This window comes from Capra hircus, chromosome 2 (assembly GCF_001704415.2).
Source record: "Capra hircus breed San Clemente chromosome 2, ASM170441v1, whole genome shotgun sequence".
NCBI lineage: Eukaryota > Metazoa > Chordata > Mammalia > Artiodactyla > Bovidae > Capra > Capra hircus.
This window is the reverse complement of record NC_030809.1, coordinates 3,898,451-3,962,744: the sequence shown is the minus strand read 5'-3', so window position 1 is coordinate 3,962,744 and position 64,294 is coordinate 3,898,451. Positions and strand designations below refer to the sequence as shown.

At 47.8% G+C, this 64,294-nt stretch overlaps 1 protein-coding gene across 1 annotated transcript; it reads right to left on the bottom strand.

The window, feature by feature from the left end:
• On the bottom strand, positions 16,783-40,044 carry CDA (cytidine deaminase). The gene is made up of 4 exons (XM_018055031.1): positions 39,684-40,044; positions 28,207-28,318; positions 23,210-23,267; positions 16,783-17,385 (listed from the first exon to the last, which is right to left on the bottom strand). The coding sequence occupies exons 1-4, from the start codon at positions 39,835-39,837 to the stop codon at positions 17,269-17,271; spliced, it is 441 nt and encodes a 146-aa protein (XP_017910520.1). The 5' UTR covers positions 39,838-40,044; the 3' UTR covers positions 16,783-17,268.

The following is a 64,294-nucleotide window of genomic DNA, read 5'->3' as shown; positions in this document are numbered from 1 at the left end:
AGGAGTCAGTTCTTCACATCAGGTGGCCAAAGTATTGGAGTTTCAGCTTCAGCATCAGTCCTTCCAACGAATATTCAGGACTGATTCCTTTAGGATGGACTGGTTGGATCTTCTTGTTGTCCAAGGAACTCTCAAGAGTCCTCCAACACCACAGTTCAAAAGCATCAGTGTCAGAACTGAGGTTAAAATTCACATTGGCCTGGTGGTTGAGTCCCTCAGTGCCCTTAAGCTCCTCTCGCAGTGCCTGCTGGTTACTTAGGGCCCCAGAAGTCACACCTGAAAGACAGTGAACTGAGTCTCAGACAAGTGGAGCAGCTTGCCCAAAGTTGCGCAGCTTGTCAGTGGCAGAGCCCTGATACCCATTCCTGCTGTTAGGAATGGTTGTTAAAGGAATTCCTGCTGATTTCTTTTTTCTTGCCTTTTTTTTTAACACGGGAATTTTCAAAAACATAATAATGAAATAATATAATGAACCCCATGTACCCATCATGCAGCTTCAACAATTATCAACAGTTGTTATTTTATTCACCTATGCATATCTTCATACTCCCCATTCCCCTAACTTTAAAGCAAAAATATTATTCTCAGCTCTGAAATTATCAAGCTTCCTTTGTAGCTCAGTTGGTAAAGAAACTGCCTGCAACGTAGGAGATCTGGGTTCAGTTCCTAGGTCGGGAAGATCCCCTGGAGAAGGAAATGACAACCCGCTCCAGTATTCTTGCCTGGAGAATCCCATGGACAGAGGAGCCTGGCGGGCTACAGTCCATGGGATCACAAAGAGTCAGACACAACTGTGCAACTAAACCACCACCACTAAAAATATTACCATTAACTCCATATTATCATTTATTATTCAGTCAATATAAAATTTCCCTGTTGTTCTCTCTTATTTTACAGTTAGTCAAATTGGGATCCAGACAAGGTTTCCATCTCTCTTGCTCTCTCTGTCACTCAGTTCAGTTCAGGTCATTTGCTCAGTCGTGTCCGACTCTTTTCAACCCCATGAATTGCAGCTCGCCAGGCCTCCCTGTCCATCACCAACTCCCGGCGTTTACTCAGACTCAGTCCATCAAGTCAGTGATGCCATCCAGCCATCTCATCCTCTGTCGCCCCCTTCTCCTCCTGCCCCCAATCCCTCCAAGCATCAGAGTCTTTTCCAATGAGTTAACTCTTCACATGAAGTGGCCAAAGTACTGCAGTTTCATCTTCAGCATCATTCCTTCCAAAGAAATCCCAGAGCCGATCTCCTTCAGAATGGACTGGTTGGATCTCCTTGCAGTCCAAGGGACTCTCAAGAGTCTTCTCCAACACCACAGTTCAGAAGCATCAATTCTTCAGGACTCAACTTTCTTCACAGTCCAACTCTCACATCCATACATGACCACAGGAAAAACCATAACCTTGACTAGACGGACCTTTGTTGGCAAAGTAACGTCTCTGCTTTTCAATATGCTATCTAGGTTGGTCATAACTTTTCTTCCAAGGAGTAAGCGTCTTTTAATTTCATGGCTGCAATCACCATCTGCAGTGATTTTAGAGCCCAAAAAGGAAAGACTGACACTGTGTCCACTGTTTCCCCATCTATTTGCCATGAAGTGATGGGACCAGATGCCATGATCTTCATTTTCTGAATGTTGAGCTTTAAACCAACTTTTTCACTCTCCACTTTCACTTCCATCAAAAGGCTTTTTAGTTCCTCTTCACTTTCTGCCATACGGGTGGTGTCATCTGCATATCTGAGGTTATTGATATTTCTTGCAGCAGTCTTGATTCCAGCTTGTGCTTCTTCCAGCTCAGTGTTTCTCATGATGTACTCTGCATAGAAGTTTTTCAGTCACTCAGTTGTGTCCAATTCTTGGAGACCCTGTGGACTGTAGCCTGCCAGGCTCCTCTGTCCTTGGGATTTCCCAGGCAAGAATATTGGAAGTGTGAAAGTCGCTCAGCCATGCCCAACTCTGTGATCCCATGGACTATAACCTGCCAGGCTCCTTTGTCCATGGAATTCTCCAGGCAAGAATAGTGGAATGGATTGTGGTTCCCTTCTCTAGGGGATCTTCCCAACCCAGGGATCGAACCCAGATTCGAATCTGCATTACAGGCAGATTCTTTACCATCTGAGTCACTTGGAAAACCCTGTGCCTTCCCTAAGCTAAGAAGGTATATTTTGTTGTGCTTCCATTAAAAAAAAGGTTGTGGTGACAATGAAGTGAATTTGCTCAGTTGTGTCCAACTCTTGGGACCCCATGGACTGTATCTATGGGATTTTCCAGGTAGGAGTACTGGAGTGGGGTGCCATTTCCTTCTCCAGTGGCTCTTCCCGACCGAGGGATCGAATCCCCCGTCTCCTGCATTGCAGGCAGACGGTTTACCCTCTGAGCCACCAGAGAAGCCGACCTCTATTTGTTGCAAGTAAGAACCAATTCTGACTCCAAGATGAATTTATTTCTTTGAGTTTAACGTTTGCTTTTCATTGCTTTTGTTATTGTAATTGTATATAATGACCTGCCTCAGGGAACCCTGCCCATATGCCTGAAGAGATTAACACTTCCCTGAGGTTGTCCAGTCCAGGAAATATTTGCAAGATAGTTATCTTTATTTCCTCAGTTCAGTTCAGCCTCTCAGTTGTGTCTGACTCTTTATGACCCCATGGACTGCAGCACAGCAGGCCTCCCTGTTCAACACCAACTCCCAGAGTTTACCCAAACTCGTGTCCACTGAGTTGTGATGCCATCCAACCATCTCATCCTCTGTCGTTCCCTTCTCCTCCCACATTCAATCTTTCCCAGCATCAGGGTCTTTTCTAAGGAGTCAGTTCTTTGCATCAGGTGGCCAAAGTATTGGAGTTTCAGCTTCAGCATCAGTCCTTCCAATGAATATTCAGGACTGATTTCCTTTAGGGTGGACTGGCTTATTTCCACAACTCCTCCCCATCTCTGTCCTGTGAAAGAACCTGGCATCTAAACCCTGACAAGACAGTTATTTGGAGACATTAGCCTGCCTTCCTGGTCATTTGGCCTTCTGAATAAAGTTGTATTCCTTGCCTCAACTCCTAGTCTCTCATTCCATCAGTCTTAGACAAGCAGGCTGAGCTTGGATTCAGTAACATTCTCCTTCCCCCTAAGGCTAATTGTGGGTCACAGGCCCTGGAAGAGATATAAAATGTTTTTGTAGGTGTAGCCAAGTATGTATGGCATCACCAACTCAATGGACAGGAGTCTGAGCAAACTCCAGGAGACAGTGAAGGTCAGGGAAGTCAGGAGTGCTGCAGTCCCTGGGGTTGCAAAGAGTCAGACACGACTTAGCGACTAAACAATGAAGAGCCATGTATATCTGTGTATGACAAGTGAGCTTCAGGGCAAGGAGACATTTGTCTGGTGTGAGAACAACCTCAGCATTGCTTGGGTAGAAAGGCACAACCTAATCCATTTATTTGGGGGCTCATTTGTGACCTTCAGCACAACCCTGCTTCTGTGCTGTAGAGTAGTAAGTAAAAATAGAAGTAAATAAGAATAAAAATAAGGCAACTGCAAAAAGATCTATCTTTGAATTGGTGAGTTTAAACACACACACACACATATATAAAATGAGAAGCTGGTAATTTTACTCCTAAGCATAGACCCATAGAAATGCAAACATAATTTCCCCAAGAATGTTTATAGCAGTGCTATTCTACATAGTGTAGCCACGCATTCCAGGACTCACTCAGAAGGACAATGCAGTTGTGGAGTGCAGTTTATTACACCGGCGGGCCCAAGGCAGAGTCTCCTCTTAGCCAAGGACCCCGACCAGTCTTTGTGAAAACCTTATATTCCCTAAGTGTATAAGGTTCCCTGAAACTAGTCTGAACAAAGGAAAAAGAAAGATACAATCAAAGTTAACCCATGATTCATATGCCTTGAACCTAGGTAGTTAACAGTGGACAATTATCAATAGGCTTGTGGTCATTCCCCAGTAAGCATAATAGAATGTATGATTCTATTCGGTTACACAGATAATTAGGGTATTCTTTTAGGCGATGGAGAACCCCAGGGCTCTTCCTTCCAGGGGCCTGGTTTTCCAGTTAGTATGTCATTTCCATAGATACTGGGCAGATAACTCAAAGTCCACAGTCCGCCCCAAGATGGAGTCCTGCTTTCAAGAGGGAGCCTGTTCTGTTTCCTCCTTCATATAAAACTGGAAACAACTCAAATGACCATCTACAGTAGACTGGATAAATTTTGGTATATTCAGCCAGAAGAGTGTCTACAACTATAGGCAACAACATATTATAGGTTTAATAAATACACTGATCAGTTAAAAAAAAGCAAACATAAAAAGCAATAAATAGGTACTTCTCTGACAGTCCAGTGGTTAAGAATCTGTGTTTCCAATGCAAGGGGCTTGGGTTTGATCCCTGGTTGGGGAACTAAGATTCCACATGCCATGGGGGGGCAGTCAAAGAAAAACAAGTGATAAATTCTATGTGATTCAATTTATATAAAGTTCAAAGGCAGACAAAGTTAATCTACAGTGTTAGGGGCCAGGCTTTTGAGGTGCTGAGGACATGCTCTTTCCTGATTTAGGTATGTTCATGTGATGAAAATTCACCTAGATGTACACTTCGATTTGTGCAATTTTCTCTGTGTGGTGTTTTAGTAAACACTTTACATAAAGCTTCTTGATATAATGAAAGCTTTTTTGAAAAATTCTGTTTATCTTGCCCCTCTCCCTTTTCCTTTTCCCACTGGTAACCACTAATTTGTTCTCTATTTGTTATATACACTAGTTTGTTTCCACCTGGAATGCGGGAGACCTGGGTTCCATCCCTGGGTTAGGAAGATCCCCTGGAGAAGGGAAAGGCTACCCACTCCAGTATTCTGGCCTTGAGAATTCCGTGGACTGTACCCATGGGGTTGCAAAGAGTTGGACACGATTGAGTTGTTGTAGCCACGCATTCCGGGAAACAAACTCACTCAGGACAATGCAGATAGTGGAGTGCAGTTTATTACACCGGTGGGCCAAAGGCAGAGTCTCCTCTTAGCCAAGGACCCCGACCAGCATTTGTGAGAATCTTTTATAGCCCATGTGTACGTGTCTGAACCCACCACTCCAAATTCCTTGAGACTTACATAAACCAAGGATAATACAATCCCAATAACCCCATCATTCACGTACTATGTGCTCATGTGCTCAAACAGTCAAACGATTAGCCAATAATCAATAAACCCGAGGTTACACTCCGATAGATACAGAAAAATTTATGGCCTGTCTGGAGGAAGGGGTGATTAGTGTATGTTTTCTCTTAGGCGATGAGTAACCTAGATACGATCTTCAAGGTTCCCCTGTCTGGAGGGGGTCTTATCCTTCTGTTTCCATAGGCACTAAACACAGAGTTCAGAGTCCATTGGAAAGGTGGCCGAGCATGATCAGCATGAACAGGCCTAAGATGGAGTCCAGGCCCTATGAATTCCTTCTTCAGAGTGACTTTCACTTTCACTAGTTTGTTTTATTTTTTAGATTCCATATATAAGTGACATCATACAGTATTTGTCTTTCTTTGTCTGAATTATTTCACTTTAGCTTAATACCCTCCTAGTCCATCCATTGCTGTTGCAGATCGCAGAATTTTTTCTTTTTTATGGCAGAGTAGTATTCCATTATATACATATATATATATATATATATATATATATCTCACATATTCTTTATCCGTTCATCTGTTGATGGACACTTAGGGGTAGGGGATTAAGAGGTACAACCATTATGTATAAAATAAATGAGCCAAAGAGTATACTGTAAAACACAGGGGATATAGGCAATATTCTATAATAACTATAAGCATAGTATAATCTTTAAAAATTGTGAATCACTATGTTGTACACCTCAACTTATAATATTATACATCAAATATACTGCAATAAAATTTTTAAAATAGATGCAAAAAAAGAAAAGTTAGAAACAAAGTAAAAAAAATAAGCATTTTGAACACATACAAAAAAATTCAATCTAACTCATGAAAAACGAACTTAGCATGAATAGTCTGATAAAACTCACAGAGTTTACTTGTCTTTGCACTGAGTGGTTTCAAACAAACAAACACATTTTAATAGTGAGCTTTGTCGTATCAGAGACCTTGAGTTGAACTCTGTGGTAGCACATATCTCAGCCAGGACCCCAAGAGAGAGCATGCAAAAGGCTTCACGCCCCCTCCTTCCTTCTTATGTATGAAATTAAGTAAATAGCAGCCGTTGTTGGAGGGATCTTCAGTCCTCTGAAGAGCTCTAGCCCCAGGCTTGTTTGGCGGTGGGATGGATCCCTGGCTAGAGACAGGTGGCCAACTGTTTAAGCAGTTAGGGTGTTCTGATGTCTCCTATGGGGAGAAACAGCAGGGCCCGTGTCGTGTGCAGTCACGTTTATTTGGGAGAGACATAAGTAGATAAACAGATACATTTCTTTCCAATTTATTTATGGAGGTGTATGGAAGTCAGATATTATCTTTAAGTTGTTGGTTGACCTCAGAGAGTTTTAAATTACAATTTTAAAGTGCTCCATTGAAAGAGTAACAAATAAAAGTCATTTGGTAAATCTTAAAAACAAAATAAAATAAAATAAAGTGCTCCATTGAAACTGTCCTTTGGAGAAAGGTAAGGAAGAGAAGGTTGGAGAAACTTCACCCATGGAAACTTGGTCAGTTGCGGCAAAGACCTCCTTTAAAGTTTAAGTCTGCCTGTCTGATGTGTGTTCTTGTCATTACAGCTCTTCTCTTTAATGTTTACTGAAAAGGAGCGAGAGGTTCTCTGAGATGTTTAATATTTTAACTCTAAGGATTTTCTTTACTCCACTAAGAAGGTAACCTTTACCACGAGGCTTGTGATGACTACGCAGCCTGTAACGCGTATTCACCAGAGAGACACTGTGTTGGTGTTTTTGAGTTAAAGAGGGTGGTTGTTATCAGCCTCTGGATTTGTTCCCCTAAGCTGCAAATAAACTTGCCAGACTTGTGATGCTTAAGTTACCCACCTGCAGAAATGAAAACTCCAGGCTGATGTTAATTAACCCTCCATTGTAGACTGTGAAGTTTCTTGCCCAACAGAGAGCACTAGATGGGTTCACGTCTCCTTCTGTAGAAAATTTAAGTTGCTTGAAGCACATCATGAAGTTTAGCTCTTCAGCAGGCCTAGTTATGGAAAGGGCAGACGGGGATTTCTACAGAGAAGCTGCCATCAGGGTTCACGGGGTTCTGTGTTCTCCCTTCTCAGGGCAGACATACAGCCTTATTGCTCAGGGCACAGGGGCTGTCTTTTGTAGGGATCATGGCCCTGGTTCCCTGTTTCAGGGGACTCATCCTGAGGTTCTCGCATAACATATTCTGTCTCTTTAGTGGTATCCCACACAGGTGACTTCGAGGAATTGGCATGTGGTTTTCTGTGAAGATATCTGTTTATACTGCAGGTTTAATACTCTGAGTGTCTCATTCATTCAGAGCATATTTATTAAACATCAAAGGCTGGCTTTGATATGCTCCGCCATGAGAATTAGAGGGGAATGGAGGGGGTTGCTGGAGAGGCCACAGGACTTTTTTCTGGTATATACTCTGCTCTGTGGGCACTGCGTGTGTTTACTGTACCCTTTTCCCTCCATGCAGCAAGACTGCCTAGTTTTGACAAAGTGCATAATATTTCTAAGAAGCATCATTTGACCTTTCCCCAAAGGACATGGCGGGGGCGGGGGGATGTGTAGTGGGGAGAAGGAAGGCTGACGCTAATGTGAAAATGGAAAAAGACAAGACTTGCAAAAAGAGAACTGTTGAGGGCTGTTTGACCTTCCCTTGTGGACGGTGTCCTTTGGCACCATTTCAACACTCTTTGTCTCCTCCGGCAGGAGACAGACACGTTTTCCCAGGGCAGCCACATCCTTTATCCACAGACCATCTCAGAAATGCTATCTGTACATTGCCAGCGGAGGTGGAAGCAGTTTTTGCTAAAACTGTTGACAGAGCAAAGCTGCCGCCAGATCAAAATCCAGCTACTTGGAACTCCTGGGCTGTAGTTTCTGGAGGTCAGAATCAGACAACTGTGGGCAGAGAATGAGATTTCACCGGAAGGAAGTGTCTTTGTTTTTCCTGGGCAAGATGGAGGTGAGTGTGATGTGATGGATTGCGGAGGTGTGGTGCTGTTGAGACATTCAGACAGTCCGTGGCTTATTCAGTCCAATAAATTTGCTGCCCTGCAGTGGTTATTCAAAATACAAATATGGCTATGTCACCTGCTGCTTAAGATCCTTTACGGGCTCTTTGACTTTGTCCATTGGTCTCAGGATAAAGCCTAAGCGCCTTAGTCTGGCAGAGAATGTTCTTCACTCTTTGGCTCTAGCCTCTTTCTTGCAGTCCCTCTTCCCTGCCCTTAGTGGTCCAGCAATATCAGGAATGTTAAATAACTCACCCCCACCCCCAACAGAATTAACTACTGTAGTTGCTCTCTAATACACTACATTATTGCTAAATGAACCTCCGTCCTGCAAGCTTCTTTCTTTTTGTTCATTTTTTTTTTTTAATTAAAAAGTCTTTTAAGGACTTCCATGGTGGTGCAGTGCAGAAGAATCCACCTGCCATTGCAGGGGACATGGGTTTGAACCCTGGTTTGGGATGATTCCACATGCCACTGAGAAACTAATGCCGTGTGCCATGACTTCTGAGTCCGTGCCCTAGGGCCCACAAGTTGCAACTACTGAAGCCCAAGTGTCCAGAGCCTGTGCTCTGGAATAAGAAAAGCCACCACTGTGAGAAGCCCGAGCACCACAACCAGAAAGTGGCCCCCGTTTGCCTCAACTAGAGAAAGCCTGAGCACAGCAACAAAGACCCAGCACAGCCAAAATTAAAGTCAATAAATACATAGAATTAAAGTTTTAAAATTAAAAGTAATATGCACATATGGTTTGAAAAAGACTACCAGTATATAGAGATGTGCTTATTGTGAAAAGCAAACAATCTGCTGTTCCCTAAGCCCAGAGGCATGCTATTTTCCCCGTATGGCTATTTCTTCTGTCTTCCTTCAGATCTCGAACATCTCCTGACTTGACAGACTGAGCTATTTAAGGCCCAAAGCTGATCATGTCACACACATACACACACAGGCACACCCCCCCACACACACCCATCTGAAACTGAGAGCTGCCTTTTGGAACACGGTCAACATCTTAACAGGGTGAACCGGGCCCTCCTGCTGCCCTTGTCTGCTTTTCTGGTTTCTTTTCTTTTCTTTGTCCACGTGCATTTTCAACTGTTACACCTTTTAAAAAAAACCGATTTATTTGTTTTTGGCTCTGCTGGGTCTTCGTTCCCGTGGGTGCTCTCCGGGCACGGTACTTGGGCTTCTCCCGGTGCGGGCTCCTCTGGTTGTGGAGCGTGGGCTCCCGGGTGCAGTCTCCTGGGGTGCGGTTCCTGGGCTCCAGAGCACAGGCTCAATAGTTGTGACACACAGACTTAGTTGCTCTGCCATGTATGGGATCTTACCTGACTCTATCAAACCTGTCTCCAGCATTGGCAGGCGGATCCTTTACCTCTGAGCCACCAGTTCAGTTCAGTTCAGTCACTCAGTCATGTCCGACTCTTTGCGACCCCATGAACCGCAGCACACCAGGCCTCCCTGTCCATCACCAACTCCCACAGTCCAACCAAACCCCTGTCCGTTGAGTTGGTGATGCCATCCAACCATCTTATCCTATGTTGTCCCCTTCTCCTCCTGCCCTCAATCTTTCCCAACATCAGGGTCTTTTCCGATGAGTCAGCTCATCAGGTGGCCAAAGGATTGGAGTTTCAGCTTCAACATCAGTCCCTCCAATGAGCACCCAGGACTGATCTCCTTTAGAATGGTTGGATCTCCTTACAGTCCAAGGGACTCTTAACAGTCTTCTCCAACACCACAGTTCAAAAGCAACAATTCTTCGGGGCTCAGCTTTCTTTATAGTCCAACTCTCACATCCATACATGACCACTGGAAAAACCATAGGCTTGACTAGACAGACCTTTGTTGACAAAGTAATGTCTCTGCTTTTCGATATTCTGTCTAGGTTGGTCATAACTTTCCTTCCAAGGAGCAAGTGTCGTTTAAATTCATGGCTGCAGTCACCATCTGCAGTGATTTTGGAGCCCAAAAAAATAAAGTCAGCCACTGATTCCACTGTTTCCCCATCTATTTGCCACGAAGTGATGGGACCAGATGCCATGATCTTCGTTTTCTGAATGTTGAGCTTTAAGCCAACTTTTTCACTCTCCACTTTCACTTTCATCAAGAGGCTCTTTAGTTCTCCTTCACTTTCTGCCATAAGGGTGGTGTCATCTGCATATCTAAGGTTATTGATATTTCTCCTGGCAATCTTGATTCCAGCTTGTGCTTCTTCCAGCCCAGCGTTTCTCATGATGTACTCTGCATATAAGTTAAATAAGCAGGGTGACAATATACAGCCTTGATGTACTCCTTTTCCTATTTGAAACCAGTCTGTTGTTCCATGCCCAGTTCTAACTGTTGCTTCCTGACCTGCACATAGGTTTCTCAAGAAGCAGGTCAGGTGGTCTGGTATTCCCATCTCTTTCAGAATTTTCCACAGTTTATTATGATCCATACAGTCAAAGGCTTTGGCATAGTCAATAAAGCAGAAATAGATGTTTTTCTGGAACTCTCTTGCTTTTTCCATGATCCAGCGGATGTTGGCAATTTGATCTCTGGTTCCTCTGCCTTTTCTAAAACCAGCTTGAACATCTGGAGGTTCACGGTTCATGTATTGCTGAAGCCTGGCTTGGAGGATTTTGAACATTACTTTTTTAGCATGTGAGATGAGTGCAATTGTGAAGTCGTTTGAGCATTCTTTGGCATTGCCTTTCTTTGGGATTGGAATGAAAACTGACATTTTCCAGTCCTGTGGCCACTGCCGAGTTTTCCAAATTTGCTGGCATATTGAGTGCAGCACTTTCACAGCATCATCTTTTAGGATTTGAAATAGCTCAACTGGAATTCCATCACCTCCACTAGCTTTTTTCATAGTGATGCTTCCTAAGGCCCACTTGACTTCACATTCCAGGATGTCTGGCTCTAGGTGAGTGATCACACCATCATGATTATCTGGGTTGTGAAGATCTTTTTTGTACAGTTCTTCTGTGTATTCTTGCCACCTCTTAATATCTTCTGCTTCTGTTAGGTCCCTACCATTTCTGTCCTTTATTGAGCTCATCTTTGCATAAAATGTTCCCTTGGTATCTCTAATTTTTTTGAAGAGATCTCTAGTCTTTCCCATTGTATTGTTGTTTTCCTCTATTTCTTTGCATTGATCACCGAGGAAGGCTTTCTTATCTCTCTTTGCTATTCTTTGGAACTCTGCATTCAAATGGGTATATCTTTCCTTTTCTCCTTTGCTTTTCACTTCCCTTCTTTTCACAGTTATTTGTAAGGCCTCCTCAGAAAGCCATTTTACTTGTTTGCATTTATTTTTCTTGGGGATGGTCTTGATCCCTGTCTCCTGTACAATGTCACGAACCTCCATCCATAGTTCATCAGGCACTCTATCAGATCTAGGCCCTTAAATCTATTTTTCACTTCCACTGTATAGTCAAAAGGGATTTGATTCAGGTCATACCTGAATGGTCTAGTGGTTTTCTCCACTTTCTTCAATTTCAATCTGAATTTGGCAATAAGGAGTTTTATGATCTGAGCTACAGTCACTTCCTGGTCTTGTTCTTGCTGACTGTGTAGAGCTTCTCCATCTTTGGCTGCAAAGAATATAATCAATCTGATTTCGGTGTCGACCATCTGGTGATGTCCATGTGTAGAGTCTAAGCCCCAATTTTTACATCTTTAGAGTGACACCCACACCACACCAGTATCCATGCCTTTGTGGAATCCCTTCCCCTTGACTATGGGCTGGACATCAGGGGCTTCCCTGGTGGCTCAGAGGTTAAAGCGTCTGCCTCCAATGTGGGAGACCTGGGTTTGATCCCTGGGTCGGGAAGATCCCCTGGAGAAGGAAATGGTAACCCACTCCAGTATTCTTGCCTGGAGAATCCCATGGACAGAAGCCTGGTAGGCTACAGTCCACGGGGTCGCAAAGAGTTGGACACGACTGAGCAACTTCACTTCACTTCAGGGACATCTTCTAAGGCATAGAATTTGGCAAAGTGATGGGATATTACTTTTACAATCAGGCTACCAAAAAACTCTGGCTTCTCTCTGGCTCCCCCTCATGCTTCTTCTGAGGGAAGCCAGTTGCTGTGCTGTGAATTGCCCAGTAGAGCAGCTCATGTTACAAGGAACTAAATAGTAACAGCAATAGCCTGTAGGAGTCCTGCCAACAGCCGCACATGTGAGCTTTGAAGTTGATCCTTCCCCAGTCGAGCCTTCAGATGAGCCTGCAGCCCCAGTGACGCCTTAACTGCAGTCTTGTAGGAGACTTTGAGATGACCCAGCTCATCCCAGACTCCTGACCTGCAGGAACTGTGTGATAATAAATTTCTGTTGTCCCAAGCTGCTAAATTTTGGCACAATTTGTTACACAGCCACAGGTAGTTAGCACAATCATTATGTTTGTTTTTTTCCTGTTTAGTCATAGAGCTTTTAATTTGTCCTCCCTTAACTTCCCCTTCCCATACCCCTCAACAACTATTAACAGACTAGGCATTCCTTCCAAGTGTTTTCTGTGTTCATATAATCCAATAAAAAATATTATATATGCGTGAGACTTACTGGACTTCCCAGGTAGTGCTAGTGCTAAAGAACCCACCTGCCAATGCAGGTTAGATGTAGGAGATGTGGGTTTGATCCCTGGGTCAGGGAGATCCTCTGGAGGAGGGCACAGCAACCTACCTTCTTGCCTGGAGAATCCCATGGACAGTGGAGCCTGGCGGGCTGCAGTTCATAGGGTCACACAGAGTCAGACTCGACTGAAGTGCTTAGCATGCACTCATGCATGTGAGACTTATTAGGTCATTCCATTATTTATTCTTGAACAGCATTTTCTGGCTTTCATTTCAGACACAGGCACCCAAAGTACCCCTGGCACCTGGGAATCCCGTTTGTTCCCTCCTCCCTGCCAAAAGGAAATCCTAAAGAACCTTGTAGTTTACATAAGCAGTTAGCAGCAGCTGGCAAGAGCGGCAGAGATATACATGCTTCTATTTATGTCCACAGGAATCTGGGACTTAGCTTTAGGGTCCTAAAAAACACAGACAGCCTTAAACAATAGAACATGTGCTGCTCTGAAATCACAGCCCTCAGGACAGCAAGACTGCAAAATGAAAGTGCTTTTATTTAAAACAAACATCCCAGCCTCTCTGCAGCCAAATGATTGTCGTTCTTCCAAGGGGACACTGTTCGAACAATTTCTGGAATCCTTTGCAAAGTGCTTTCCCCAGTGTGTTCCCATGAAGTGGTAAAGAACCTGCCTGCCGATGCAGGGCGTGTGAGAGATGAGGCTTCGATCCCTGGGTCAGGAAACTCTGCTGGAGGAGGGCGTGGCAACCCACTCCAGTATCCTTGCCTGAAGAGTCCCGCGGACAGGGGAGCCTGATGGGCTACAGTCCACGGGGTTGCAAAGAGTTGGACACGACTGAAGCGACTTAGCATGCATGCACCCACAAAACAACACTAGGCTTGGTCCTCCAGTCTTCATTCTTTTCCTCTCCTCCTATCCCACTCCCTAACTGGCTCACCTTTCTTGTACCCCCACAGAAATATCTCCTCCTTAGGGTTGCCCTGCCCATTCTCAGGCTAGCTCCACTGCCCCTGTGACTTGCTCCCAGAGCACTTACTTCCCCTTGGATGGCCCTTGTCATGATGGACAGAATCATTTATGTTTTAAAGATTTTTTAAAAATGTGGACGGATTTTTAAAAGTATTTTTTAAAATTTGTTACAATATTGTATCTTTGTTTATGGTTTGTTTTTTTTTTTGGCTGCAAGGCATGTGGGAGTCTCAGCTCCCCGACCAAGGACTGAACTTGCACCCCTTGCATTGGAAGGTGAAGTCTTAACCACTGGATCACCAGGAAAGTCCCTGGAATCATTTAGATCAGGGATCTAATGCCTAATGATCTGAGGTGAAACTGATGTAATAGTAACAGAAATAAGTGCAGTGCATGCCTGCTCAGTTGTATCCCACCCCATGAACTGTAGCTCACCAAGCTCCTCTGTCCATGAGATTTTCCAGGCAAGAATTCTGGAGTGGGTTGCCATTTTCTACTCCAGGGGATCTTCTCGACCCAGGGATTGAACCCGAATCTCTTGCGTCTCCTGGCAATCAAAGGCAGTTTCTTGACCACTGCCCTATCTGGGAATTCCCAATAGAAATAAAGTGCACAGTAAATGTAATGGGCTTGGCCCATCTCCCACCCTCCTACCCCCTGGTCCAGGGAAGAACTGTCTTCCACAACACCGGTCCCTGGTGCCCGAAAGGTTGGGAACCGCTGACTTAGATGTCTTTCCCACAGGTAGTCAGAGCCCCGTGGGGACAGTGATTTTATCTGTCTTTACTGCTGCAACCCCAGGGTGTGGCCCCAGCCCTCCAACACAGTAGGAACTCAATTAAAAAATTATTAAACGAGTGTAAAAGCCTGTTTGCAAAAATCACGTCCATCTGCAAAGGACCCAGGTTTGTCACCCTTCATAAGAGGAACAGCTGGCATGTATCAAGAGCTTACAGAGGGCCCAGCACAGGGCTCTCAATAAGGCATTCTTTCCTTTGATCCATAGACAATGCTGTTCCCTGGGAGCTGTCACCGCTGCTTTACAGATGAGGAAATTGAGACTCAGGGTAATGAAATCACACAGTTTGGTGGCCACACAGTTTGGAGGCTGTTTAACTCCATTGTGCCATACCATCTTTCTGTTGTTTTTGTTAAATGAAAAAGAAATATTTGGGGAATTTGAAAAATCTAGATATGTACAAAGGAAAATAACCCACTACTCTAGATTCCCATTGATCAGAATTTTAACTGATGTTAATGTCTTGGCCCGTTTTCTTCCTGCTTCCTCTCTTCTTTTTCTTTCTTCACTTCTCCTGGTTGAGAACATTCAGAAGAGTGTGCTGAAGTTCTCGGCAACCATTTCTAGAGAAAGGCAGGGTGCAGTCTTGCATCATGCAGAATGTTGGAAATATGACTTTTCTGTCCCTCGAGATGGCAGCAAGTAAGTCCAGGTGGGTAACGGAAAAGCCAGTCTTACCAGACAGTAGGGCTTCCTAGGTGGCGCTAGTGGTAAAGAACTAGCTTCCAATATAGGCAGGTGTAAGAGACACAGGTTCGATCCCTGGATTGGGAAGATCCCCTGGAGGCGGGCATGGAAAACTCACTCCAGTATTCTTGCCCGGAGAATCCCATGGACAGAGGAGCCTGGTGGGCTATAGTCCATGGGCTCACAAAGAGTCAGACACGATGGAAATGACTTAGCACGCATGCACCAGTAATCCCTGCAGATGCTCTGATCTCAAAAGAAAGGACTCCCAGGGAAGGGGTGAAACAGGAAACCCATGCTGTATTCTTACCCCAGCCACAAAGGCTGGCCTCAAGGCCAGTTCCTCCAGGGAGGACACCCAGAGCTGCCAGCCCCCTTTACAGAGCCAGCCCAGCTCCTTCCCTTTTCAGTCCTCACCTTCCTAATTGCACTAACGAAACAGACTCCCTCTCTGACCCTCTTCACTCCCCAGAAGGCAGTGTGCTGCCCCCCTGCACTTGCTACCAGCCTAGATCACAGTGTAATTTCTGGCGTGAGTCCTGTTCACACCTCTCTCCCTATCAGATTGCAAATTCCTCAAAGGCAGAGACTGTTTCTTATACATCTTTCTCTGCAGTATTTGGCATGCAGAAAAGACTCAGTAAATAAAGGCAGCCAGACGTCAGCTGCGGGAAAAGTGGGAAAAGACACTCATAATCAGGCCTGGTTCAGATTCCAGGTTTGCTACATCACAGCACATGGCAAAGGGCAGGACCTGTTTCTAGATCCTAGGGGTGAAGGAGTCTTTGGGCCTAGAAAAGAAAACAACAGTCTCAAAGGCCCTTGCTGAATCATCTAACTTCGGAGAAAACAAAACAGAACTTCAGGTCCCGCCCTGATGCTCCAGGCCGGTTGTATCTATCTGGGACTTATCACCCCCTGTCCAGAAACCCTCCACCCCCTACACCTGCCCAGAAGACTTATCACCCCCTGCCCAACTACAAATGCCACCTCAACTAAAGAATACCCAAAACATCCCGCCTGATTAACGTTTCCCTTATCGCTTCCACAAACCTCCCTATAAATACGGAGCCTCCCTAATCCCTCTTGGGGCTCAGCCTGGTCGACTGTCGCCCCTCCTTGCCTAATAAAGGTAACCTACTTCCGTTGAGGTCATCTTTCCTTTTCTGCCTCGGCCCGAACTATACCTTACAAAGGGGAAGTGATGGGACCTGGATTTTGGTTTAAACTTTGCTGTGGTCCTAAAGCAAGTTACTCAACCTCTCTGAGGCCCAGGGCCCCCAACTGTAAGAAGGGGGAGATAGCTACTTTACTGAGTACTTTAAATACAAAATAATCCAGGTAAAAACACTGGACACACAGTAGGTCCTCATAGAGATGTTTGCTCTGCCATCTAGACAAACAGCATCCCCCTTTATACATGTGGGGGTGACAGCCTGCAGGGCCCAGGTCTGACTTGGCTCAGAACAGATTCTAGAAATGGCTGCAGTAAGACCCAGCCCAGCGGCCCCCATCGGAAGAAGGCACGAACGAGAGACCTAAAGATTCATCTCTCCACACCAGCTACACAGATCCAAGGTGCCTGATTCTTTTCCTGGCAGAAAGAGTCCAGGTCTTTCTATTTAATATAAAGACTGCCCCTCCTGAGAGCTACAGCAAGGATTGAGATGGAGCTAAATGCCTCTCTGGAATGTTTTGTGATGTTTATCATTAGAAAAGTCACCCAGAGCAGGACAGAACCTTGGGAAGGCAGATGGTGAAGCAGTCCAGACTAGGTTGTAATTTGAAAGAGGGCCCACGGGAAGGAAAGAGAGGGACGGGGTGCCCTGAGTTCTGGGGAGGACGAGACGGGTTGCAAGGAGGGCTGGAATGGAAACCCTGTATCACTTCAGTAGAAACCTGGTGCTCCAGTGTTAACTGGAAAAATAGTCTCCGCCCAGTGCCTGGGGGGTTGGGGCCCATTTGGCAGGTGCCCCAGGTCTGTGAGAATGTCTTCATTAAGTCCTCCAGGTGGTTGTCCCCTTTAGCCCGTGTAGGAACACAGGGGCTCCTGGGCAGAGGGTGCTCTCCGTCCCTCACTGGATCTTCTGCAGGTCTTCGGGCCCAAAAGATTCAGGCAGCAGCTCCCGGACTGTCCTGACAACATACGTGCCGTCCAGCTTGGTCATGTAGACAGCCCAGTCGGTGCCAAACTGGAAAAGAGGCAAAGCCAGCGTGAGGGAGGCGGTGTGGCTGAGGGGTGAGGGCTGCCCTGGCGTGAATCTGGCCTGGATTGAGTGCCTCTTACTGTCTAATGTGCCTCTCTGTGCCTCAGTTTTCTCTCCTGTAAAATGGGAATGATAATAATCATACCTGTTTGATAGGGCCTGAGGGAGGAGCCAGTGAAAGATGGCATAAGCAGTTAGCACAGTGCTTGGCACATTGCTAAGGGACAGTAAATGCTCTATTCTGTGATTAGGACTCAATACTTTGGCCACCTGATATGAAGAATTGACTCATTGGAAAAGACCCTGAAGCAAAAGATGAAGTGGGTGGCAGAGGATGAAATGGCTAGATAGTATCACCGACTCAACGGACATGAGTTTGAGCAAACTCTGGGACATAGTGAAGGACAGGGAAGCCTGGTGTGCTGCAGTCATGGGGTCACGAGAAGTCTGATTCGATTTAGCAACTGAACAACAATAGGGCTTTATAAGAACAGTATCTAACCCCTGGGGCCAGATCCCCTCCTGTTGTGACAAACAACAACTCATATCTTCCTCCCTTGGGGCCTCTCGATAACTCCTGAGAACCTGGAGAGGTTGCATTCCTGCCCCGTCAGGAACATGCAGTGAACATGCAGGATCGCACCATTTGCCCTTTGAGGCAGGTGGATATTATTCCCATTTCACGGATAAGAAAACTCAGGCTTTGCAGAGTAACATAGGGCAAATGATGAAACTCTTTGAGTCTCACTGTCTTTTGATATGTGAAATGGCTTTAGAGACAAAAGACTTATCAGGCAGGAAGATAGGTGTCCTGGGTGGAGAGTTAAGTTAGCAGTGTAATGGAGAGTATCCTGGGGAGTTGGAGTCAACAGCCTGAGGCTCTGTCTGGCTAGATGCTGTGAATACTGGAGGTAATGGGTGGAAAGGGCCTGCACGAAGTGCCTGGCACATAGTAAATACCCAATGGAAGCCATTTTTACTGACAACTAGCAGTTCCTAGTGACTGCTCAGGTCTGCAGCCTGCTATTGATGCTTTGGCCTGAATCACCAAGTTATTATTGGGCACAATCCATCTTTTTAAAGCTAATGTTTTAAGGAAGTAATTTTTCTGCTAGGCGGGCTCTGCCTGAGGGTGCGGGTGAAAGTTGAGTAGAGGCGACTTAAGTGCCAGGCCTCCAGCCCCCAAGCTTCAGCTCTTATTATTTGCATTTTGGTTTCCGTTTTGCTTCTCTCTCCTTCAGCTTTTCCATTTGCCATCTCTCATTTGCCAACATCTGATCTGCGTGGAGAAAACAGCCTTGAGCGATTAGATGGAGGCAGGGCCTGGGGACTCAGGGAGCTGGCGTCCTGATGTGCTTGCTGTCTGTGGCCTGGGACACGCCGTGGTGCTGAGTGGCCATTTGCGCCCCTCTAATGGGGGGTGAATCAAGTCCCTAATGTGAATTCAGAGCCTTCCTAGTGGCACTTTTCATTTAGATTTGGGAAATGAGTCCTGCTAACTGTGCCTGATTTGCAGGCCTGATTTGCTCGCCTTTGCTGGCGAGCAGCAGGAGGATGAAGATGTCTGTTGTGTTCTAGAGATGCTAGTAACCCCTCAAGACGCAACAGCAAAACTGAAACACCCCCTGCCTCCCCCCAAATTTCAGCAGTTCCCAAAGCAGAAACCCCCGTGGAACAAGCCACTCCGATTCTGCATAGCATCAATTTATCTCCACTGTGGCCAAAAATAATTCGTCCCTTTTGTAGGACTGTAAAGGGAGGGAGGGGGCCTTTACGAGGGGAGTGTGGGCTTTGCTGTTGGCGGGAATGGCTATCGTGAGTGCCAGCTTGCCACTGACTGGCTGGCTGTGTGTCCTTCCCCAGGTCACTTGCTTCTCTGACAAATGGGGGTAACGACCCACCCTTCCCTCCAGGCGGGGCGTGGGGATTAAATGAGATGCTATATTTAGAGGGGTCAAGGATGTCTCATCAGAGCTCAAGGCCTGGGGACTCTTCAAGTTGGTGGCTTTAGCCTTCGGGGGCTCTGGTGGGCACAGGCCCCTTGAGAGTCCACCAGAGCTATTGACATCCCTCTTCCTCAAATGTATGTATACACATCAAAAACCTCACTGAGCCCAGATTCAGCAGAAAGGATTGAATTCAGCCCCTTGCTTTTTAGAATTGAAGAGACTGAAAGCTTCCAACCAAGATCTTTGTAAAAAGTACATCAGATCCTTTGAGTCTCTTCTTAAAAATAGCCACTGAATTCCCTTTATTCTTTTCTTCCCCCCGTTTGTGTTTTAATATCACAAAATATACATAAGATTTATCATTCTTGTTATGCACCGAGCCCGTATCTCCAAACCAACTGAGAGAGCGAACAAGTCCACCGTGGTAATGCAAAAGCAAGAAGGGAATTTTTTATTTCTAGCGCGCTAGGGCTCAAGCCTCAATCCGACGCAGCGGAATCAGACGAGAGCCCCGAACAAAGCAGTATGGCGGTTTATATACAGTCAGCTCTTTGTCTCAGTTACAGGGTACTTGGCGATACCTGATTGGACAGGCAGAATGAGCTCATGCAACGCCTTCCTTATGCTATTGCATATAGAAAATTTTCCTTATTTGGTTAAGGAATGTTTTTCAAGAAAACAAGAAACATGACTCAGATCCCCGGCGCTGTTATGTACCTCATTGAGCCGACCACCCTGCTTAACATTCCCCCCTGTTCTTAGATCATACAGAGGAATCCTCCTCTGGGTCCTGAGATACTGTTTGATATTGCTGCCGAAGCATGAACAGCTGTACTGTATTAGTGCGCTCTTTTACAAAGGCTACAAGTCTATTGATAATACAAGGGCTGAACGTAAGCATTATTAGAAGGATTATCAGGGGTCCTAGCAAGGTAGAGATTAAAGTAGTCAGCCAGGGGGATTGTTGAAACCAGGACTCAAACCATCCCTGTTGAGCCTCACGCTCTCGTTTACGCTGGGCTAGCCCCTCTCTCACTTTGGCCATGGATTCCCTAACTATTCCAGTATGGTCTGCATAAAAACAACGTTCTTCTCCTAGGGCGGCACAAAGTCCCCCCTGTTGCAGAAATAGCAGATCTAGCCCTCTTCTATTTTGCAAAACTACTTCAGACAGGGAAGTTAAAGATGACTCTAAATGACTAATAGACTGTTCTATACGAGTAATGTCTTCAGCTATGGCTGCTCTTAAAGAGTTAAATCCTTGACTTTGCATGGACAAAGCTGTTATTCCAGTTCCGGCCCCGCCTATTCCCAGACCGAACATAGTTGCTATGGTTATGGCAGTAATGGGCTCTCTCTTAACTTTAAAAGCTCTTTCTTGTTGATTAAGAGTCAATTTGTGGGCCCGATAATCATATACAGCTTCTTCTGGTCGATACAGTATCTTTGGTATCACAGCCACCATAACACAAAATTCTTTTTTTTAGGATCAAAAATGGAGCTATGTACACAGGGAGTCAACCCAATGTGAGAGCACACCCACCATCCTCCCATCTGTGGAACTGACCACCTGGCTACAGGCAAACTCATGAGTTCAACAGTCAGGGCACGCAATGAGGATCTGTCTGGCGGCACTTTGCCCATACATAGTCCCTTTCCCCACACGTCTCTCATTGTAAGGCCTACTTTTCGTTCTGTTTTTCCTCTTTTTCTTCAGAAGCTTTCATGACTAACACCTGTGGGTTTAGCGAGGTTGGAGTCGGGGAAGAGGGACGGGTGGGGGGGGGTTGGGTTTAGGAGGTTTAGAAGGAGGGAGAACAAAGGGTTTAAGCCATTCAGGCGGGTTTCTCACTAGATCCTGCCAGACCAGAATGTAGGGAGTCTGGTCTGGGTGCCCGGCAGGACTAGGGGTAAGCACCCTCTCTTTAACTGCCTGGATAATTTGGGGATTGAAGGTTCCCTCTTGTGGCCATCCGACGTCAAAGGTGGGCCACTCGGCGGAACAGAAAGTCACCAATTTGCTCTTCTTCACCAGTAACGAAAGATTCTGAGCTCTAGACTTAAAATCAGAAAAATGGTCAGTCATCAGAGACAGCGGAGTAGAAGCAGATTGCCCCATGGGTACAGAGAACACGGACAATGACAACAAGACTCACACAGACAGTGCTGGCACACAGAGTCACAAAAACGACACAACAAACAGATTCCAACTCTCAATATTACTTTCAGTCTCCTTGATAGCACTGGAGACCCCTTCTCTACTTGCAAGTGTCTTACCGTCAGGACGTCCTCTGTGCCAGCTGCCCTCCCGGTTCGCTACCGGGGGCCCGGCCTTACGCTGGGCTTGCCTCTTCACTTTACACCTAGATGCCTCCCCAGTACGATACTGGGCCCCGGACTTAATCTAGGCCTCTGCACTGCTAGCATCGGTGCTCAGAGCTCTCAACTCCTAATGAGATTATTCCCTTCTACCAGGAGAGTTGTCCTCCCCAGTAGGCCGAAGATCCCGGACGAGCCCCCAAATGTTATGCACCGAGCCCGTATCTCCAAACCAACCGAGAGAGCGAACAAGTCCACCGTGGTAATGCAAAGGCAAGAAGGGAATTTTTTATTTCTAGCGTGCTAGGGCTCAAGCCTCGTCCAACGCAGCGGAATCAGACGAGAGCCCTGAACAAAGCAGTGTGGCGGTTTATATACAGTCAGCTCTTTGTCTCAGTTACAGGGTACTTGGCGATACCTGATTGGACAGGCAGAATGAGCTCATGCAACACCTTCCTTATGCTATCGCATATAGAAATTTTTCCTTATTTGGTTAAGGAATGTTCTTCAAGAAAACAAGAAACATGACTCAGATCCCCGGCGCTGCTATGTACCTCATTGAGCCGACCAGCCTGCCTAACAATTCTGACCGTTTTTAAGTGTACGATTCAGTTCCCTTTATTCCTGGATGAAATATACCCACCATCCACGGACCACTGGAGCCTGCGTGATGCGGCCCTGACCGCCTCTCTGTCTTCACCCGTCACCACCCCCCAGCCTTGCCCCATGTTCCAGCCTCTTTGGCTTTCATACTGCTCATGCAACTCACCAGGCGTGTGGGCATTAAACTTGCTGCTCCCTCCACCTGCAAATCTCGAGCTCTTGGTCTGCCTCATCTTTTCTCCTTAATTATATCTCTGATCAAACGTTATCTTCAAAGAGAGGCCCTTCTCGGCCATCTAAAAGCAGGGGTTGGCAAGCTTTTTCCCATAAAGGGCCAGATAGTAAATATTTTATGCCTTTAGGTCCATGTTGTAACCCCTCTCTCTCCCGTGGTAGGACCCAAGCAGCCAGAGGGAACGTGTGAATTGGTGTGTGTGGATGCATGCCAGAAACACTATTTGCAAGCAGAAGTCTGGATTTGCCTGTGGGCTGTTGTTTGCTGACCTTTGACTCTGACCTAGAGTCAGCTCCACCTTCTGTCTCTCTCAGCTCCTTTCCTCTGCATTTTTTTCCTCTGTAGCCCTCATCACTCTCAGCAACTCTAACTGTTGATTTATTTTGTTCCTTATTCGTCTGTCTTCCACACTAGACTATAATGCCTGTGAGTGTAGGGCTTGGCCTGTCTTTTCACCGCTGTCTCGCCAGAGCAAGGTCAATGCCTAGCACAGAACAGACACTCACTCAGTAAGTATTTGCTGAATGAAAGAATAATTTCCAGTGATTCATGCAAGCTTGGGAAGGCCTTAGGAGTCAGCCAACCCAGCTAACAGGAAAGTCGCTGTGTCTCTTCTTCACTTGGCCTGGCTTGGCTCCCGGGGCCCGGAAGAACAGGGAAGAGTCTGGGAGATCCATTCCAGAAAGAAAGAGAAGTTGCTTACCTCTCTCATGACCTGTCTGCAAGCCCCGCAGGGTGAGATAAAATCATCTTGCAAGTCACTGCGGAAGCAGAGAAAGCGTGGATCAGTCTCTTTGGAAACATGAGAATGATTGCTTAAATTCAGGAGTCCTGCCTGCCTGCAGATTAAGTCAAACCCCTCCAGGCAGTTCCTGGTTCCCCGATGAGCCGTGGCCTAGAGGCTGAGAAGAAGCAGACAGAACTTTCCACACTTGCAAGAGGCAAGACCATGGGTAGGACTATTCTTTCCATTGGTGTGTTCAATGAATGTTTAGTGAACACTTACTGTCACCCACAACCCAGGGACACAAAGGTTAAAGCGAATTTGTCTCTGGCCTTCAGCCCAGTGGGTGACAAAGAAAACTAGATGAGTTATCATTTCAAACAACACGTGGTAAGAACACACAGTAAGCAGGAGATGATTCTTGACTAGGGAGGGAGAGAGTATTCCATGGAGGAGGTGACATTGACCTGGTCCTTGGAGGAAGCATAGAGTTCGTAAGTCATCATTAGTGAGCACCTGATCTGCTCCAAGCTCTGGACCAGACACTTACAGACATTATCTCATTTAATCCTCAGTATAACCTGAGCATCCAGATCACCATTTCATCATCTTAGTGAACCTGGTTCACTAAGATGAAGCAGGTTCACTAAGATGAAGCAACAGCGCTATTCGGAAGCTCTGGGTTGTCCTCTGTTGCAGACAGGATGTAGTAAAGGTCCTGAGGCATAAAAGAATAAGACACATGCGAGTCCTTGAAAGAACTGGGCAGCTTGCATCTGAGAAAGTTGGAGAAGAGAGGCTTACAGCCAAGGGGTTGTCTCTGAGAATGAAGGCACCCGCAGGCAGCCCTCCAGTTCTGAGCAGGACAAAGGATGGTGTTTAAAGAAAGAGGAAACTGTAGGAACCTCCAAGCCTGATGAAGCATCAGAGGTTAAGCCAGTGGTCACCATCACCTTTGCGCTTCTAAGGCCCACAGTTCTCTGATGTCTCTGGAAGATCGCAGGATTTAAAATCCAGTTCTTGATCAGTTCCTCCTTTTGTTAATTATGTGTGATTTTGACCAAGTCAGTTTAACCCATGCAAGGGTCATTTCTTTGCCTATAAAATGTGGGGAATGTCATCCACATTGTAGAAATGCTAGGATAAAATGAACTAAGATGTGCAAAGAACTTCCTAAACTTTAGAATGCTATACACACATTATTACTGCCTATACTAGTCTCTGGGCATTATTCCTTTAGATAGATAAGCTCTGTCATAAATTTCGTACCTTGTCATATACAGTTTTTTATACACTGTGCTTTATGTGGTATAATATTATATAATTAATTTACCTATTTTGTATTAATAATAATTATCATATTGTTTAATAGATGCCTAGAATGTGCCAGAATCCCTCCAAAGCATCTTATAGTGTTTCTCATGTTAACTGACAAACAGTTATTTACTGAGCACCTACTATACATCAGGGACTGTGCCGGGGATAGAGTGGTGAGCAAAACAGGTGAAATTCACTGCACTCAGGAGGTTTTGACTAATAGGTGAACCAGATAACCAGCAAAACCATCAGCCTATCAGCCAACCACGTACCAATTACAGCTAGAGACAGATACTGTGAATTGAATAAAGCAGCTGAGGGGAGAGAGAGTGGAGGGCTGATGCTTTATTTAACCCTCATGACAACTCCCTTTTACCTGTGGGGGTCTAGGCAAAGAAAGCGTCTGCTCATGAAAAGGTGGGTCCTCACTGAGCACACTCACACTCCTAGCTATAGAGGGATCCCTTGGGGACCTGAGAGGGTGGGGACCCCTGTCCAGGATGCACGCTGAGCCAGATGAACCCTTCTGGTTACCAAGCGGCTGATGTTGCAGCCAGAGCCTCTCGTTAGCTCTTTGGAGGCTGTGCTTGGGTTTTTTTGGCAGCATCGTACAGCATTCAGGATCTTCCCCCGACCAGGGACCGAACCCGTGCCCCCTGCATTAGAAGCACAGAACGTTGACCACTGCACTGCCAGGGAAGCCCTGGACTCTGTTACTTTGGATTTATTTATTTCTGGCCGTGCTGGGTCTTTGCTGCTGCACGGGCTCTTCTCTAGTTGTGGGGCGGGCTTCTCCCTGCGGGGCTGCTCTTGTGGAGCACAGGCTCTAGGGTGCCTGGGCTTCAGCAGGGTGCCTGGGCTTCAGCAGCTGTGGCTCCCGGGCTCCGGAACACAGGCTCAATAGTTGTGACGCGGGCTCAGTGGCTCCAGGGTGTGTGGGATCTCCTGGGATCAAACCCGTGTCTCTTGCATTGGCAAGCAGATTCTTTACCACTGAGTCACAGGGAAGTCCATCAAGTTTTTTTTTTTTTTTTAATTAATTAATTTGGCTGTGTGGGGTCTCAGCTATGGCATATGGGATCTAGCTCCCTGAATGAAAGTGAAAGTGAAGTCGCTCAGTCGTGTCTGACTCTGCGGCCCCATGGACTGGGGTCTGTAGACCGTAACCAGGCTCCTCCGTCCATGGGATTTTCCAGGCAAGAACACTGGAGTGGGTTGCCATTTCCTTCTCCAGGAGATCTTCCCGACCCAGGGATTGAACCCGGGTCTCCCGCATTGTAGGCAATGCTTTACCGTCTGAGCCACCAGGGAAGTTCCCTGACCAGGGATCAAATCCAGGCCCCCTGCATTGGGAGCACAGAGTCTTAGTTACTAGACAACCAGGGAAGTCTCTGCTTTTTATTTCATTGCACGCATGTTGGCTGAGAGCTTGCTCTATGCTAGGCAAGCCTGGGAGGGAGCAACAAAGACCCGTCAGAGAATCCCAGCCTGCAGGGACCTTGAGGTCTCAAAGGGAGATCAAATCTGTGTGTAAATGTCACAACTACAGGCAGACAGTGGTTAGGCTCAGGGGAGAGGCGGGACAAGAAGCATCCCAGAAGGTGCTGGGCACACAGGGACCTTCCTTCCTCTCATCCCCCACCCCTTTCCTCCACCCTCTGCCTCCCCTGCCTCCTGCTGGGTACTGACAGTTTCCTGCGGTTTGTGCTGACCTTGGGCACACACTGAGGCCAGCTCATCAGACCTGACGGGCTGGAAACCTATCGACTTTGATGATGACAGCGGGGACCCCAGGGGGGCAAGCTCATCACCTCGTTAGCCAAATCCCCCCTGAGCTGCATTTCACAGATCTCGAGGGGGCTCTCTGAGACGGTGCACGCCCATCAGCGCTAACAAGGGAGCTGGCACTTCCCATTCACTCTCTAAATCCACACTCTCAATTTAACAAATCGTTAGCGCAATGATGACTGCTTTCCGGCTTGGGGATGCCAGTGCAGGCTGAGCACCCAGAGAGGAGCGGTTGCGCGCTGGAAAAAATGCAGTTTTTGTGTCAACAAGGACATTTACTAATCATCACAAACAAAACCCAGTCATGTTGAAGAGCAGACAATGACCAAGAGAAAAAGTCTTTCAACTGGAACATTCTAAACAGAGCAGGGCCACCTCGCCATTCTCCTTTTGTTGACTTTGGCCTCCTTTTCCGCAGAATATCATTATTTTCTTGGATCAGTTTTGAAATTGAGTTATCCCCCCCACCTCTTTTTTTTCCCCTGAAGTGTAATTCACATCCTGATCTCTGCTCATCTGCACAGAATGTTCCCAGGGTGGCCTCATTTATTCCTCCCAAAGCCGGAGGGAAGTCAGGACAGACCTTGGTCCCAGGGAGAGCTCTCGGAAGCTGGGGCCCTCCTCCAAAAGCGCTTCCTTGGCTCCAGTTACTCAGGGGAAGAAACCTTCAATAAAGTGGATCACCTCAGGGGCCAGACCAAGCCCCACTGAGGATCTTATCAAAGAAATGGAGGCTGGTTTCTGTCATGCAGACCCCATCAGCCTTGCTCCTGGTCCTCATATTTCTGCCAGAAAAGGCCTGCATCTCCCCGACAACGAAGAGATCATTTACTCCTAGTCCATGACCCATACATCCAGATGTCTCTAAAGACCAACACCAGGTCAGCCTTGTAGTCTCTTTCTGGGTAGATTCAACATTTCCTACCTATTTTCCCTGTACCGTTATCTTGCTAAGAGAACTCTCTCTCTCACAGACAATGCAATGGTACACACAAGAACAATTTATCATTAAATCAGAAGTGTAATGGGGTCTGAATTAATAAAACAGCCCATTTATATCACTTGAATCCTGAAGCCACTGAGTCTGGGTCCATAGCCAGAACTCAAAGAATTCCCTTCGAGGGCACAAGCGGGAACTTGGATATTTCTGTTTGGGGCATGTAGAGAGAGTTGATAAGTGCTCTTGTTCAGCCAGAACTCAGGCTGGAATCTGATCAGTTTAGATCATAACCTGGGTTGTCTGGCTGTCACCCACCAGCCTGTCCTTTTATCCTGGTTCTTGCACCTAGGGGTGACTGATGCCAAGCAAAGGTGTCACCTCGCACAGTGAAGACGGGATCCCTGGATCGGCTCAAGGAGAGCAGGGAAGAGGGTTTCCTTTCCCGTCACAGCACAGCAAAGTAGAATAGCTCTGAAGTCGGCCTCTAGAGATCTATCTGTCCCAGCTTTGCCACTGATTCCTAGGAAAGCTACTCATCCTCTCTGGATCTCAGTTTCTTCAACTGTAAAATGGGTACAGTGGCCAGGAAGTCTAATCAGGTGACTTTTAGGTCCCTCTCGCTTTAGGTTTCTTAGTGGCCTTCTTATTGTGTCTTGTAGGGATGCTATTGTACTTTGCACTACTATCAGAACAAGAACACACCTCCCTTTGTCTTAGAGTCGTCCTGATTGTTTACCTGCTCTTTAGGCTTACCAAGGGCAGAGTCTGTTTCTTATTTATCTTCTACTTTTAGCCCAGCCCCTAGAGTGCCTGGCACATAGGAAGTTCGGAATAAACACCGCAGATGAATGAATGAATGAGTAACAGGTGTGTGGTGGACGCTGGCTGAAGAGATGAATGGATATTGCCACGACTGGCCTTTCTCACTCACCTGGCAATAGCAATTGCCCTGAACTCTTTGTACCCTTCCGAGATGGCCTTCTGGATGGCAGTTCGTTCAGCACAGACGCTCAGCGGGTAGCAGGCATTTTCTATGTTGCACCCTGAGAAGAGAGGAGAGCCCAGTTGTGTTACCAGCAAAACCACTTCCTGCTGCATGTGTTGAGTAAGAAGCTTGCCCCATTCCAGAGCTGGGAGGGACCCGCTACTCTGAACAAGGTAGGGGAAGGAGAGGGCAATTTGACCAGAAGCCCTGGGAGGCTTGTGACTCACTGGTGTGGTGGCTTTGCCCAAGGAATTCCCACTCTCATCACTTCCTCAGTGCTGGCATTTTGAAGAACCTGGGAGCAGGCGCAGCCTCACAGGGCTGATGAACCCACCCTCATTTTCCCAGCAGAGGTCAGGGCCAAGGGAGATGCTGAGGCTTAAGTAGGTGAGCAGAGCCCCAGCCTGGGTCTCAGAGACAGAAACCACAACGTGGGGCATGGTGGCAATGCTGATTCAAAGATCGGGCCTGGGTCAAACTTTTGATGTGGATACCAGCTGTCAAAGTTCAACCAGGGTTCTCTGTGAGTTGATTTGCAAAACAGAAGTGTCAAAAGCAACAAACTAAAAAACAAAAAGCTCCCAGGCTTTGCAAAGGGTGTCTGTGATTATACAAGCCTTAAGGCCATCGATTTCCTCCAGTGAAAGGTGGGCTGCCAAGGTGGCACAGTCCAGAGTAAGGGAGTCCTCCCTGGTGGCCCTCTGTGGAGTGTCCCTGGGGACAAATGGACAAGGGCTCTTCCCAGGAGACAAAACACTGGCATAGCCAGAGTGGCTGACCAGTAGACTCCCCCTTTGCACGCAGGTGAGGCCATGAACTGATGGCCACAGGAGCTGGACTCTCCCCGGACCATCAGGGTGATAGGCAGGATGTCACCCTTCACAGCTTGCCCTTCTCCCTGAGGCAGGATGATATTCATTGTTCCTCAGTATTCATTTTCTCCTTCTTCCTTTAAGTAATACAGGTGATTCCCATTCCAATATGGCTGACCCCCATGGCCGCTCAGAGACTACATTTCCCAGCCTCCCTTGCAGCATTTTGCCTAATAGGATGTGGCACAAAGTGAGGTGGGAAACTCCTGGATCACATCTTTTGTAAAGAGACTGCTTGCCTCGTCCTCTCTCCTCTCCTGCAGAGACTGGGGTGGGGTGGGACAGCTTTGACCATGTGCTTTATGCTCATGCTCCTGAGGATGGAATGGCAACAAAACAGAAGGACCTTGGAAACCTGGTCAACTCCTGGAGCAGGGTTGAGTTGCCTGCTTGCCCTGGTGCGTGTGTGCCCAGCTGCTTCAGTCGTGTCCGACTCTTTGCGACCCCATGGACTGTAGCCCGCCAGGCTCCTCTGTCCATGGGGATTCTCCAGGCAAGAATACTGGAGTGAGTTGCCATGCCTTCTTCCAGGGGGACTGTCCGGACCTAGGGATCGAACCCATGTCTCTTATGCCTCCTGCACTGGCCGGCAGGTTCTTTACTACTAGTGCCACCCGGGAAGCCGTAACTTGCCCTGGACCAGCTCTCATTATGGGAGAGAAAAAGAATTCGAGTCTCTGCATTTTGGGATCTTTTGGTTATAGTAACTTAACCTTTTTTCAACTAAAACAGAAATTTGCAGTAAAAATAAGATGTAGCTTTGACAAAAAGAACAAAACCAAAACTAAGTGGCCTTGGCTTAGCAGTTGGGAATGGGACTTCCCTTGTAGCTCAGTTGGTAAAGAATCTGCCTGTAATGCAGAAGGCCCGGGTTTGATCCCTGGGTTGGGAAGATCCCCTGGAGAAGGAAATGGTGACCCACTCCAGTATTCTTCTCTGGAGCCCCCCCATGGAGGAAGGAGCCTGTCAGGCTACAGTCCGTGGGGTCACGAGAGTTGGACACGACTTAGCAACTAAACCAATGTGAAGGAAAACAAACATATGGCAAGAAGGAAAGCTGATGGCCCTTGATACTCCTGGCAGATTATTTGATAAAGCCCCAACCTGTAATAAACTAGAAGGCAAACTATATTACTGACTCAGAGGATTTTTCTACCTGGCAACATGAGACAGCCCTGTGGCAAAGATCTGATTAAGGCTGTCATTTCCACCTAGCCATTGTTTCGGGTGCTTCAAGGTAGCCATCATTCAAATGAGGCAGCAGGGTAGGGCTAGGCAGGGAAACCAGTTAGTAAAACAGGGGAGTTGGCAGGCTGAAGAACTATTACACAGATTCTTTGGGTGAGACAGAATTGAATAGCCAACGAAGCCAAAGGTCTGGCCTATAAAAGCCTGCGATTGTTCAATCCTTAGAGAAATCCAGGGCCCCCCAGACCCTACCATCAGAAGTAAGCTGAGAGTGCTGTGTGCCCTCCAGGAGGGCATTCTCTTGGACACCCACTTTGGCTGTATGGCCGAGGATGATAAATGGTCAAGGAAGAAGCTCCCAGAGGGCAAAGCCAGCAGCCTCAGTGGACAAGGGAGTTATCCCCAGGACGGAAAAGGGAGGCAAGGTGTACTCCAGTACACCAGTCTTCACACTTCTTGCCCCACAGACTTGGTAACTGCATGGACTGGTGGTCCACAGGTGTTCTGTTTCCCTAATGGGAGACCGCTAGTCTTTCCTACTCCACATTGTGTGGTGCCTGAGCAGGTATGAAGTGAGGGGCAGATGACTATTTCTTAGTTTTCAGGCCCCTGGATTATCAGGGCCACATCTCAACCTGAGAAGGGGGACTGTGCACCACCAAGGGATCCTGCTGCTAGGGCTGGATGCAGCAGCTGGGTGAACTTTGGGTTGTCACCCTCAGGAAGTTGTAAGTGGGTCCAATGTGTATGAAGAAAGAAGCACACAGATACTCACAGGCCACAGGGGGTTTTATGGCAAAGACTTAATTGTTCTCAGTGTTCACACTCCCAGTAGAACCCACTGAAGTTTAGGGATTTCTCTCTGGCAGTCCTGTGGTTAAGATTCGGCACTTCCAATGCAGGGGGGATGGGTTCGACCCCTGGCTGGGAAACTAAGATCCCACAGGCCAGGAGGTGAGGCCAAAAAAAAAAAAAAATCTAATGGAGTTTAGTTGGGCACATCCCTACCTAGCTAGAAACTGCTTTTCCAGCCTCCCTGAAAGCTTCGTAGAGTCCTATAGGTTTAGCCAATGGGATGTGAGTGCAAGTGTTGGATGAAACCTGACCCGCATTGGATCAATCAGAGCAGAGCAATTGACCCACACTGGGCCAATCAGAGCTGAGCACCTGACCTACCCTGGGCCAATCAGACTATGCTTCTCTGAGGGAATTTCAGTTGTTCTCTGACATTGTGAGTTGGGCCTGGGTCCTGTTGGCGGCCTAGTTTCTGTTGTTTACAGAGGAGACCAATAGGAGGCAGTGAAATGAGAATCAACTCAGATGAGAGATGGTGGCAGAAGAGTCTGGCCTTCTGCTACCGGTTGCCCCTGAAGTACAGAAGCACTCCACCGTTTAGCTATCGGAACCAACGTACCCTCCTTCTGCCTAAAACAGTTTACATGCCTTAGTATCATTTGCAACTGCGCAGAAATCAATTAATACAGTTGGGATACAGGACAGCCAGCAGCCAGGGAGTTGTAACCCCGAAAGGAGCGGTTGATATTTATGGACTGCCTGATTTGGCAAAGCACGTGTTCATATTCACATGTGAGTTACTGCAGCCTGGAAAGCGGGCGCCTGAATGCTCAGCCGCTCTGCTAGGTCAGTGAATAAATGACTGAGTCTTTCTTGCTCCCTACCTAGTCTCTCCCCAGCCAGGTTTCTGATGCCTGCTGGAAATGACTTCCTTTAAAGATGTCCTTGCCTGCTCGCACCTGCCTGTCCCTCCCACCTTTGTGACCTGTGACCTTGTTTAAACACCAACTCACCTTAAAACACAGCCTCACTGAAATGCCACAAAGAAAAAGAACCACTCCTTGTGTCTGTCAGGCCGGGTTGAGAGTGGGCTCCCTTGTGTTTGACGTTTGCTGCTCCCAGAAGCAGAAGAATTGCTCCCCACTCCACTTCGGCCTAGCAAGCTTCCCAGCCCTTGCCTTGTCCCTGACTGAGGAACACTCTTCCCATTAGACATGATTCACATACATCTTGGGTTTTGCTGAGGTGCTCTTAAAGCAAACTGTCAGACTGCTGGAGGTCCAGACTCTGAAGACAATTGCCTGCGTCTGCTTTTGAAGTTCAGAATGACCTCTTATAGAGAACCCTTCCTTCGCTGTGTGTGAAAATGTCAACAATCCAGTTAAGGAGATGGAGAGAGTGTTTTAGAAGGGAGCGTGCTCACATACCCTACTGTTCAAATAGGATTTTGTAGAAAGAGTCAGTGGGTTCTGTTCCGCCTTGGGACCCTCTGCCCTCTGGCTCTGAGAATTTGGGAAAGGGACTGAACCTTCTTCAATGTCTCATTTTCAGTTTGTAAAACGAAAATGACAGCACCATCCTCTCAGGCCTCTAGTGGGAATGAGTTGAGTTCACGCAAGTAAAGCAATGAGCACAAGCTTTGGCACAGAGTAAATGTCCAGCAGCTGGAGCTGCTATTCCTAATCGCATGAACGTCAAGGCTCTGGTGGTGGTGGGACTGAGTTTCTGCTGCTTCTTCTCAAGGTGTGACAGTTACCCTGTCTCTGCCCTTCAGGCCACTTTAAAATCCTTTCCATGATTACAAAAGTCCCTCGTCATCTGGTGCCAACCTGCCTAACCTCTTGGACTTCATCTCCTTTTGCTTGCCAGCTGTTTCCCATGTATACACCTGCTACAGGGCCTTTGCACTGGCTGTTCCAACTGCCTGGGACTCTCTTCCCCGCTCTAAGCACATGGCTCACTCTACCTAGATCTCTGCTTAAGTGTCACCTCCTCAGAGAAGCCTTCCCTGATTACTCTATCTAAAATTGCTTCCTCCCTCTACCACCTCCAGCTCTCTCAACCCATTTCTCCTGCTTTAACACTTAACACTTCCTGGAGTGTCTCTGCTGTCTAATTTCCCCATTACTCCCCAAGTGTAAATTCTCGAGGGCAGGGACTTGGTCTGTATAGTGCATTACAGTACGATCAGGGCCTGGAACAGTCACTGGGCCCAGAGCCTAAAACAGGGATGCTCAGTTACTTACGATCAAAGGACTGGATTTTTGCACTTTGATGCTAAGTCTCTGAGGTCCAAAGGAATAAGTGTATTTGAGGCCTCTAGCAAGTTCAAGTGTAATTTCCCAGTCTTGCTTTAAAAAACAAAAAGAGGAAGAAGGGAGGAAGAAAATCCTTGGCTGGGAACTGTAATCCTGAAAGGCCAGACAATTTTGTTTTGCTTCCCTGAGCCCAAAGAACAAAAACGTCATCTATCCAGGCAAACCAACTCCATTCCTGGTGTTCGCCTCACTGACTCAAACATACAGGAGAGACGGCCTGGGATGGTACCAAGTTAGGGATCCATACTTAGAAAAGATTATTCCAAAAATAATACAATGAAGATAGCGCTATTACTACTAATTGCTTTCTTTTCATCTTTTCTTTTATTGCTTTCCTTTGGGCTTCCCCGGTGGCTCAGCTGGTGAAGAATCCGCCTGCAATGAGGGTAGACCTGGGTTCGATCCCTGGGTTGGGAAGATCCCCTGGAGAAGGGACAGGCTACCCACTCCAGTATTCTGGCCTGGAGAATTCCATCGACTGTGTAGTCCATGGGGTCGCAAAGAGTCGGACACAACTGAGCGACTTTCACTTTCACTTTATCTGCGAGGCACTCCGCGGAATTTTTAACAGTTCTGTAGCGCAAATGCTATTACAACCCCATTTTACAGAAGGTAAAAGCTGAGACTAGGGGCAGGAAGCCAACTCATGTCCTGGCCTGACAGACACAGAGAGTGTTCTTTTTCCTTGTGGTATTTCAGTGAGGCTGTGTTCCGAGGTGTTTTGGTACTTAAGGTACTTTGGTACTTAAGGTAGAGCTGGGGTTGGATATCATCCAGACAACAGCAGGGAAAAGAATTCACAAGGAGGTGACTGGGACCAGTCCCCAGAGAAGCGAGCACTGTCCCCACTCTCTGCATCCGCTCTGCCTTCTGAGGGATCTTCAGATTAGAGCAGGGCTTCCCACATTCAAGCAAGTGGGAATCTCCTGGAGGGCTTCCTAAAAGATTTCTGAGGGACTTCCCTGGCGGTCTGGTGGCTAAGACTCTGTGCTCCTGGTGCAGGGACCTGGGTTCAATCCCTGGTCAGGGAACTAGATCCCACATGTCGGGAGGAAGAGCAAAGATTCCACGAGCTGCAGCTAAGACCCTGCACAGCCAAACAAATAAACATTTTTTTAAATTAAAAAAACAACAAGATTTCTGAGCCCCACCCCTTGAATTTCTGCTTTAGCATTCTTGATCAGAGCCCATGAACTGAAACTTCTAACAAAGTCCCAGGAGGTGTCAGAGGCCGTGGGTCTGGGCCACGCGTGAGAACCGCTGCACTCGGCAAGTGTCACGGCCACATGTTTGCGCACTCCTCTCTCTCTGTGTTCCCGCCTCCCTGCCCACTGCAAATGCAACGCTGCGGTTTCACTAATGAATTCTATCCTAACTCAACCAGAGAGCTGAGGGGTGTTAGCCAAGCCTGTCTTTGTGATAAGCTGCTTTTGAGTGACAGTGGAAAGGACCAGTGGATGAGGCTGGGATGGGAACGGGTGGGCAGGGCTATACGGAGAGAAAGCTGGTTAGGGAACCCGGAGGCCTGCGGAGCAGGGCTGTATAAAGCATAAAGAGTGGTCCTGAGGGAGAAAGGGAGCCCCGGGAGGGAATCCGGAGGGCAGGGACAGGATGGGGGAAGACAGATGAAGGATCAGGTTTAAAGGTTAAGTCAAGACAAGCTGCATTCAGCAGTTAACCAGAATGTCCTTAAGTTTTTTTTTAAACATGGTTTGTCCCTCCCAAATTAATTACAGCTGATCCAGTAAAGTGACTCCATGACCTCCCCGCCTCCATCCACAGCAACGACACATATAGAGTGCTACAGTCGCTCTAAGAGAGGAGGAAAGGCAGGGGCAGACCGTCATTCCAAGAGCTTGAGCTGAAGAAGAGGAAGTCCCCCATCCGTCGGGTGGTGCCCGCAGGGTGGTCCTCCATGAGTCTCCCCCAGCCCCTCCCGCCTGGCCAGCCACAAATGCTGGCTGAGCACTTAACTCCAGGGCAGCCCTGGCTGGCCCCACCCCCGCCCCCTTGTGTTCCATCCTAGCTCTTCTCCGGGTCCTCACTGCCCCAGTCCCCCAGCAGCTCTCTCTCCCCCACGAGCACCTCCTCCTCTCCTCTCCCCATGGCAACGACAGAAGGTAATTGTTGGAGTTATTAATTACCATCCTGGTGGCCCAGCTGCAAGGGGCACAAGGCCCTGGCCGGGGTCAGGGGTAACAGAGGAAATAAAGCCATAATGACGAGATCGTGATGGCAAGGCTATCAGACTTGCTTTTGAGTTGGCCAAGACACCGGCTGCCCCTGAGGGTGGTAACTCCACGGAGGGCTAGTCTTTGGTGAGGCTGGAGAAAGTCACAGAACTGGGCCGACCCATCCCGCTCTGAGCTATAAACTCACAGCGTCTGAGTTCAGCTGTGCCCTGTCTTCTCAGTTCAGTCGCTCAGTCCTGTCTGACTCTCCGTGACCCCACGGACGGCAGCACACCAGGCTTCCCTGTCCACCACCAACTCCCAGAGCTTGCTCAAACCCATGTCCAGTGAGTCGGTGATGCCATCCAACCATCTCATCCTCTGTCATCCCCTTCTCCTCCTGCCTTCAGTCTTTCCCAGCATCAGGGTCTTTTCCAAAGAGTGGGCTCTTCGCATTAGGTGGCCAAAGTATTGGAGCTTCAGCGTCTGTGTCCCAATCATCTCTGATTCACCCCCTGATGCCCTACCAAGTTTCCTCTGGTTGTTCAAGGTCCCCTCCTCTCCAAGCCTGGCCTTCCTGCCATCTGCTCTCCCTTTCCTTCTAAGTAAGGAGACCCAGGGGTTCTGGTGAATCCCCTCCATCGGTCCCCTCTCCTCAGCACAATTCTCTCTGCCCCCTTCTGCACATCCATGCTGCAGTGAGGGGCAGCAGAAGGAGCAAGGAATTTGGAAACAGATGAAACTGATCCTCCGTTATCCCATTTGTAAATGTGCATTTGGCTCTTGGTTAGGTCTGCTTGTTACCTCCACACTCCTTCTTGTAGTAACAGATCACCCCCTCTGCATTGAGGAGGAACATGTGTATGAATCAGCTGGCCCCATCATACTATCCCACTGTGACAACAGTGATTGGCCCAGGGATGTGCATGTGACTGGAGAGGGACCAATCAGAGCCCTTCCCTGGAATTTTTCCATCTTGAGCTAGTGGGAAAGAATTCTTCCCTCTCTGCTTTTAAGACTGGAAGAATGTAAACTAGGGATGCCTGAGCTCATGTTCCCTGATGCCTGGAGAAAGCCTACCTTTAGATGAGAGAAAGGAACCAGCATCCAGGATAAAGAAGGGCATGGTGGCGTTTGAGTTCCTGGATCCAGCTGTCCCTGAGGCAGGATCTACTTGTGCCCATTATGGTTCTGGTTGGTTTCTGGCATTTGCAACTCGAAGTGCTCTAATGCATGCAACACTCATTGTCTCCTCTCGTGTGGTGGCTATGAAACTGCAAAAGATCTTTCATAGAAGTGTTTGTGTGTGAGTGTGTGTGTGTGCTCAGTCACTCAGTTGGGTCTGACTCTGTGTGACCCCATGGACTGTAGCCCACCAGGCTCCTCTGTCCATGGGATTTTCCAGGCAAGAGTACTGGAGTGGGCTGCCACTTCCTCCTCTAGGGATCTTCCTGACGCAGGGATAGAACCCACCTCTCCTGCATCTCTTGCACTGGCAGGCAGACTCTTTACCCCTAAGCCACCTGGGAAGCCCCATAGAAGTACTTAGAGAAGGCTTAATCCACTGTAGTTATTAATATGACGGTTGGTTCCTGCCCACGATGTCCCGAGCACCACTGAACTCTGTCTCATCCTTCCCCTGGTCTCCCTGGCTGGAAACCCTAGAATGCTATTTTTTCCTTTTATTCTCATATGGCCCACCCTAGGTCCAGTCCATGTGCCCCGTACAACCCTCCCAGATAATTCCTTCCTCTTCACCCCACTTGCCAGTGACCTAGGCCAAACCACTCTCTCATACATTCAACGAACCTGAACCACAGGCCAGGCAACATGCAGTCAGCAAGCAAGACCTACATCACCCCCTTGACGCTCTTTCCTCTGCCCCCGTCCTCCTTGAGTACCTGTCAGATGCACTGTCCTCAAACCCCACTTTCATGTTACTTTTCTTGGCTCCCTACTTTCTACCTCATCAAATCTCAGTGTCTCCACTTGGCCTTCCAAAGCCCTCCACAATCTGCCTCTAAACCATCACCATCATGCCATTAATGGTAGTAGTAGTAGAAGCAGTCACCAGTGGTGACAGTCCTATCGTGGGCCAGAAACTGTGTGCTAAGCACTTTCACCCCCCTTAAAGGCATTAGCTCATGGAAAGCTTCACACCCAGGGGTGAAATCCGACATCCTTCGTGACTGAGGCGGCAGGGGCGCCACCCATCAGGGAGGACCGCTGGGCCAGGAACACCAGCTCTGCTCACAGCCATCCTGAAAGGCAGGCCCTGTGATCCTCCATTTACAGATGTGTAAGCTGAGACTCAGGAGGGTTAGCCCAGGGTCACACATAGCCAAGAAACAGCAGTGCCAGGATGTAAACTCAGGAGTCTCTAACTCCTCTAGGGCCTGTACCCCATCCCATGATGCCTCCACGAATGCCCACCGCACCACCCTTTTCCTGGTGACATCAGCTCCTTCCCTGCCATTTAAACAGGTCACACCTCTGCTCACTTCATCTGTTCTCTCCTACAGTCATTGGCTGAGGCTCCTGCTTGGAGCCATGGCCTGTACAAGAGGAGGGGAGACCTTTGTGGGGGCAGGGACCGTCATTTCTGCTCCCAGGGGCATCTCTAGCACCTGATACATTACCTAGCACATAATTGGTGCTTGGCAAACATGTGTTGAATGAATAGATCAATGCAAGGATGGGGAGGGCCCCTCTCTGTACACCATCCAGAGGGGATATGGAGGTGCTGGGGGAATCAATAGTGGATTGCATGTTCAAGGCCTTGAGCCTGTGGGTTGCAGTGTTGTTTGAGGCAGCGGTTAATGTTTAATGCTCATCTGAGCCACTGGGCCAGGCCTGAATTTCCACATGATATTCAGAGATTTTTGTATCCCCCACAGGAAAGCAAACTTGGGAGTCAGGGAAACTCTAAGTTCCAATCTCAAAAGGGAAGGGATGAGATGAACTTCAAGGACAGCCCAGAAGGGCCACCATAGAGGGGGAGGTGTGGGTCTCCAGCCAGGCTCCCAGCTGAACAGCGGTGGGGGCAAGGGGCTCACATTTGACCCGGGGGGGGGGGGCTTGGGGTGGGTGTGGGCTACCAATGAGATTACACATGTGAGCCTCTGGTCCTTCAAATGGCTGCTGCCAGGTGGAAGGGGGAGTCTGGGCGGCAGGACTGGGGATTCGCATCTATTGTCTGGACCAGTCCTCATCTGTGTGGGGCAGCGGTGGGAAAGTGGGGGGAGGGGCAACTGGTGTTTCCGGTTACCTGCCACCTCCACACCCCGTTCCCCACTGTCATTAAAGGGGATGTCCCTAAGCTTAGCAAAAACAAGTCTGAATTATTGTTCAAGTTAGTTTTTCTATGAAGCCAGCAAACCAAAGAAAAGTCGCTTAGGAACAGATTAGTGCCGGCTCAGATTCCTGTCTCTCTCTCCCCAGGCAGGCATTCAATACTGGCCACCCGAACCCCACCTGGCTCCTTTTCTGCAAGGCCCACGCTCGACTAAGGAGTCAGCCCTGGATTCCTCGATCTCACGCCCAGCCAGCCCCCTGGGTGGTGGGTGACAGGAAAAAAGCAGGGTTTGGGGCGCCCTTAGCCCTGGTCACCGAAACCCGTGAGACCTCGAGCACCGTGTCACCTCTCTGGACCTCAGTTTCTTCGCTACAAAAAATAGGCATAACTCCTAGGTTGATGAGTGGGGCGTGGGGTGGGGAGGACTTGCCGATGTAGCCTTGAAGTCTTTGCAGGGTGCCAGACACAGAGGAGGGGCTCAGGAAGTGTTAACCCTCTCCCTCCCGGCTCCAGCGGGAGCTGCCCGAGGCTCTGCATGTGTGGCCTCCCCTTCCCCGCTTCCTTCCCCGTCTTGCCTCCGCTTCCCAGGCCCCCAAGGAATGGAAAGCCATGGGGCTTGAGCAGTGTATTCATCCCGGCCGTCTGGAACAGCAGGCAGGGCCGGGGGGTGTGGCGGCCTTGCCCCGCGGAGCGGGGAGACGGAGCACCCCTGTCGCCCGTCCGCGTCCTCCTCTGACCTCCAGCCCAGGCTGCCGCGAAGGGGACCCCCAGGCGCCGCCCTTACCGGAGAAGATCCTGCCGTCCCCGGTGAGGAGAGCAGCTCCCACGGGGAAGCGGCTGTAGGGGCAGTAGGCGGACTTCTTGGCCTCTTGGCAGGACAGCAGCAACCGCTGGACGTGCTGGGGCTCCAGGGCGAGGCTGGGACGCTCCTGGGCCATGTCGATCCCCCGGGGCCGGCGGAGAAGCGGAAAGCGAGCTCGCAGCCGGCGTGGGCTGGGCCCCACCGCGACGGCAGCTCCTCCCCGCGGGGTGTGTCCTTGCCTGGAGGCGGCCAGGTGCGCGCCCCTGGGGGTGCTGGGCGGGGCGGGTGAGGGAGAGGGCTGGGGACAGGGTGTGTGTGTGTGTGTGTTCGTCCTAGCGTGGATGCCCAGGGTCCACGGCTGCTTTATACGCTCCCTTGGGGACCACTCCCACTGCTGGCACGCACTGATGAGTCAGAGGGTCAGGGGACGGGTGCCACTGTGTAGGACGTGACTGTGGGCATTCTGGCTTCAGGGAAGAGGCCCTGGCGTGGTCAGTCTGTGGTCTGGGAAATCCAAGCTGCAAGTGTTGACCACCCTGTTTGTTGAAGAACTCCCTCAATGAGGGGTGTGGTGAGACTAAAAGGGCAGGGCTGGGGTAGCCCCACTGGCTTCCTGAGTCAGGGAGTGTGAGGCGCAGCCATAAGGCCAAGTTGCTCCTTTATTTACACTCATCCTCCTTCCAATCCCTCTGTGTCTCAACCCAGAATGAAAAAAGATCTCAGCTGGAGAGAACCTCTGAGCTCATCTACCTAGGATGCCTCACTTTTTGGTGGTTGTTGTTGGCAAAATAGACATCGGGCTGCTGGTAAAAGAAGTGAGTTTGCATCCTGGCTCCACCACTTCCCATTTGTACAACCACTGGCAGTGACTTGACCTCTCCGAATCAGTTTCCTCATCTGTACGGTGAGGATAGTGATCGTCTCTTTCCTCCATTCTGGGGTTATAGCAGAGCTCACATTCTGGAGCTGAGTTGAATTCCAGCTCTGCCATTAATCAGCTGTATGACCTTGAGAAGTTAACCCCATCTAAGTCTCAGTTTTCTCCTCTGTAAACTGGGTGCACTAACAGAATCTTGTAGAGTTGTAATGAGGATTGAATGAGATATAATGTGTTACGGTGAGCATGGCTGGAGGACCCCATGAGGTCATGATGTGAACACCCATGCAAACTGGGTTTCTATCCTTAAGTGATTTGATCAGGATGACACAGGAGGGGCAGAATGCAGCTGGGGCATTCAGAGGCATTCACGTGTCCCCAGACCCCCAGCAAACAGGAGTGAATCTGCGTCTTCTCTCAGCTTAGATGGGTGGTGTGGGGAAAAGGAAAAGGAAAGGGGAGGGGAGGGGGGAAATGAGGCAGCATCTTCACGCTCCGCCTGCTGACATATCTGGTTCTGTGGCCCAGCATCTCTGTGTCCTAGGTCTGGGGCGCTCAGCCTCATGAAAGCACAGGACCCCCAGGACCCCCAGCCACAGGGACTCCTCTTCCCCTCCCCCTCCCCTTCTTCTTCTTTTGACTGTGCCACGGAGGTTGCAGGATCTTTGCTCCTCAACCAGAGATTGAACCCAGGGCCCTGGCAGTGAAAATGCTGAGTCCTAACCACTGTGCTTGGAAGAAAAGCTATGAACAACCTAGACAGCATATTAAAAAGTAAAGATATTTCTTTATCCATCTAGTTAAAGCTATGGTTTTTCCAGTAGTCATGTATGGATGTGAGAGCTGGCCATAAAGAAAGCAGAGCACCAAAGAATTGATACTTTTGAACTGTGATGTTGGAGAAGACTCTTGAGAGTCCCTTGGACTGCAAGGAGATCCAACCAGTCCATCCTAAAAGAAATCTGTCCTGAATATTCATTGGAAGGACTGATGCTGAAGCTGAAACTCCGATACTTTGGCCACCTGATGTGAAGAGCCAACTCATTTGAAAAGACCCTGATGCTGGGAAAGATTGAGGGCAGAAGGAGAGGGGGATGACAGACGATGAGATGGTTGGATGACATCACGACTCAGTGGACATGAGTTTGGGTAAACTCTGGGAGTTGGAGATGGACAGGGAGGCCTGGTGTGTTGCAGTCCATGGGGTCGCAAAGAGTCAGACACGACTGAGTGCCTAAACAACAAGGCCGTACCAGAGTAGGGTAGACTCCTAATCCAAAATGACTGGCATTCTTTTTTTCAAATTGTGTTTATTTATTTATTTTTGGCTGCGCTAGGTCTTTGTTGCTGCGAGCGAGCTCTCTCTGGTTGTGGACAGCGGGCTGCTCCTCCAGTTGCGGTGTGAGAGTGTCTCCCTGTGGCAGCTCCTCTTGTTCCAGATCACAGGCTCTAGAGCGCAGGCGCAGTCATTGCGATGCAGGGGCTTAGTTGCTCTGCGGCAGGTGGAGTCTTCCTGAGCCAGGAATCGAACCTGTGTCCCCTGCTTTGACATAGGTGTATTCTTAAATCACTGGACCATTTTAGGGAAGTTCTAAAATGACTGGTCTTCTTATAAGAAGCTGATCATGTGAAGATACAGAGACACATGGAGAATACCACGTATAGATGGAGACAGAGATTGGAGTAAGGCTCCTACAAACCAGGGATTGCTGGGCATCACCAGAAGGTGGGAGAGAGGCATGGAACAGATTCTTCATCCTAGCCCTCAAAGGAACCAACACTGCTGACACCTTGAGTTTGGACTTCTAGCCTCCAGAAGTGTGAAGGGTTGCATTTCCTTTGTTTTAAGCCGCCCAGTTTCTGGTACTTTGTCATGGTGGCCCTAGGAAACTAATAAGAGGGTATAGCAAATGCTGCCAGTGCTTCCCCCTGCTTAGCCACCCCGAAGGTCACCTCCAGCTTTAGTGGAGAGGTCCTGGCTGCCAAGCTTAAGCATACCCTGGGCCCAGCCTATACTCAACACCTTAAGAAATGTTAGGGAATTAGCACCCTTAGAGGGATTAGGATCCATAATTTATCAAGGATCCCTAAAATCAGTAAGAAAAAGATGAATGTTTCAAGATAGTAAGATAGTATGCAGAAGACTTGAACAATTTTACAGAAGAAATGGGGGTGAAAAGTCTATAAGTTTCTAAGATTTCTGTTCAGTTCGGTTCAGTCGCTCAGTCGTGTCCGACTCTTTGCGACCCCATGGACTGCAGCACAGCAGGCTTCCCTGTCTATCACCAACTCCTGGAGCTTGCTCAAACTCATGTCCATCGAGTCGGTGATGCCACCCAACCATCTCATCCTCTGTCCTCCCCTTCTCCTCCTGCCTTCAATCTTTCCCAGCATCAGGGTCTTTTCTAATGAGTCGGCTCTTCTCATCAGGTGGCCAAAACATTGACGCTTCAGTTTCATCATTGTACAAATTAACTGGGGGCTTCCCTGGTGGTCCAGAGGTTAAGGATCTGCCTGCCAGCGCAGGAGGTGCAGGTCGATCCCTGGTCCGGGAAGATTCCACATGCGGCAGGGCAATGAAGCCAGCACACCATAGCTACTGTGCCTGCATGCCTAGAGCCTGTGCTCCACAGCAAGAGAAGCCGCTGCAATGGGAAGCCCCTGCTCACCGCGATTAGAGAAGGCCTGTGAGCAACAGCAAAGACCCAGCTCTTCCATCCGTGGAATTTTCCAGGCAAGAATACTGAAGTGGGTTGCCATTTCCTTCTCCAGGGGATCTTCCTGATGCAGGGATCGAGCCGGGGTCTCCCGCATTGTGGGCAGACACTGTACCATCTGAGCCACAAGGGAAGCCCGGTACAGCCAAAAGCCTTCTGACAGTCTTGTCTATGAAGTTAATTTAACAAAACTCCTTATTTTTTAAAAAAGATTTATTTATTTAACTTTTTTTTAAGCGCAGCCAAAAATAATTAAGCAAATCTTTTTTAAGAAATTGAAGAGTTTTTTTCAATTAATTTCATAGACAAGTCTATCAGAAGATAAAAAACTGGGAAAGAAAAAAAAGAAAAAAGGTGGGAAAGAACTATCTTTTCCATGGCTGCTACTAAGTTGCTAAGTTGCTTCAGTTGTGTCAGACTCTGTGCAACCCCATAGACTGCAGCCCACCAAGCTCCCCTGTCCCTGGGATTCTCCAGGCAAGAACACTGGAGTGTGTTGCCAGTTCCTTCTCCAATGCATGAAAGTGAAAAGTCAAAGTGAAGTCACTCAGTCGTGTCCGACTCGTAGCAACCCCATGGATTGCAGCCCACCAGGCTCCTCCGCCCATGGGATTTTCCAGGCAAGAGTACTGGAGTGGGGTGCCGTTGCCTTCCCATGGCTAGATGGTAACAAATGAGTAACACAGTGACTGTGTGACAAAATCATGGCAAATTAACAAGAAAAAGACGGGAAATTCTGTGGAAAGATGGACAAAAATTATGACTAGGCAGTTTACAGAAGGGAACAGCACATGGCCAGGAAGTGTTTGCTCAACCTTCTTAGAGTCACAAAAATGAAATTGACATAACGAGATGTTACTTTACATCCATCAAAATGGCAAAAAGGAAAAATAAAGTAGTCAAGGAGAAGTATTGGTAAAGATAAGGTGAGACGGGGCCTCTCCGGTGTTGCTGCTGGAATTTCAAACTACTGATACTTCTGGAGAGCAATCTAGCAGGACTTAACGAAATTATGTGTGAGTTCAACCTTGAGATTCGTTGATCTCACCCCTAGGTGAACTGAGACACTCTCACATGTACCCGTAAAGGGATATGTATTAGGATATTTTCTGAAAAATCATAAAGTGTTACTTTTCACTTTCGAGTCTTTTATTCATCAGGAATTAAAATTGTTATTAGTTCTGTTGTGAGGTAGAGGTTCAATCTAACTTTTTGCCATATGGATGCCCTGTGATGCCAGTACTGCTGAAGAATCTAAGCTACTCCATTTTGTAAGGTTCTGGGGAAAAGAGCCTTTGGAAATCCCCTGACCTCACCCCACCACCTGCGAACCAATCAGAACCCTTGGCCAGCCCGGGAAATTCGAGTGAAGCCCGGGAAAGGAGAACCAATCAGAACTCAACACCTAACCCTTCACCAGAAGGTGACCAGTCAGACCCGGAGACTCTCGTTTTTTGGATTTTTCCTGTGATAATACCCTATATAAGCAATGTAACCCAGAGCTCAGGGCTCCTCCCTATAGCTGCTGCGTCGGTATCGGTGGGAGCCCCAGCTCAAGCTTGGTAATAAAAGCTCTCTTGCTTTTGCATCGGATATCGGCTCCCTGGTGGTCATTGGGAGATTTCGCGACTTGGGCATAACACTGCTAATTGAATACTCCAGGTTCGATTCCTGGGTCAGGAAGATCCCCTGCAGAAGGGATGGGCTACCCACTCCGGTACTTGGGCTTCCCTGGTGGCTCAGATAGTAAAGAATTCGCTTGCAGTGTGGGAGACCTGGATTTGATCCCTGGGTTGGGCAGATCCCCTGGAGGAGGGCACGGCAGCCCACCCCAGATTCTTGCCTGGAGAATCCCCATGGACAGAGGAGCCTGGAAGGCTACAGTCCACGGGGTGACAAAGAGTCAGACATGACTGAGCGACTAAGCACTTCCTTTCCCCAAAGAGCCACAATCAACTCTATATGTGAGTAGGAAAGGTTTTGGACTCTCTATTATGTTCCACTGGTGAATTTCCCACTCCGACTCCCATACCATACCTGTCTTTGTGTGTATTTGTGTGTCTGCATTGGGTCTTAGTTGCAGGATCTTCCATCTCCATTGCGGCATACAGGATTGTTTAGCTGAGGCAGTCGAGCTCTTAATTGTAGCATATGGGATCTAGTTCCTCAATCAGGGATCGAACCCAGGCCCCCTGCATTGGGAGTGTGGAGTCTTATCCACTGGACCACCAGGCAAGTTCCATCATACCTGTCTTTACTGTATAATTTTATAATAAATGTTGATTTCTGGAGAAGGAAATGGCAACCCACTCCAGTATTCTTGCCTAGAGAATCCCAAGGACAGAGGAGCCTGGTGGGCTGCCATCTATGGGGTTGCGCAGAGTTGGACACGACTGAAGTGACTTAGCAGCAGCAGCAGCTGCAGATTTCTGGAGTCCAAATACCCTCACCTTCCTCCACATCCCCGCCATTTGGGCCTTTGCTCTTCTCTATACATTTTATAATTAATTTTTCATTATCTGCTAAAAACTCTAGCCTCTGAAGGAATTTCTAAAAAGTTGGAGTAATGTATTCTTTGACTTTGGGGAAGAATTTTCCTGTAAAACCATACTGAGCCTCATGTTTTCTTTTAAGAAAAAAAATTAAACCATCAACTTAATATCTTTAAATATATAGAGCTATCTGGGTTTTCTATTGCTTCTTGAGTCAGTTTTAGTAAACTGTGTGTTTTTTTTTTTAAAGCTTTTGTCAATTTCATCTAAATTTTCAAAAGTGTCAGCATAAAGTTACACATGGTATTCTCTTATTATTGTTGAAATTTTTGATATTTTCAGTCTTTGTCTGTGATTTAGCACATAGTTGATTTTTGTGAATGTCCCATAGGTACAGGAAAGTTTCTGTATTTTAGGTTTTGTTGGACACAAAGTTCTATATGATGTTTGGGACTTATTAATCATGCTTTTAAAAAAATTATACCTTTCTTATTAGTGTCTAATTGGTTTATCAATTTGGGGGAGAGGCCTAACTACAATTATTCATTATATATGTGTTTACTGTATATACTTTTCATATATGCCTATCAGTTTTTGCTTTATTTTTGAAGCATCTTATATCATCTTTTGGTGATATATATTTGTGATCATTATATCTTTTTGATTTATTGCATATTTATGTGTAATGTCCATTTTGGTTTCTCATAATTAAAAAAAAACACCGTATATCCTTTGTCCTGATATTAATGTTACTGTTCTAGAGATCCTCCTTATTTTTGGTGTTTGCTGTGCCGTAGATGCCGTTGGCAGCCTGGTGAGTCTGTAAACCTCTTTTCCCCTTCTTTGGTCACGTTTCACAGCTTACGGGACCTCAGCTCCCTGACCGGAGACTGGACCGGGGCCATGGCAGTGATGGCAATGAAAGCCTGGTATTCTAACCACTAGTCATCCAGGGAATTTCCCTACAAACTGTGGTGGCCATCCAAACCCAAGCTGGCAAAGAATTTCCTGACACAGAGTGTTTCAGAAGGGAGCCAGCTTATTAAGAGCAAGGAGCAAAGACAATGAAGGCGCTGCAAATGCAATAGCCCAACCTCCTGATGGACCAGGGAGAGTCGACACTTTTCATGGATTGGTAGCCAATGTTTATAGCCTCAAAACCAAGGAAATTCTCGCAGGAAGGCTGGCATTAGGTGATTGGTTAGGGAGCTATAGGGTGAGTACTGGGGTGGGTATTTTTGCCTAGTATGAGGTCAGGAGAGACAAGAAAGCCTTCCTCAGTGATCAGTGCAAATAAATAGAGGAAAACAATAGAATGAGAAAGACTAGAGAGCTCTTCAAGAAAAGTAGAGATACCAAGGAAACATTTCATGCAAAGATGGGCTCAATAAAGGACAGAAATGGTAGGGACCTAACAGAAGCAGAAGATATTATGAAGAGGTGGCAAGAATACACAGAAAACTGTACAAAAAAGATCTTCACAACCCAGATAATCATGATGGTGTGATCACTCACACTCACCTAGAGCCAGACATCCTGGAATGTGAAGTCAAGTGTGCCTTAGGAAGCATCACTATGAAAAAAGCTAGTGGAGGTGATGGAATTCCAGTTGAGCTCTTTCAAATCCTAAAAGATGATGCTGTGAAAATGCTGCACTCAATATGTCAGCAAATTTGGAAAACTCAGCAGTGGCCACAGGACTGGAAAAGGTCCGTTTTCATTCCAATCCCAAAGAAAGGCAATGCCAAAGAATGCTCAAACTACCGCACAACTGCACTCATCTCACATGCTAGCAAAGTAATGTTCAAGTTCTGAAAGAGATGGGAACACCAGACCACCTGATCGCCCTCTTGAGAAATCTGTATGTAGGTCAGGAAGCAACAGTTAGAACTGGACATGGGATAACAGACTGGTTCCAAATTGAAAAAAGAGTATGTCAAGGCTGTATATTGTCACCCTGCTTATTTATCTTATACACAGAGTGCATCATGAGAAATGCTGGGCTAGATGACGCACAAGCTGGAATCAAGATTGCCAGGAGAAATATCAATAACCTCAGATATGCAGATGATGCCACACTTATGGCAGAAAGCAAAGAAGAACTAGAGCCTCTTGATGAAAGTGAAAGAGGAAAGTGAAAAAAATTGGCTTAAAGCTCAACATTCAGAAAACTAAGATCATGGCATCTGGTCCCATTACTTCATGGCAAATAGATGGGGAAACAGTGGAAACAGTGACAGACTTAATTTTTTTGGGCTCCAAAATCACTGCAGATGGTGATTGCAGCCATTAAATTAAAAGATGTTTACTCCTTGGAAGGCAAGTTATGACCAACCTAGATAGCATATTAAAAAGCAGAGACATTACTTTGCCAACAAAGGTCCATGTAGTCAAGGCTATGGTTTTTCCAGTAGTCACGTATTGATATGAGAGTTGGACTATAAAGAAGGCTGAGCGCCAAAGAATTGATGCTTTTGAACTGTGATGTTGGAGAAGACTCTTGAGAGTCCCTTGGACTGCAAGGAGATCCAACCAGTCCATGCTGAAGGAGATCAGTCCTGGGTGTTCATTGGAAGGACTGATGCTGAAGCTGAAACTACAATCCTTTGGCCACCTGATTCGAAGAGCTGACTCACTGGAAAAGACCCTGATGCTGGGAAAGATTGAGGGCAGGAGGAGAAGGGGACAACAGAGGATGAGATGGCTGGATGGCATCACTGACTCAATGGACATGAGTTTGAGCAAATTTCAGGAACGCTGCAGTCCAGGGGGTCACAAACAGTCGGGCACGACTGAGCGACCGAACTGAACTGAGCTGATGAGGTCAGGAAGCCTGTGGGTGATGATCAGGGGGCTTTTGGCAGCGGGGACACAGGAGCTGAGTCAGCCTCAGAGGCGACCTTGTTTCTGCTCTTTGTGTCCATGGCTTTGGCGCAAGGCCTTGCAGGATTTGCAGGGCAGGACTCCACATAAATCTCTTTTCAAATTTTTTAAAAAAATATTTTTATTTGTTTATTTATTTGGCTGCCCAGGATCTTTAGTTTCAGCATGTGAGATCCTTTTAGTTGTTGTGTGTGGGATCTAGTTCCCTGACCAGGGCTAGAACCTAGGCCCCCTGCATTGGGAGCATGGAGTCTTAGCCACTGGACCACCAGGAAAGTTCCTCAAAATGTTTTAAATGTTTAGAATTATAAGCAAGCTGAAAAGTGAACGGGTTAGTTGCTCAGCCATGTCTGACTCTTTGCGACCCCATGAACCATCACCTACCAGGCTCCTCTGTCCATGCAATTTCCCAGGCGAGAATACTGGAGTGGGTTGCCATTTCCTTCTCCATGGGATCTTCCTGACCCAGGGATCGAACTCAGGTCTCCTGTGTTGCAGGCAGATTCTTTACCATCTGAGCCAGCAGGGAAGCCACAAAGCAAGCTAGTTGTAAAATACAGGTAGCAGAAATACAGTTACCAGAATAGTGAAAATATTTGTTTGCTTTTAAGTTAATATATTAAATAGCAAGTTCTAACAGTAAACGTAATAGCTATTGTCATTTTTGAAGTCATGATAGGAATAAAATGTATTTGGGAACATTGTAATAAAATGATGTGAAAACATATATGGTTTATATTGGTGACAAAGTCACAGGAACTGTAACGCTTCCGTGATTTGTTGTCTGCCTTTATAAATGATGAGAGTGCTAAATTTTATTAATAGTTAGAAGTGAGTGAAAATAAGGGCGTAATTTTTCCTTCCTAGTTTATGGACTCCCTGCATTCTATCCAGTGACTCAGTAGACGGGCGGGGTGGGGTCTATGTGTCTCACAATAAGAACCCTTGCCTTGCCTTTTAATATTTTGGTCCTTTGTTGTGTGTCTGTTATCAATATCTCTCCTATAAGTCTCTGTCTCTTGATCAGATACTTCAATCCATTTATACTGACTGTAATTATTGCTATATTTTTTTATTTTTCCCGCCATCTTATTTACTATAAATATCAATTAAAATGAAGTTTAACATACTATAGAAAACTCCAAATGATAATGGTTTAATTAAGACATAATTTTATCTCTCTTTTAGTCTAGGACTCCACAGTCATCAGGAACTCAGTTTCCACCTTCTTAGTTGTAACTTCCATCTTCAAGTTTATCTTGTGACTCAAGATTGCCGCTGGAGCTTTAGCCTTCCCAAACTCATTCCAAGCAGCAAGAAAGAAGGATGGTGGAAGATTTAAAAGAGGCGCACCTCTACTTTATACTTCATTAGCCAGAACCTAGTTATTTCGTCTCACCTAGTAGCAAAGGAGGAGCCTGCAGTCCATGGGGTCACGAAGAGCTGGACACGACTGAGCGATTTCACTTTCACTTTTCACTTTCATGCATTGGAGAAGGAACTGGCAACCCACTCCAGTGTTCTTGCCTGGAGAATTCCAGGGACGGGGGAGCCTGGTGGGCTGCCATCTATGGAGTCACACAGAGTCGGACACGACTGAAGCGTCTTAGTAGCAGCAGCAGCAGCAGAGGAAACTATGAAGTGCCTCCATTTGGCTGGGCACAGTGATGACCCGAATGGTATTAGGATTATTTCATTAATACTAAGGAAGAAGAGGATGGGGGCCATTGAGCAACTATTAGCAGTCTCTACTTTAGTCTCCCAGCCACAGGTGAGTCCAGCTGTCAAGAGCAGTGGCGCTGAACCTTCAAACATGGTACTTGACCCATAGACGCCCGGCCTGCCATCTGGTGGCAGGTTGGTTACACTGGATTCCTTTCATCACACAAGCAGCATAGACTTGCCCCAGTACAACAGACATTTATTCCAGCTAAGGTTTTACATTCTCTGCTGGCCATGCTTCTGCTAGCAACTTCATTAGTAGATTTACTGAATGTCTTATTAATAACCACGGTACTATTATACAGAGTGAAGTAAGTCAGAAAGAAAAACACCAGTACAGTACATTAATGCATATATATGGAATTTAGAAAGATGGTAATGATGACCCTGTATGTGAGACAGCAAAAGAGACACAGATGTAAAGAACAGACTTTTGGACTCTGTGGGAGAAGGCGAGGATGGGATGATTTGGGAGAATAGCACTGAAACGTGTATAATATCATATGTCAAATAGATCACCAGTCCAGGTTTGATGCATGAGACAGGGCGCTCAGGGCCGGTGCACTGGGACGACCCTGAGGGATGGGATGGGGAGGGAGGGGGGAGGGAGGTTCTGGATGGGGGATACACGTACACCAATGGCTGATTCATGTCAGTGTATGGCAAAAACCACCACAATATTGTAAAGTAACTAGCCTCCAATTAAAATAAATAATATAAAAAAAATAACCACAGTAGTCCAGAGAGCATTGCTTTTGACCAGAGACCTCATTTTTCAGCAAGAGAAATAAAGAAATTGGCAAATGAATATGAGATTCACTGGTGTTACCACACACTCTTATCATCAGAATCATCCAGCTTTATGAGTGGGTGACATGGCCTCCTGGGACTTGGTTAGCACTGACCAGAAGGCAACCTTGTGTGAATCTGAAGTGCTGGCCCAAGTTGGCATATGCCCTGATTCAGCAACTAATGCAAGCTGATGTTTCTTTCTTTCCCAGAATCCATGGGTCAGGGAATCTTGGGCTGGATGACAAAAAATTTTCGCTCCACTTTCCCAAGAGTATGGACTCTGCTAGTTTAGAGGTCTTGGTATGCAAAGGAAGAGTGTTTCTGTCAGGATATCACAGAAGTCCCATTGATTTGGAAATTGAGACTGTGAGTGCCAAGTCACTTCAGCTGTGTCCGACTCTTTGTGACCCCATAGACTGCAGGCCACCAGGCTCCTCTGTCCATGGGATTCTCCAGACAAGAATAGTGGAGTGGGTTGCCATCTCCCCCTCCAGGGGATGTTTCTGACCCAGGGATTGAACCAGCGTCTGCATTGGCAGGGAGGTTCTTTACTACTAGCAACACCTGGGAAGCCCAGAAATTGAGACTGACATCTGGCAGTTTCAGATTCCTCATGCCCTGGATGAGCAGAGAGGAAAAGGTGGGTGGGTGAGGATTTGTGTTGACTGGAGTGATTGATTCCAGTTATCAAGGGGAAATACACTTGCTGCTGCACAGGGGGGACAGGGAGAAGTGTGTCCCTGGGTCCCGTGAAACCCTCTGGGGCTGCCTTCTAATTCCGTGGTCAGTGGTCAAAAGTAACGGGAGATGCCAGCAGCTCAGGATGAGTAGGACAACGTGGGCTCAGTTTCCTCCTGAATGAAGCTCAAGTGATCCCACCAGGGAAAAACTTTTGACCACATGAGCTGTTTGCTGAAGGCAAAGGAAAAATGGAATGGATAGCAGAGGAAGGATGTAATAAATGCCTCATGACCCAAAGCAGAGATGAGAAGGATATCGCTTATCTATATATTCTTCCTTCCTTGCTGTGTCATGCATATAGTTCGTGGTGGTGGCAATTGTCTTTCTTCTTCTACCATTTACTTTGGTTATTTTTGGTGTGCTGAGTCTTTGTTGCTGTGCACAGGCTTTCTCCAGCTGTGGTGAGTGGGGTCTACTCTCCGCTGAGGTGTGCAGACTTCTCGCTGACATGGCTTCTCTTGTTGTGGAGCACAGGCTCTAGGCATGCGGGCTTCAGTAGCTGGGGTGCACAGGCTTAGTTGCACCGAGGCATGTGGGATCTTCCTGGACCAGGGACTGAACCTGTGTCCCCTGACTGGCAGGTGGACTCTTATCCACTGTACCGTCAGGGAAGTACACTTGGGCCATTTTGTAAGGTGTGGTTGTTGGTGGTGAAGCTTACAGTTCAGTGCCTCTCTCGTTGCAGAGCCAGGCCCTAGAGCTCATGCTCACTAGTTGCCACATGTGGGCTCGGCGCGTGGGCTCTTCCTGGATCAGCAGTCGAACTTGTGTCTCCTGCATTGGCAGGTGGATTCTTTACCACTGAGCCACCAGGGAAGCCCCCATCTGATCCTTCCTTGAGTCCCTATCCTTCCTAACCTGGGGCCCAGGGACAACAGACCCAAAGCTCCAAGCATCCCAGGGGAGCTCCCAGGCCAGTCTTTCCCTGCTGGGAGCCCAGGGACAGGGGGGTTGAGGTCAGCGCTGGTGCAGGAGGGACAACTCCTTCTGGAACGCTCTGCACAGTGGCCTGCTCCGGGTAGCACCAGGCACTTGCAGATTAATTTTTAACGTGGCCCAGGGGAGTCCAAAGGGCTGAGTTCCCGCCCCTGAGATCATGAGATCCCATTCCCTTCAGGGGTCTCTGGGAGGGGCCGAGGCTGGCCTGTGGGGGAGGCGGCAGGAGCGCAGGACCCCCGGGTGCACCCTCTGTGGTGCCCCTCCGTGCCCCTCTGACCAAGATGTGCCAGATTGCGTCTGCGGTGTCTGCCTGCCCTCACCGGTCACAGCTGCGAGGCCAAGGGGAGGAGGAGTCTGTCTGCCCCTGGAGGGGCACTGGGTAAAGCCCCAGAGAGGACCCAACACCGCAGCCGGATCTTGTAGGAGGCTGACACCGTGCAGGGCTCTGAGCTCAAGGCTGCTGAGCCCCCATTTCTTTAATTATAGAAAACAGCCTTCATTCAGCCTCCGTGAACTTCCCTGAGTTCCGATGGGCAGATGCAAGCAGCTGTTAATGAGGGAAGGAAGGGGATGCGAGACCAGGGAGAAAGAGTCAAGAGCAGCCTTGGGGCAAGGTCCTGTTTCCCCACCAATGGATACACACAACAGCATCTTTGAGCTGCTTTTCAGATACTGAAAGCCCATCCACGTGGCAGAAGCTGTGGTCTGCTGCTCACAAGCACGTAGACCTCAGACCAGTTAAACCTGAGGTTGACTGCTACAAACCTCACTGCAACCCCATTAGAAGACTGTCCACGAGCTGATCACACCCTCCTTTATAATAAGACTTGTCACTGTCTTCCCCAAGTTGGGCCATGGTTTTGAGGGTTTTAGCCTGCTGGGTCTCCCTTTGCTCGGCAAAGCAATAAAACTATCTTTTTCTACTTCACCAAAACTCCATCTCTGAGAAGAGGGAACAGCTTGAGCAGCGGCTCAAAGATGCCATCCACTTCTGTTTCCCTACAGCGATTAATGGTAAAATCTTTTGTTTCTGGCAATGCTGCTGAGCATGTGGGATCTTAGTTCCTTGACCAGGGATGGAAACCATGTCTCCTGCAGTGGAAGCTTGGAGCCCTAGCCACTGGACTGCTAGGGAAGTCCTTAATGGTAAACTCTTTAAAGTGCCATGTGTGTGGGTTTGCTCTGGGGACTGCAGAAGAGGAGGCTGGGGAGGGTATTCTAAGCCCTGGCCAGCTGAAGGTCAAACACACCCCAAATGATTGATTGAAACAGGCAACTGTGAAAGGGGGGCCTCCCAGTTTGATGAGTGCCCGTCAAGTGTGAGGTCCTGCTCTGCCTGCTGTGACAATCTACCATCTTCACAGTCACCTTGCAAGGAAAGAGGGCTGCCCATTGTACAGATGAGGACAGAGAGGCTCTGAGAGGTGAAATCAGTGGTGCGGGGCCCTTCAATGAGCAGCACAATGGCAGAACCAAGATTTGACCCACCATTGTTATGACTCTAAATGCCATCCAGGGAGAGGAGAACAGGAGAGGAAAACAAAACATTTGGCAAAAATGCAGCTGCATTTTTCTCCTGCTCCTGGGCAGCTCGGTGGAGCTTGGGCTGTTTCTATATCAGGGTTGATTCTTCAAAGGGAGGGGCTTCCTGCTCTCCCTGGGGTGGGCTCTGGGGTGCAGAGGGTCCTTGTGCTACACCAGCTAGGGGGCCCAGGATGCAAACTGCCTGCAGCCTCCACGCTCAGGGAGACCACATTCTCCTGATTTCCCCCCACTTTGCTGTCCCCATTCTTGGCTTCTTTCCTGCTCATCTAACAAGAACAGTGGTCTCTGCCTGTCTACACTGATTCCTCTCCTCTCCCAGGTCATGCACCCAGGATTATGGCTTGAAATTCCCATGAGAGTCATGACTTCCAAACTTACCTGCCTTGTTCTTGGAAACAGTCTTGTGCATCCAGCTGCCCACTTAGCCTCTCCACTTGGATGTTTATTAGCCTCGTGATTTGAGGAGATCTGAAATAAAACCTCTATCCTCAACTGACCCCCAACCTGTCCCTGCCTTGGCCCTGGTCTGTGCCTCAGTTAAAAGTCTGATCAGTGACTCAGATCACAAACCTAGAGGCGACCCTCGAAGCCTCACTTTCCTTCATCCCCCATTCACTCACCAGGCTCTGGCTCTATCTTCAAAATCTGTTTTGAATCCAGCCATGCCTCCCATCTTCACCACTGCAGCCCTGGTCTAAGGCACCACTGGTTCACAGCTAGACTGCTGATCAGTTCTTCTCCTTCCTCTCTGACTCTGTCTCCCAATTCCATCCTTTAAATAGTGGTCCGAGTGAGCTTTTGAAAACACAAACCACCCACGAGTTTCCGCTGCTTGGAATGGAACCCAAAGCCTTCCCCACGACTTAGGCAGTCCGCTCTCTGGCCTCCTGCCCAGTGAATCTCTATCACAGGCTTGTCGCATCCAACACAAGAGCCATGCTCTCATCGTAAGACCTTTGCCCAGGTTGTTCTCTCTTCTCAGTGTCTCTTCCTGGGGGTCTTCAAGCAGCATCTGCTTTGAGAGCTTGTCCTGACTGCATCTCCCCTTCACTCTCTTGTTACCCTTCTTCCCTTCAGAGGGTCTATCGCTATCTGATAGTATCAGTTCTGAGTTGATTGTCCGTCTGTCTAGTATGACAGATGAATGTCTATCTTGCCTCCTGGGCACCCAGTGCCTGGTACACAGCAGAGGTTTTGAAAACATACATGTGAAAGGAAGGAGGAAGCCCCCAAAGCAGCTGCACCTGTGCTCAATCACTCATTTACGTCCAACTCTTTGCAGCCCCATGGACTGTAGCCTGCCAGGCTCCTCTATCCGTGGGATTATCCCAGTAAGGATACTCAAGTGGATTGCCTTTTCCTCCTCCAGGGGATCTTCTGGACCCAGGGGTCGAACCCACACCTCCTGTGGCTTCTGCATCGGCTGGTGGATTCTCTACCACTGAGCCACCTGGGCATCACCACCCCCTCCCGCCCAAAGTACAGGTCAGAGAAAACTCTGGAGCTCCAGAAAGGACCCCAGAGTCCATAATAGATTTGTCAGTCTTGGTTACTTAACCTTAAATAACTGCTGGTTGGGGCCACCCAACCGAAATCCCTTTTTCTTCCCATTCAAGAGTGGTCAGGCTGAAGTCCACCCAAGGCAGCCCTTAACCTCGCCATCTGCCACCACCACAGGCAGGTTTAAGGTGACCTCACAGAATTGTCCAGTGTCAGCACACTCTACGCTTAGGTAACTAGAAAGGCCAACAGAGAGGGTTCCACGAACCAAGAAACGTGGCTCCGTCATTTGATAATAACAAGGACTATATTTGACTGAGCTATCATTTCATGCCAAACACACTTTCACATGCTCCCCAGACATTTCCTCACTCAATCCTCAGAGACACAGTTTGAGGCTGTTGCATCAGTAGTTACCTATTGCCGTGTAACAATCCACCTTAGCACGGAGTGGCTTAAGGGAACAACCATTTTATTTGCTCACAATTCTGCAGGCCAGCAATTTGGACTGGACTCGGCTGGGCTGTTCATTTGCTGGTCTTGCCTGGGGTCACTCATGTGCAATCATCCAAGGGAACAAATGGGTTCAAGAGGATTACAGTGGCCTCGCTCACATGTCTAACGGCTGAACGGTCGACCGGGCCACGTGTCTCCAGCAGCCCAGCTTGGGCTTCTTTCAGGGGCTGGCAGAGTTCCAGGACACCAAGCCCCAAAGTGCAGCATTTTTCGAGCCTTTGCTTGAGCCACGTTTGCCATTGCCAGAGGAAGTCACACAGCCAAGCCCAGAGTCAAGGTGAGAGGGGACTTACGCAAGGAGAGAGGATTCATCAGAGGCCATTGCTGAACCATCCATCAGAGAGGTTAGCATGTTCTTATCCATGGTTTTCAGGTGAGGAGACCGAGGTTCAGAAAAGGTAAGAAACACGCTCCAGATCACACAGCTACAAAGAGGCAGAGTGGAACATATACCTCTGGCTCACAGCCCTCATTTTTTTTTTTTTCTTTTTGCTAAAGCCAGTTAAGTCCCCACCGTGAGGAACCAAGTTCCCACCAAGGAAAACGATGTTAAGTTCATCTTCACCAGCCTCCCAGATATACTCCTTTTATTATCGTCAGTCAGAATCAAACCAGCTTAAGTTATTTAACCTCTGCTTCTCAGGCTGCTCAGCTGTAAAATGGGTCTAGTAACAGAACTCCCTTTTCTTACTGTTTTGTTTATTTTCTGTTCTTGCCTTGCTAGAATGTAAGCCCCTTGAGGGGTGGGGTTCTGTTGTTGTTGTTTGATAGGTAAGAAGCAGATGTATTTAGAAAGAAACACACTTCTCAGATAGAGTTTGGCCATCTCAGAAAGCGAGAGAGGCCGGGGGGCGGGGATCTTTGTCTGTGCTCTTCACTGTTCTAGCCCCAGCGCCTAGAACAGTGCTTGGAATATTCAGTTCAGTTCAGTCACTCAGTCATGTCTGACTCTTTGTGGCGGCCATGGACTACAGCATACCAGGCCTCCCTGTCCATCACCAACTCCTGGAGTTTACCCAGGCTCACGTCCATTGAGTCAGTGATGCCATCCAACCATCTTATCTTCTGTTGTCCCCTTCTCTTCCTGCCTTCAATCCCTCCCAGCATCAGGGTCTTTTCCAATGAGTCAGCTCTTCGAATCAGGTGGCCAAAGGATTGGAGTTTCAGCTTCAACATCAGTCCTTCCAGTGAACACCCAGGACTGATCTCCTTTAGAATGGACTTGTTGGATCTCCTCGCAGTCCAAGGGACTCTCAAGAGTCTTCTCCAACACCACAGTTCAAAAGCATCAATTCTTTGGCTTTCTTTATAGGTCAACTCTCACATCCATACATGACTACTGGAAAAACCATAGCCTTGACTAGATGGACCTTTGTTGGCAAAGTAATGTCTCTGCTTTTTAATATGCTGTCTAGGTTGATCATAACTTTTCCAAGGAGCAACCGTCTTTTAATTTTATGACCACAGTTTCCATCTGCAGTGATTTTGGAGCTCAAGAAAATAAAGTCTGTCATTATTTCCACTGTTTCCCCATCTATTTGCCATGAAGTGATGGGACCAGATGCCATGATCTTCGTTTTCTGAATGTTGAGCTTTAAGCCAACTTTTTCACTCTCCACTTTCACTTTCATCAAGAAGCTCTTTAATTCTTCTTTGCTTTCTGCCATAGAGGTAGTGTCATCTGCATATCTGAGGTTGTTATTTCTCCCAGCAATCTTGATTCCAGCTTGTGCTTCTTCCAGCCCGGCATTTCTCATGATGTACTCTGCATACAAGTTAAATAAGCAGGGTGACAATAGACAGCCTTGACATACTCCTTTTCCTATTTGGAACCAGTCTGTTGTTCCATGTCCAGTTCTAACAGTTGTTTCCTTACCTGCATACAGATTTCTCAAGAGGCAGGTCAAGTGGTCTGGTATTCCCATCTCTTTCAGAATTTTCCACAGTTTGTGGTGATCCACACAGTCGAAGGCTTTGGCATAGTCAATAAAGCAGAAATAGATGTTTTTCTGGAAAACTCTTGCTTTTTTGATAATCCAATGGATGTTGGCAATTGATCTCTGGTTCCTCTGTCTTTTCTAAAACCAGGTTTAACATCTGGAAGCTCGTGGTTCATGTATTGTTGAAGCCTGGCTTAAAGAATTTTGAGTATTACTTTGCTAGTGTGTGAGATGAGTGCAGTTGCGTGATAGTCTGAGCATTCTTTGGCACTGCCTTTCTTTGGGATTGGAATGAAAAACTGACCTGTTACAGTCCTGTGGCCACTGCTGAGTTTTCCAAATTTGCTGGCAATACCTTAGGAAGCATCACTACAAACAAAGCTAGTGGAGGTGATAGAATTTCAGTTGAGCTATTTCAAATCCTAAAAGATGATGCTGTGAAAGTGCTGCAGTCAATATTCCTGGAATATAGTGCATGCTAAGTTGCTTCAGTCATGTCTGACTCTTTGTGACCCCATGCACTGTAGCCCACAAGGCTCTTCTATCCATGGGGATTCTCTAAGCAAGAATACTGGAGTGAGTTGCCATGGCCTCTTCCAGGGGATCTTCCTGGCCTGGGGATCGAACTGGCATCTCATATGTTTCCTACATTGGCAGGTGGGTTCTTTACCACTGGTGCCACCCAGGAAGCCCTGGAATATAGTAGCTTCCCAATAAATCTTTGTTGAGCAAATAAGTGGATGGATGGATGAATGGGGAATTCAAAGAAGGATAGGTAGGAGAATATGAGGAAAGAATAGAGCCACGGCTTTAAGAAAGCTTAAAAAAATAAGACCGAAAAGCCACTGTACTCGCTTCTCTGCCTGGAAGCTTTTGCAAACCGCCTCCTTGGTCTTTAAGCCCTGTGGAGAAGCCCCTGATGGAAAGGCTAAGCAGGTGAGGCAGGAGCTTGCCTCTCTTCCGGGATGCCCAGGTTTGTGGCTCTGCCCTCCTCGGTGCTCAGTGGCCTCTGTGTTCAGCTGGCAGATGGGGAAGCAGAAACAGGGCTTGCTCAGGGCAGGAATGGTAAAGAGGCTCTCACACCACTGGCTAGAACATAGTCACATGGCTGCGCCCAGCAGCAAGGGGAGCTGGGAAAGGTGTAGCCCCTTCCCTGCAGGGAGAGGTGACGGCTTTGGGGAGCATCTTGCCAGTCTGCCAGGACCATTTCCAGCCCAGAGAGTTTATAACCTTGGCATTTTCCATTTCACGGCACCCACTTTGCTTATACCACTCTGCTTTTATTTTTGTCCATACAAATGCCTCCTTCTAACAGAGGTTTATTCATTCCCGATGTGTCTTATTTCTTGCTGGCCTTTCCTCACTGGCACAGAGCTTTGGTGTTCTGTTCACCACTGTCTCCTCAGGATCCTGGACAGGGCCTGGCCTGCAGAAGGCACTTGACATTTATCAGAAGAACATGGAATGGTATGGGTCCTTGGCTTGCAGCCTGATGGTGAGAGCACGGTCAGCCCTAGACCGACGGTCAGTTTCTCCTCTGCCTACTGGGAAGCCTGTGCTGGGGGTGGGGAATGGCCAGGCCTGGCTGGGAAAGGGTGCTGTGCGTGAACTTTGCCAGGGTCACAGCAGGTGACCTGTGCAGGCCAGCAGCCCTGTTCCCCGACACGGTCCACGCCCAGGATGCCCGACCTCTGAGTCCGTTCAGGCCAAGAGGCTGACTCCTTTGAAGAAGAGGCCGTGGCTGCTGAGTCACTTGTCATGCAGTCCTCATGCACAGGGCGGTCTGTATCAGTCGGTTTCCCCAGCCAGAACCTGATTTTTAGAAAATCAGTTTTCCCTATTTATTTATCTTTGGCTCCCTGGGTCTTGATTGCCGCACGGGCTTTTCTCTGGTCGCTGTGAGTGGATTTGCTCTTGAGTTGCCATGCATGGGCTTCTCATTGTGGGGGATGCTCTTGCTGTGGAGTACAGGCTCCAGGCATGCGGGCTCAGGGCTTAGCTGAGATCCCCCTCGGCACGTGGGATCTTCCCAGACCAAGGATTGGACCCCTGTCTCCTGTATTTGGCAGGTGGCTTCTTTACCACTGAGCCACCAGGGAAGGTTTGATTTTTTCTTAATTAAAAAAATGTATTTTACTTTAAATTCTGAATTTCTTTGACTGTGCTGCATGGCTTGTGGGATGTTAGGTCCCAGACCAGGGATTGAGCCTGTGAAATTGCGGTGTCTTCACCATTGGACAGCCAGGGAATTCGCTAGAGCCTGATTTTTAAAAATGTAAACCACAAAAGGGAGCCCGGTTCTTCTTCTCTAGTTATGAGGGACAAACATGTCCCTCTGGTGGTAACTTCAGAGCGCCTGGGCGATAGAGATGTCCAGCTTTGGGAGCCTTCCTGCGTCTCATTTTTGAGAGGAGGACACAAGGTTGCCCAGTGTTCCGGGGACTGAGGCTCCCAGAGGCCAAGGTGTCCGGGTCCCCCTTCTGACCTCCTACCTTCCCTGGGCACAACACCAGGAATGCCCACGAGCAGGAGAATGGGAAGCCGGGGCACAAAGAGACAAGAAGAGGTGGCTTGGGGAGAGGCCACTCTGAGCTCCAGCTGGAAGCATGCGGTGGGTCAGCGACCAAAGCAGAGAGGAGGGTAGAGGAAGCAGAGAGGGGCTCTGGTCCTGGCTTTGGAGGTGGAGAAGTCATCCAGATCTGTCACCTTTTAATCCTTGCAGGATTGAAGAGAGGCAACGCCAAAGAAGGCTCAAACTACCGCACAGTTGCACTCACCTCACATGCTAGTAAATAATGCTCAAAATTCTCCAAGCCAGGCTTCAGCAATACGTGAACCATGAACTTCCAGATGTTCAAGCTGGTTTTAGAAAAGGCAAAGGAACCAGATATCAAATTGCCAACATCCACTGGGTCATCGAAAAAGCAAGAGAGTTGCAGAAAAACATCTATTTCTGCTTTATTGACTATGCCAAAGCCTTTGACTGTGTGGATCATCACAAACTGTGGAAAATTCTAAAAGAGATGGGAATACCAGACCACTTGACCTTCCTCTTGGGAAATTTGTATGGAGGTCAGGAAACAACTGTTAGAACTGGACATGGAACAACAGACTGGTTCCAAATACGAAAAGGAGTATGTCAAGGCTGTCTATTGTCACCCTGCTTATTTAACTTATATGCAGAGTACATCATGAGAAATGCTGGGCTGGAAGAAGCACAAACTAGAATCAAGATTGCTGGGAAAAATATCAATAACCTCAGATATGCAGATGACACTACCTTTATGGCAGAAAGCAAAGAAGAACTAAAGAGCTTCTTGATGAAAGTGAAAGAGGAGAGTGAAAAAGTTGGCTTAAAGCTCAACATTCAGAAAACTAAGATCATGGCATCTGGTCCCATCACTTCCTGGCAAGTAGTTGGGGAAACAGTGGAAACAGTGACAGGCTTTATTTTGGGGGCTCCAGAATCACTGCAGATGGTGACTGCAGCCATGAGGTTGAAAGACACTTCCTCCTTGGAAGGACCTCCTTGGTCCTCCTAGGACCAACCTAGACAGCATATTAAAAAGCAGAGATGTTACTTTGCCAACGAAAGTCCATCTATGGTTTTTCCAGTAGTCATGTATGGATGTGAGAGTTGGACTGTAAAGAAAGATGAGCGTTGAAGAATTGATGCTTTTGAACTGTGATGTTGGAGAAGACTCTTGAGAGTCCCTTGGACTGCAAGGAGATCCAACCAGTCCATTCTAAAGGAGATCAGTCTTTGGGGTTCATTGGAAGGACTGATGTTGAAGCTGAAACTCCAATCCTTCGGCCACCTGATTCGAAGAGTTGACTCATTGGAAAAGACCCTGATGCTGGAAGGGATTGAAGGCGGGAGAAGGGGACGATAGAGGATGAAGTGGTTGGATGGCATCACCGACTCAATGGAGATAAGTTTGAGCAAGCTCCAGGAGTTGGTGATGGACTGGGAGGCCTGAAGTGCTACAGTCCATGGGGTCGCAAAGAGCTTGAAACGACTGAGGGACTGAACTGAACTGAACTGAATCCTTGTAGGATCCCTGTGCCCTTCCTCACAGAAGCTGGCAGCCAGCACTTGCTCCAGAAGCCAAGGCCAGTAGCCTCTGCAGCCCCGATGTAGCCCAGACACCTCTGGGTACAGTGGGAGCATCCCTGGACAAGCAGCCAGGAGACTTGGGCTCTGTCAATTCAAATCGTTACTATCACCAGTCACGTGCCAGGCATTGTCCTCTGCAGGCAAGTTCTCTGCCTCATGGGGCTTCTCTTCTAATATGAGACTGTTAATGAGCAGACAAATACTCACACGCCCGAGGTCTTTACAGATGATGACAGCAAGCAGGATAATGGGATACACGATGGCTGAACAGCTTGGTTAGTTGTGGGGAGGGTGGAAACAAGGAGGGCCTCTCTGAAGAGGGGACGGTGGAGCTGAGATCTGTGTGTGAGAAGGCAGCAGTCAAGCAAAAATCTGAGGGAAATGTGGTCCCTCCCTGGGCAGTGGCAAGTGCAAAGGCCCTGAGGCAGAAATGAGCTTGTGTTTGGGCAAATTTGCCTGGAGAGAAGGGCAAGAGGCAGAGGATAAAAAGAGGCCCTGTCACTTTGTCATTATCTCTAAGGGATTTGAGTACGTCTTATCTCCTTATTCAACCCCTAAATTTTAGGCATCTGTAACTTTGTGGTTCCGTGGTAAAGAATCCGCCTGCCAATTCAGGAGATGCGAGTTTGATCCCTGGGATGGGAAGATCCCCTGGAGAAGGAAATGGAACCCACTTCAGTATTCTTGCCTGGGAAATCCCATGGAGAGATGGCCTGGTGGGCTACAGTTCATGGGGGTCACAAAGAGTAGGACACAACTTAGAGCGTCCACCAACAAGCTAAAACAAACCTTTCTGGGCCCTATTTCAAATTTTTATTTTAATGGCTTTTGTACAGAAGTCAGGATACTATTAGTCTGGGAGTCAGAAGACCTAAATTGTGGCCTCAGATTTTTCAGTAGTGAGCGGTGTGACTTTGGACAAATCCCCTTTCTCATCTTTAAACCAGGAGATTGGACCACAAGCTCTAAAGGCCTTTCTGGCTGAGAGAGCCCAGCTCCGGGAATTCATGTTAACTCTTCTTGATCCTGTTTTCAGCCCACGTATGGATCTTCTCAGCACACATCTGCTCCTTCATCCAGGATCTGCACACAGCAGACATATATTAGATGTTTCTGAAAACAGGAGACAACTTGCACAGACGTTAGCAGGGGGGTGCTCAGATACATCGTGCAGCTTTTAAAAGACGAATGAGTTAAGCCCGCCACTGAGCTGGAGGGAGGCGCGTGATGTAAGTGATAAAGCTAGCTGCAGGACGTGTTAGAGAAAGACTCTGTTTTTGTGAAAACCAAACAACAAAGATCTCTGTATGTACATATGTGGGTTTGTTTGTGCTCACAAGTCAGGAGAGAGGTGGGAGAGAATAAGCTGAAGTCTGTAACATCAGTTATCTAGTGTGTGTGTGTGTGTGCGTGCGCACACGCGCATGTGTGTGCACATTTTCCTTAAAGACTGCAGCACACCTCTCAGGACCCCGCCCACCATCTGAGCCTGTATATCACTGAGATTCTGGCAGAGGGGTGCTGTGATGTCAATCTCTGAGCTTATGTCCTTTGGAGACTGAGGCAGGTAGGGAGGGACAGGCCTGGGCAGTATCCACTTGGACCTTGGAATGTCCCTCTCCTCTCCTGGCATCTGGGCCTCTATTTCAAAGGCTGCTGATCACTCATAATCTGAAGCTGGTTTTGGTGCCCGGAGATGCGCGGGAGCTGCCCAGGGCCTATGGGATCTGAGACCACAGGTGTGATAACGCCACGAGAATCGGATGCCTCCAGCCCGCTCTTTCCTGCTCCTTCCTGCCCCTGCTTTAGGGC

Bases quoted from the DNA above. Each gene is read 5' to 3' on its own strand.
- CDA (XM_018055031.1), bottom strand. From the start codon at position 39,837: ATGGCCCAGGAGCGTCCCAGCCTCGCCCTGGAGCCCCAGCACGTCCAG. The intron at 28,319-39,683 runs GTAAGGGCGGCG...CTCTCTTCTCAG, and splicing joins GGACGGCAGGATCTTCTCCG to GGTGCAACATAGAAAATGCC. The intron at 17,386-23,209 runs GTAAGCAACTTC...CCTCTTTTCCAG, and splicing joins GCAGACAGGTCATGAGAGAG to TTTGGCACCGACTGGGCTGT.